The 65,895-nt window shown below is 40.6% G+C and overlaps 3 protein-coding genes and 1 long non-coding RNA gene across 7 annotated transcripts; 2 read left to right on the top strand and 2 right to left on the bottom strand.

Moving 5' to 3' along the window:
* The first annotated feature begins 13,220 nt into the window (after window positions 1-13,220).
* Window positions 13,221-16,238, top strand: klf2b (Kruppel like factor 2b). The gene is made up of 3 exons (XM_079452763.1): window positions 13,221-13,563; window positions 13,821-14,721; window positions 14,879-16,238. Exons 1-3 carry the CDS (start codon window positions 13,492-13,494, stop codon window positions 15,052-15,054), a joined length of 1,149 nt encoding a protein of 382 aa, XP_079308889.1. The 5' UTR covers window positions 13,221-13,491; the 3' UTR covers window positions 15,055-16,238.
* A 2,067-nt stretch (window positions 16,239-18,305) lies between these two features.
* eps15l1b (epidermal growth factor receptor pathway substrate 15-like 1b) lies at window positions 18,306-42,508 on the bottom strand. 4 transcript variants are annotated; one of them, XM_079451871.1, is made up of 24 exons: window positions 42,395-42,473; window positions 41,421-41,462; window positions 41,033-41,122; window positions 40,901-40,948; window positions 39,625-39,726; window positions 39,339-39,404; window positions 39,127-39,252; window positions 38,978-39,037; window positions 38,648-38,908; window positions 37,321-37,481; window positions 37,083-37,239; window positions 36,799-36,861; window positions 35,995-36,080; window positions 35,544-35,616; window positions 35,150-35,311; window positions 34,847-35,044; window positions 34,533-34,682; window positions 33,437-33,551; window positions 32,717-32,817; window positions 32,314-32,374; window positions 29,502-29,584; window positions 26,437-26,530; window positions 23,096-23,250; window positions 18,306-19,393 (listed from the first exon to the last, which is right to left on the bottom strand). In XM_079451871.1, the coding sequence occupies exons 1-24, from the start codon at window positions 42,419-42,421 to the stop codon at window positions 19,247-19,249; spliced, it is 2,628 nt and encodes an 875-aa protein (XP_079307997.1). In that variant the 5' UTR covers window positions 42,422-42,473; the 3' UTR covers window positions 18,306-19,246. The 4 variants fall into 4 exon arrangements, with proteins under 4 accessions (XP_079307997.1, XP_079307998.1, XP_079307999.1 ...); XM_079451872.1 differs by lacking the exon at window positions 23,096-23,250 and adding an exon at window positions 20,910-20,931; XM_079451873.1 differs by lacking the exon at window positions 23,096-23,250 and adding an exon at window positions 20,915-20,931.
* Window positions 42,509-43,050: 542 nt separating this feature from the next.
* Window positions 43,051-49,322, bottom strand: calr3b (calreticulin 3b). The gene is made up of 9 exons (XM_079452956.1): window positions 49,049-49,322; window positions 48,332-48,433; window positions 47,548-47,751; window positions 47,351-47,445; window positions 46,931-47,140; window positions 46,731-46,844; window positions 46,505-46,648; window positions 45,489-45,581; window positions 43,051-45,158 (listed from the first exon to the last, which is right to left on the bottom strand). Exons 1-9 carry the CDS (start codon window positions 49,143-49,145, stop codon window positions 44,949-44,951), a joined length of 1,269 nt encoding a protein of 422 aa, XP_079309082.1. The 5' UTR covers window positions 49,146-49,322; the 3' UTR covers window positions 43,051-44,948.
* Window positions 49,323-56,061: 6,739 nt separating this feature from the next.
* LOC306891571 lies at window positions 56,062-58,487 on the top strand. Its single transcript, XR_013786372.1, has 3 exons — window positions 56,062-56,175; window positions 58,140-58,218; window positions 58,399-58,487. It is a non-coding gene; the product is annotated as an uncharacterized lncRNA (long non-coding RNA).
* The last annotated feature ends 7,408 nt before the right edge of the window (window positions 58,488-65,895 follow it).

Genomic DNA, 65,895 nt, shown 5'->3' with positions numbered 1-65,895 from the left:
GTAAAGACAGAGAGGTCTGTCACAGTAGTATGTCCTGTGCTATAGAATTCACAGTATAGAATTGTTCAAATAAACTATCATAACAGAAGAATGATCTGTGCTGAGGACATTACGTGCATCTCCACAACACCTGAAAGTTCTCAGGTGCTCTTGAAATGCAGTCTTCATTATCTGTCCTTTGAAACGCTGTCATGTCATGCTCTTTCTAGTTCAGAGTTTTGTGAGAAGAGACGGCACTGAAAATACCACGAGGCCATTATAGCATTAACCAAACACTCAGAGAACACGTGACATATATATGTTAGACAGGCTTTGAAGTCAGCCCTTGTTTTCTTTTCTACAGGTTTAAAATAGCTGTCTGTACACAGATCAATCTATTCCCAAACTGAGAGTCTTTCAAAAATACTAAAACCTCCCACTCGACTATAACCGTCTTTTTCTGACATAGTAACCACCCCGACAGACCTTTTAAGAGGCATTTCTATTCGCTTACCATCTAGAAAAACAAAAGCCATGCAATCGCAAACCTTAGTTTACAATCATGTCGGTGTCTGGGTAGCAGGTTTGCATTCAGTAACACCCTGCAGACAGCAAGCTTCAAAAGCATTCTCAAGGCCGAAGCTAAACTTTCTGCATTATAAAGTGTCGGGGAACTAAGAAAAAAAGCATTTCTTCTTTTGAGAGAGCCCATCCACGTTAACTGTAGGAAGATAAATAAAAAAGCAAAGAATCAGCACCAGTTTAAACGCACAAGCAAGGAATGAATATGTTGTGACCACATTCTGAATGATTTTCATATTTATTTGATCCGTAACTGACAGACTGGCCATGTTAACTGTGATTTAGTGGAAATAACTCAATGTTCGACAGTTTTCGAGGTGTATGTGTTAGATCTCAGGGCGTGTGCACTGAAAGCAATCTCACCACAGCCGGCAGCCACTTCCTGCCGCTGTCAAACCCAAAGCATTGCTCTCCATCCTTAACTGAACTCATCGTGAAAAGGCGAAACTACATCAAGAGCGGTGATCAAACCGCACGACCACAGCATCACGAGGGCCGACCAACGAAATACACGGCTCGGGTAGGTTGCGCTTCTTGTTGGTGTGGATCAAGAACCGATTTACTTGTTCACACCTACACACGCTGCACCAGATCTTCGTTAAATTCAGCGACTTGTCAACTGTCCTGTGGCCATCGTGAGGGCCAAGCCCAAAGTTTCTATTAGTCAGTGGAGGTTCCACCCTAAAAACAGGTTCACTCATTTACTCATGACTGTTAAACAGTTTAACAGCTACCCTAACAAACGACTCAAGATCTGGTCGTCTTGAGTTATGGAAGACACAAGACGAGACATGTTAAGATTCATATAACAGTCAGTGCATCAATCATCAAATCTCTTTCATATGTCAATTATTTCATACGGACATTAATGAGATTCAATCGAGAGCTAATGGAAACATTTACTTAAGTCGAATCTGCGTCTCTGAGAAAAAGAGTCAGAAATGTGTCCGTCATTCGAGTTTGAGAAGAGATGTCAACAACGTGTCAAACTGAGCTCGGATTGGTCAAGTCTGCAATCAAAAGTCAATGTTATTGAAGATGAACCAAGGTTATTTTAGTTGACTAAAATTGCAATTTTGAAAAGCGTTCTGTACATTGAAATCAAATAAAATATTGACCTAAAAACTTTAAATGAAAAATGGAAATGTTGCACTACAATTACAATAATAAACTAAAACTCAAGTTAAACTAAAATAAAAATGCATTTATCTCATATCGCAACAAATCATAAACAAATAAATTTTAAAATACACCAAAATTGCTAAACCCAGACAGATCGGCACAAATTCCAGTAAGAATGATGTTAAATTCGGACTGTGGAATACTCGATCGTTGTCTGGCAAGGGTCCGTTTATCTGCGACATGATCTCAGAGCAAAAGTTTGACTTTCTCTGCTTAACTGAGACTTGGCAACAAATTAATGACTTCTCTCAGTTAAACCACTCTGCTCCCCCGGGCTATGCCTACGTCTGCAAACCTCGTTCATCTGCCCGTGGTGGTGGACTTGCCATACACACAATAAAAAGTGGAAGGTTGCCAATATAACAGGGCCAGAATACACCTCGTTTGAATCGTTGGACACCTACCATCCCTGCCACTATGTATCATCCTCCTAAAATCAGCTTTTTTAACATATAACATTCGTTGTCCTCTAATGTGATTCTGCTTGGTGATTTTAATATTCACATTGATAATATGAACAGTACACCAAGTAGGGATTTCCTTTCATGCATATACAGTTTTGGCTTAAAGCAATTCATTAATTCTCGCTAGGTATTATTCCTTATAATTGTGATATCTCTACCGGGTCCATATCAGATCATATGTTGGTATCTTTCAATGACCATTTACATTTTACTAAGATTAAATTACCTTGCAGTATTACATTTCGGAATAGAAAGAATATTGTTGTTTTGTTTTATCTGAAGAGCTTGCCATTCCACGTCATTTTGATCATGTACTAACTGGACTTCAAATGACTCTGGATAGGCACGCTCCACTTATAACCAAAACTGTTAAATTTGCAAAGACTGCTCCTTGGTTTACTCCGGAATTACGATTTTTAAAAACTAAGGGTTGTTGCCTTGAACGTTGGTGTCTTAGAACTGGACTTATAGGCCATAAAGATCTATTCGCTGAACACGTGTTGGACTTGAAGACAGGTCTTCGTTCAGCGAAGGAAGAGTACTACGAAAAATGTCTTGGTTCCAACAAAGGGAATTCAAGAACCAGTTTTTTTATAGAAAAGTTGATCATATTCACCGTTGAATAAAGGTCGCTGCGCTTTTGGTATCCGCCCCAAAACAACCACTAATTTCTACCATCTCTACTTTCACACTCCCAAGTATGGAGGAATTGATCACAACTACCTGTTATCTAGATCCCATTCCTACATCTTCGGTGAAGACCTGTCGATCCTCTCTTACCTCTTGGTATACAGTAGTTCCATCCTCACTTAAAACTGCTGTGATCACTCCTCTTCTCAAGAAGTCGGGGGCTGATCCAAGTCATTATGACCATTTTCATCCTATCTCAAACTTACCCTTTATTTCTTAAGTCCAGGAAAGGATTGTGGCACAAAAGGTCCGCCGTCATCTTTCTGATAACATTTTGCATGAAAAATGTAAATCTGGGTTTCGCGCACACTGTAGTGTTTAGACTGCTTTGGTCAAAATTTCGAATGATTTATTGTTATCCACCGACTCAGGATGCTGGTTTTACTCAATCTGAGTGCAGCATTCGATACAATTTCACATGACATTCTGTTAAACCGGATGGAATCGAATGGAACCCCTTTGGAACTTGTAACCCCAAGACGTTCGGGAAAGTGAAACTCTTTCCACTTTTAGATCTCGTCTTATAACTTACCCATTTAGGTAGGCTTTTCGATGATTATACCACTCGATAAGGGTTATAAATTTTAACGATTGTGTTTTGTTCTACCTATTTTATTGTTTGCATTGCCTATGATTTCTTAGATTTTTGTCGGTTAAATCATATGTTGTATTAATGGTCACTTGTGTTGTTGAGTGTCTAGTAAGGCGCCTTGAAAAAAAAAATGTTTACCCAAATCCAAATGATTTTACATTTACATTCTACATATTAAGAGAAACACCTGAGACCGAGTTGAGACTTAAATGAAACAAAATTAAGGACTTTATCAAATCTTCTCCTGGGCGTTTTATTTATATGACATACACAGAAATATGTAATTTCTCAAAAGTTGCTCTTTTATAGCTCTTAAGTCTTCACGAAGGACCCAGTTGGTTGATTTACGAGTATTTTTGTCCGTGAAGTTTTTCCATAAAACTGTGTAAAATAAACTCACAAAATAATTGTACAGTGATAGTCTAGAGATCAATCCATCTCAAAAGAACCGGTTGAGAACATTTCATGTTGAGATTGCGGACGCTTTTGAGACATGATTGAGATTTTATCTAAAACTTTAGAGGAGCGACCATCGTTACTCTAGTTCTAACCAGCGTAAGCCAGTGTGGAAATGTGCGGTGTTTTTCACAACCGTACGTCCCCAACGCGAACTAAAACATCCTCTACATGACACATATTAATGTTCTGGTAGAGTCACATGTGGCGCTTCACCTGAATCATCACTTTTAAACCTCTGGTCCAGTCGGGAGCTCTCGACCTGCGTGACCCCAATGACGAAATTCACCGCCTGCTCAGGAAGCGCTCCTGCTCCGTTTCCTCTGTTCACAGGAAAATCTGCAGAGAGAAATCACGCCCGACAGGTGTCAAACCTTCAGCTTATCCAGAAAAACCACTGGAGGTGAGATCAAAAACCTGCGTCGCTTCAGGTGAAATGCGTGAAATGTTTGAAGAATCTTAAGTGTTTGTTGGTACCCGAGGCCGCAAAATATTCAGAGAGAGTTGTGCGCCTGGTTCATAAGAACGAATGAGTATATGTCTTTGTAATAAAGTTCGTAAGAAGGGAAGGAAGGAGGCGGGAACCGGCGAACATTTAAACTTTAAAACTTTAATTAAATAAACAATAAACACTGAACAATCCGGCAGCCACCTCGCGGTAGACTGCCGGCCATAAAACATACACAAACTAAACACAGTTTCGGGCCCGGTCCTCTCTCGTCAACAGTCCTGCCGAACATCCATTTAAGCTCCCAATCTCCTCCGTGATAAGATGCGGGACCGGTGCGCGCACAGCTGATTGCACTTATCACTCACGCCACCGGCCCCGCGTCACGGCTCTCGTCCCGCCTTCCTCACCACATACCCCCATCACCCCTTACAGGCCGGGGGGCACCCCCGAGACTGTACCTACTCCCCCCCCTGGGGAGCCAGTCTCGGAGTCGGCAGCGCCTGGGGGTATGCACCGGCGAGACGAAAGAACGGAGACGGGAGCCCCCGGAGCGACAGGGACGAGAGAGGGGAGAGAGGAAAAGAAAAAAAATTGTCCGGTTCCCTGACACGCTGTCACTCGGTCCTCAGCCCAGCCGAGAGGCTCTTCCTCGCGGTGCAATGCGGTGGTGCTGGACGTCGGGGGGACGGCCCGATCCTCCTCCGCCTCCTGGCGGTTGGCGATGGCCCTCGGCGTGAGGGCAGCCAGTAGCGGGTCCCCCGTTTCCTGTTCCTCACCCTCATGGTTGTTGGACACAGGATTCCGGCCCACGGCCAACGGCGACGACCCCTCCGCTCCCTCCTTAAGGCCGCCATCCCACCTCGGCCCAGGAGCACGGCAGCGAGCTCTCCGTCCCAGACGATTTTTCTTGCTCCAGCACCACCGCCTCGGGCAGCCGCCGGCGGACGTCCCTTGTCCGCGCTGCCCGAACTCCTCCGCACCACGATGCCCCTCGGCAGCGAGGGCTCTTCGACAGCATGCCCCTCCTTCCTCCCGGGTTTCGGCACCAGTGTAATAAAGTTCGTAAGAAGGGAAGGAAGAAGGCGGGAACCGGCGAACATTTAAACTTTAAAACTTTAATTAAATAAACAATAAACACTGAACAATCCGGCAGCCACCTCGCGGTAGACTGCCGGCCATAAAACATACACAAACTAAACACAGTTTCGGGCCCGGTCCTCTCTCGTCAACAGTCCTGCCGAACATCCATTTAAGCTCCCAATCTCCTCCGTGATAAGATGCGGGACCGGTGCGCGCACAGCTGATTGCACTTATCACTCACGCCACCGGCCCCGCGTCACGGCTCTCGTCCCGCCTTCCTCACCACAGTCTTATCCGTAAGAAAAAGAGGACTCATGGAAGATTGAAGAGAATGAGTCAATGCGCACTGAGGACAGTTCATGCAAAGGTCATAATGTCGTGAAGATGAACAGTGTATGAATTCCATTTCTCAAAATTGACCCTTATAACTAGTTTCGTGGGCCTGGGTCGCGAACGGCCATCAATCTGTCAAATAAACATGGCTTTTTACTTTAATAAAATCTCTGTTAATTCTATATATTAGCAACCTTTACTTTAATATAATCAAAAGGCAAAAACAAGTGGTCCTGATTTAATGTGTGTCTGGGCAGTTATAGGCAGATACTGATGGTGTGTAACTGCCGTGAGATGTAGTGCGAGTGTTTCATGAAGAGACTGTACAGGATTGTTCTGTCGAAGTGTACCGTGTTTATTCAGCTGCTGGAGTTTGCAGCCGGAATGTTCAAATGCACTTGCGTCTGCGCTGGAACAGACAAAACACAGAGAGATGCATTTACAGCCCGCGCTGAAATATTGCACGGAGCTATATGTCAAAATCCCATTCAAATAACAATACGAGAGTATTAAAATCTGAGAAAAATTCAATGTATCAAGGTGCCTTAAACTACCCTTAAAATGTTCAGACGGACCTCACAAGACGTTGTAGCTATTTAACAGCGGCTATGTATGAAGTGAATTGTACAAAAGCACGCCATTTTTAGAAAAAAACTAAAAGACTAAAATAGTCACAAGATATATCGTTCAAAACAAATTTGCCAAATCATTTAAAAAAAGATGAGGAACATTTTCCAGAAACTTTTGGAAAGCGGAGACGTCTGCTTATCGAATGTATAGTTTCATGCAATTTAAGTCGCTTTGGATAAAAGCGTCTGCCAAATGTATACATGTAAAAAGCAATCTTTCTCGACAGCTGTGAAATAAAAACAATTTGTACAATGAAGAAGAACTGACATTTAAATTTCACTTTTGTAGCAACTTAACTCTGATTTATTATCGCTGCCCAAACACATCAGTGAAAACCAAAGCGACACAAAACACAGTGTGTAGGAACGAAAGCGATAGCAGAGCGCTGTCTCTCTCTTTTATTGTTGACACAACCCACGGTCAGAGCGCTAATGTCACGCAAAAACATCACTCGGCTTCCACGAATCAAACAGAGAGCACCTTTCACAATCTCCATTCTGACAATGCAAACATTTTGAGAAGGCCGAGCGCAGGCGGGATTAGGTGTTAACAGCTAATAAATGAGAACCACGCTCCCAATTAAAACCTTATGAGCTCCAAACGACTAACCGAGGCAACGAGAGAAAACCAGAACCCCGAGGCCATCATAGAGAGGTGTTGCTGGAATGCAAGGTTCTTAACACGATGGCCTGTTTCAAACAAATGGCCTTAGTTCTGTTCTGTGTTGCTTTATCGGTCAACAGAGAACAGAAACTAGTCAGTGTTTTGATAGGATGGAGCTGTCACAATATCAAATTTTCACTAAATAAATGATGTTAAACAACTTAAGTCTGTAACTAAAGTCAATTTTAAACGTTAAAGCTGCAATCCGTAACCTTTGTCTCAATATCGCCGTTTCTGTTAAAACATCAAATTGCAGGTCACTTCTAATTTTCTTTACACGTCTAACTGACATTTAGCATTAAATACCTGACAGCTCAGTTTAAAAACCTTTATTATAACCTTATCTTTGTGAATTTTTCAACCTGTTGTTAATCAATCTGCGAGAAAAAAAACATGGTTACTACGTATTTATTTTTTGCTATAATTAAACCATCGTTTTTGATTTTAACTTTCTCGTAATAAAATGGCAAGAACAAGCAGTCTTTTCGGTAGAAATCTGAGATGTCTCGACAGCTGTGAAATAAATTTGTTAAACGAAGAAAAACGGATACTTAAACTTTGATTCATTATCGCTGCTACGACGTATGACCGTAACGGCGAAAATCAAACCGATCTCACAAGAATTTGTAACCATTTACGATGTGAATCCTACGTAAGCATGTGATTATTCGAAAATACTGCAATACCGAAGCCCCTCCCCTAAAGTCACTGACGCGAAAGAAAATCTTACTCGAACATACAAATAAGATCGTACGAATTCATACGAATTATCTACCTCGTCAAATAGTTACGAATTCCCGGGAGATTGTGTTTTTCAACACTGATTTTCACGTGCTAGCATTTAGTAACATTTGAATAAAAAAACTAAAAAGTTACGGATCGCAGAAAATTGATTTACAACAGTGCGGCTCACTAAGATTTGAAACGAACAAAAATCTCATTAGTGACTGATTTGAAGTGTCCTACATAGGCGACACCTTAAAACACAAAACAAGTATTTGTACTGTTTGATGCACAAGATTAAATGACGGATTAAAACTGAAGGTGGCTTGAGAATGTAAAGACAGATCATTAGGTTTTGGAAATGTTGTAGAGCATGTGTTATATAATTAGAAACGACTATCAGGACCAGGAAGAATGACTTGGATTCAATGGCAACTCTTATGTAACACTGATCAAACCAAACAATCCAGTTTCATAATGTCATGTGCGCTTCAGTCCAGTTTGTTACGTTTGGTCGTCTCAGGTGCGCGGAGTGGAAAAACTGAGCTTTTCTTCCAGAATTTTCCACCAACGCTTGAAGTGTACCCAAATGAGAGCTGGACTTTGTCCAGGCCATTGAATTCCAAACAGCTGCTCGCACGTGCCAGACAATCTCTGGTTTTCATTTATCACCCTGGAATCTACGTCGTCTCGTGTTTTTCTTACAGAGGCCAAGCCGCTCAATGCCAGCATTCTTCGATTCCTCGCGAATCGGCGTGCGTGTGCGCAGGAAACGGGGCCGAAGCAGCTTCCTGACTGACTCTGAGAGGAAAGGCGGAAATAAGGAAGGGGGTGTGCGTTTAAAAATAACTCTGGTATATAAGGTCCAGGCAGAATCCCGCTCGATGCGGAATCCCGCTCAATTTCAGAGTCGCTCGCACGCGGGAAGACGGGATGTTTCTCCGGCCCTCGCTGGGGTCACGCTACCGCTGGAATACAGCTGAATAGAAAACCATTGGCACACATACATCGAAACGGATACATTTGAATCATTTCTAAATGTTTATTCGGACTCCCGTCACAAATAAAAGTGTTCAAACAACACTCTTGATTGACAGTGATGACGTATAGCTCAAGGTCCTGAAAATAATAACTTCTTTATAACCTTGTTTGCCGTTTTTGTGCTATAAATTGATTCTGCTAACATTAAAGATACTTTATAGAATCATCTAAAGCATTGTTTCGATTTTTAAGGGAGTGAAACAAGACATTCAGTGCCATGAAATGATAATCTTTGAATTTAGTACATTAAAGAATGCTATGGTATTTACATGGAAGCTTAAAAATGAATTTTCCTGCCGAACAAAACATGTTCAGAGGGAACATTCTTAAAGCAAAACTGTATTACCACAGTACATTGTGTGTCATTGTGTGTTTTCATTTACTTTAAAAGCAAAACAACGTTCTAAATGTCTTGCCTGACTTGAAAAAGTGCCAAAAATGAGATTCATACATCCAAATGCCTGATTAAATCCATGTGTTTGCATTCACAGTACGAACAGCTCGGACACGAGACATACATCATCCTCACAAAAGACAGTATGTCAAGAGGGCGTAACGTGAATGTCCAACACAAATTATGTGAGCGAGACCGACGCGAGATTGACATGAGAAAGATCTTTACAGGAGCTGTTGGTAAACGCCTGCCGCAAAAATGCCAATAAATGTTTATGTGATGAATAAATCTCACATGACAGTAATTCACTATTTACTCACATACAACCGACAGTCATTTTCGACTGTACATTTGACTAAAAACATGTGTTTTGCAACTTTCATGTGTTACCTAATCAACAATATTGTGCAAAAAATGATTTTGAAAGCTTCTGAGAAATAATGGCTCATTCTGAAGAATGTCATATTTAAAAGCACTAAAAGGGTTTTCGTGTTCTTATAATAACCTCATCTTGTATGAATCATTTAGGGAGAATTCAATCGCACTATAGAAATGATGCATTGTGTCTAATGAATTGTTAAACAAAAAATAGACAAGACGACCGATAGACAAACACATTTTTGTCTTCTTATTGTTTTAAAGCAGCTATAAAAACACATTTCACAGCCGACAGTATAGTATACATGCTGGTACATGCACACCTTATATTTTACACGCACATTGACACATCGTTCAGAAATTACACTTGTAATGAGGGCTGGAAAAATGCCATGACAGCATGAACAAGTGTTCAACACAAGCAGACATCATCATGACGTCTGTAAGGGAAAATATTACGTATACGGATATTTCATTCAATCTGCCTACACACAGCGACTGTTACCAAAAACATGCACTGTTATATATCGTTTACAGTCAAGAGATGACATAAGATTTTTAAGAAAGAAGCACAAAGTCGAAGTGTATTCGCTTCTTTGTGACTGTTGAGGCGTTGTGAACTGATGTGTCATTACTCTATCGCAACTATAAGCTCAACCAGCCAGATCTTATGGGAATTTGTTAATATTTTAAAACGCGGTTCATTCGTTTGAATTCATACAAAGTGAATCGTACGAGATCCAAAAAAACACAAATGCGATCCTGGACCCCAAAACCAGTCCTAAGTGTCAATTCTTCGAAATTGAGATTAATACCATCAAACGAGAGCTGAATAAATAAGCTTTCTGTTGATGTATGGTGTGTTAGGATAGGACGGCATTTGGCTGAGACACAACTATTTAAAACTCTGGAATCTGAGGGTGCAAAAAAATTTAAACATTAAGAAAATCGCTTTTGAGGTTGTCCATCAGAGGCGCTGTAGCAGAAGAAGAAAGAGGTTTGTTTTGATGCTTTCTATTGGATCTCTGCTGTAATGGCGTTGTGGAGAGCATTTTTGTTGGAGTTTTCGCTGCACACACATGTATTTACGGTAGGAAATGTACAAACTATCTTCACGGAACATGATCTTTACTTAATCTCCGAATGATTTTTGACATTAAAGAAAAATTGATTGTTTGGACCCATTTGATGTATTGTTGGCTATAGCTACAAATATACCCGTGCAATTTATGACTGGTTTTGTGGTTCAGGGTCACCGATTCAGCCATTAATGGTGTGACAGCAGATCGTACTGACAGTTGAATGAGTTTACACAGATTTGTAAACTAGTAACAATGGGTTCACACCTACTCGCAGTAAAGATCTGCTGTTAAGTGATTCACACCTTTAAGTGATGGAGGAGGAGAGGAGAGACACCATCGGACCATCTGAGAACAATCAGAGAGAGAGAGAGAGAGAGAGAGAGAGAGAGAGAGAGAGAGAGAGAGAGAGAGAGAGAGAGAGAGAGAGAGAGAGAGAGATCTGACAATGTGTCTATCATTAGAGTTTGAGAAGAGATCTCAACAATGTTTCAAACTGAGCTCAGATTTGTCTCGTCTGGGCTCAAAAGTTAATATTATTGAAGATCTCAATATGAACTTGAACATTTCTCATCACATTTACCAGATTATTTGACCTCTACAATCCACATTCTTTTTACACCTCCAGACCCTACGTGTGTTTCAACTTGGTTACTTGGTTTCTATTTGTGTTTCTAATACAGAAGAAACAACTGAGTTGATTCAATGTATGTAATATATCAATTATGTTTCTTGTGGAAACTTTTGCTTCTCGAATTTTTCCACAGCCTCAGTTGTGTCTGTTCTACAGTTTCAGGTGAGATCTCAACAATGCATACTAAAGTGTGTAGTCAGATCTCTCAATATGAACCCAAGTAAAGACCCAATCCTCCAAGTTCTGTTATACATAGTTATATTACATTTGTCTCATATGATTCTTTGAACAACAAATGAAACATGACTTCTCAAGACATTCAGTGCGATGACAGAAATGACCTGATGGTCTGCATGAAGCATCCCTCAACTATGGCATCACTATTATTAATTCATCCTTAAACGTTCTACGTATTCTTTATACAAACAGGAAAAACAAGAAACTCTGGTTCGAGAAGACAATCCCATGAGACCACGTGGAGATAATGAACCAGTTCCACTAAACAGATGACTAAGAGAACATCTCAAACTCTTAGAAACATCATATCACCATTGCGTTTTTGACACGTCCTTAGTTCTGCTGTATGGCATTGTGCACATGGTGTGGTGTTTTTTGTGATGTGACATGGAAATTGCATTACTCTAAAAATTGGTGGCAACTAAATAAGTGTTATACAACTTTTACGCAAGGTACATTAAAGAACCGAAAAACGTGAGGGATACATATTGTGTAATACGTTGGGATTCTCGTTTGGGGACTCCTGTAAGAGCTTACTGTTGTAAAACAAAAGTCACCCATCCAGTTTTTCTTCTCCCGTCAGTAGCTGCATGATGGAGCTTATGTGTCTCTGTGTAATGTCTCGCGTCCCCGGGACATCATTAGCCAAACTAATGGTTGGCAAAGCAAAGCCAATAATTCCCACCAACCATCAGCATTCCAGGCTGCTAATCCCCCTCCATTTACACCTGAATGAGGCGAAAACTAACGCGCACATCTGAGAGCGGCGAGTGGAGATCAGGTGAGACTGGCGCCTGCTGTCCGCGTTTGGACAAACCCGCTGCGCGCACACAATCATCATGATAATGCGCCTTTGGAGTCTCCACGCTTTCACATGCATCGCGCTTTCAATGGTGACCGCGTTTAATAGGTCTCACTGAAACCAGTGACTGCAGTAAAAACTGTGAGAAAAGCACAATTAACACTTACTGAACGAGTGCATTCCGACAAGTATGATCCTGTCCAAGATACGCGCATTATAAGGTCAACCAAAGTGACTCGACCATTATGGAAAAGAGTTTTTTAGCATCCAAAGGGTTTTTAGTGGATGCATGAAACCAGGTGCTCTCAAGTTCACACAGCTGTTTTAGCAGAGTAACCACAGGTGGAATTCAGCACGCGTTATGGACACCAAAAGTCGAAATACTTGTCTACTCGCTTTGAACATATTAATATAGAATTATAATAAGTATAATATTTCAAACCAAACATACTGCCTTTGTGCCAGTTTTCTCATATCATGTATTTCTCTATTTATTTAACAAAGTCATCTCGCACATTGTTTTGACTTTTGAATCTATTGCGCACAAAACTATCATCATCCTCATAAAAAAGTTATTTATACTCAATGTTTAAATGCATCTTTATTGTGCAGTCACTTGCTTGCATTGGAAAGCGATTATATTTAGACAGTAAAATAACACATTGGCACATGTAGGTTTACACTTGGATCGTTTCGAGCCTTTGTTGTAACGCCTTGGTAACAGTTTTATGTCACTATCACAGATGATGATAGTGGCTGTAAAGTGACCCGCCTTTCGGGCGCACCTCTGCGGGGGGCGGGACACCCGCGTCACCAACGTGTTTATATGCTGGCCAAAGCGCACACTCGGCACTGAGAGAACGCGTAGCTGTGGAGTGAGCACTGTGCTTTATATACCGACTATATTTGGGAACTCTGAGCGCCGTTTCCTCTGCTCGCACAATTGGTCCAGGGACAGTATTTATAAGGTAGGAGGTGCTCCTGCCGCACAGACTTTTTTCATGACTCTGGACGTTCATTCTACGGAAAGGCGCAGAGACTTTTGAGACATCCAGCAACAAGTGAGCATTCGAACAAAATCCACACTTTTGACACTTTGAAATGGCCGTATCCGGGACCATTTTACCATCGATTTCAACATTCGCAAACCAGAAGGAAAAACTTTGGGAGGATGTAAGTATTTGTTGTTTGTTATTTTTGCATTAAAGTTCAAAACATTTAAAAATAAAGTTAAACAAACATTCACCTGGTCATATGCTGGTAAGAGTGTTTCAACGTTATCAGTGGAAAAAACTATACAAGACACCACGATACATTGTAAAAGAAAATGCACGTTTAATGTTTTCTGAAATATGATTTAATCCAACGCCGTTGACTTGAGTATAAATGTTTAATGACTGAGATCTAAATATCTCTTAAACCTTTTCTAGCGGTGGAAAAGTGATGCAGAGAAACCACTGAGCGTCAGCTGCGCAACCATCAACGTGGCGCAAAACATGGACACATATCGTGCCCGCAAGGACGACGAGGATCTGAGTAACTTTTTGGATCTGGAATTTATCCTGGCCAACACGACAGGACCTCTCGAGGCAGGTGCCGAGTACATCGCGTCTGCTGAACCCTGCGCCATGTACACCGCGAGCATCGGCGCGTACCATTCTCCGGAGCAGTGCGCACCACCTCCCCCTTACACCAACAGCCTGATGGCCGAGCTTCTGAGATCCGAGGTGGACAGCCTCTATGACATGAGCAGCAGCAACTCGATTCAGGGAAGATTTATCATCAGCTCGACGGGTTTTCCCAGACAGGACTTTGTTGATATTAAAGTCGAGCCCCCCATGGACGGTTATGGACCGGCTATGGGCATGGTGCCACAAAGCTGCCAAAAAATCAAACAAGAAGGGAACATCTCGTGCATGATGTCTTTCGAGCAGCCCAGGCTCGCCGTGTCCCCGCAGGCGACGGGGAACATGACTCCTCCGTTGAGTCCGGACGACCAGGGCAGCTCCGGGTGTCCAACTCAGATGCGCCACAACGCGTTCCCGCAGGGTTACCATCACTCATCGCCCGCTTACCCTCAGATGCAGCTCCCCTACACGGCGCAGCACCAGTACGGCGTGTTCGACGACGGCATGGGCATGCAACCGAACATGCAAAGGGCTCTTCTAACACCACCGTCCTCCCCGTTGGACCTAATGGAGTCTAAACCCAAGCGTGGAAGACGCACATGGCCGAGGAAGCGCACGGCGACTCACACATGCACTTACGTTGGTTGCGGCAAGACTTACACAAAGAGCTCTCACCTGAAAGCGCACCACAGAACCCACACCGGTAAGAGATTCAACCATACTAGAAAACATGTTTTTTTTCAAGTGCATTTGTGTTCCAAACGCACACAACTGTTATGCGCGCACGGGCCAAAGCGTCCCTTACGCGCGCGTTACTAAGCACTGGTGACTAAAACGCAAATCTTGCTTTGATCCATTAGGTGAGAAGCCTTACCATTGCAACTGGGAGGGCTGCGGATGGAAATTCGCTCGCTCGGACGAGCTGACACGTCATTTCCGCAAGCACACCGGCCACCGACCTTTCCAGTGCCATCTGTGCGAGCGCGCCTTCTCCAGGTCCGACCACCTTGCGCTGCACATGAAGAGGCACCTGTGAGGACTTTGAATCAAAATACACATATCTGCCTTATTTAATGACCAGAAGACAATCGTCCTTTGTCGATAAAGAAATCTATATTATTCTTTTGTAACAAAGTAGCTGGTACTACACAGAGCTCTTTTTAAAAGGCCAATCAAAAGTGTTTTTTTGGCGGAGGGACAGTAACCTTAAGGGCTGGTCCTGAATATTGTGTCCGATTTGAAATCATTGTGCCTTTAAAAACCCACATACTGCCTGAAGACTAGCAAACCTCCTGAATTTGTAGAAACGCATGATGACAATGTTTTGCTCTTGAAACTGCCTCCCTGTCACGCCAACACAACTGTGTATTTGTTTTTCGTTTTGATACGCTCTTCATGGAATTTGTATCGAGAGCAGCATTTCTTTTCAAACTTATTGTAATGCGGACACTTGGTCAGTGCCCATTGTACATTAGCACAGTATACTCGGGCTAGAGGTCCTGGGTTTTTATAAGATGATGTTCATACATTTTATATTGTAAGTACTGTATTTATTGTAAATATTAAACTAAATTTAAATATAATCTTGCTGTTGTCTGTGTCGTACATTTACTGTAAATGCCTGTCCGTGTTAAAGCTCAAGTCTCTGATTGTAAGCGTCTTTGAAGTTACTGGAAACTAAAGTCCTCAGAAACCCCAGACGTTTATGGCGACCGAGGGCCATTACATGGCGTTTAGTTAAGCCAAGGGTGCACTTGTGCTCCCCCCGCCCCAGACTCCAGCTTAGAGAGTCGAGTATTATAGTTTAGGCCGAGATGCTTTCCAGCTGTGACAGGTTGAGTCCAGCGGCCTGTGGCTTCTGTCTATAAATACAAACACCACATTAACATAATTACAGAGAGAGAGAATTTAGATCTGTCTGGACGGAGGGGAGCTCGACTCTATGCTGAAGATCTCAGACTCCGGGGACAGAACGCAGACACGAAAATCAAAGAGACCGAAACGCTTCAGCCACGCTTTCATGTCACATCTGACTCGAGACCAAAAAATAAATAAAAACGTGGATAAAAGAAGGGATAAGGTATTGTCGCCCAAAAATGACAATTCTGTCATTATTTACTCACTCTCAGATTGTCCCAAAACTGTATAAATGTCTTTGTTCTGGTAAACACAGAGGAAGATATTTGGATGAATGTCAATAAACAAACAGATCTCATCCCCCATTGACTCCCATAGTATTTATTTTCCTACTGTGGATGAAAATAATGAGAGAATTTTAATTTTAGAACTGTCCCTTTAAGAGGTGGGTGCAAAGATTGGAGACTAAATATCTGTGAGATGGCAAAAAAAGCGAAACAAATATATTTTTGTATAGGTCCACTAAAATGCGTGTCAACATTTCAAGAAATACTAAATTGAACACAACATCACCGAGACATTTCTCAAAATATCCTCTTTCGCGTTCCACACACAGGTCTTAAACAACACGAGGATGAATAAATGACGACATTTTCATTTATGAGGATACTGTTCCTCTAAACAACACTTTTAAATACCTTTAAAGATATTAGTTGTCTTATTCTTGTTCCGCTTTCGTGAATAACGTGTGAAACCAGAACCAGCGTCCCACATACACAAATTCTCCCCAGCAAAAAGGAGAAATGTGATTGGGGCTATTATTAGCCAAATCAGTGAGGCGAAAATATAATTTCACTTTTGTGCGTTGATGATAGTAACATTTACTATCGGACACCAACAGAAATACACGCTTCTCCTTTTTGCCCTCAAGGCAAAATAAATAGAAAGAGCTTCTGTGTTTGCTGTACTTACAGCCGTGTTGAAGATCTCAAAGTATCTGCTCTTCATCTGTAAACAAACTAGTGGTAGTGATGACAAACAGTCAATAATAATAAATCATTCAGGCTTTCTATGAAACGGTATGGTTTCTATTGCTGTTGTATACACACGGGACAACCAGATGACCTCAGCACACTTCATCCCACAATGCGATGCTTTGAATACTAAGACGATAGTATGTTTGTCCAAAGACAGTCACAATGTTTGTCATGAATCAGAATTTAAAGGGACAGTTCATCCAAATATGAAAATTCTCATCATTTACTTATTTGGTTAAATCATTTTAAAGAAATTAAACATCAGATCGCATCAGTTCAAAGACGCATGACGCCGCGTTTGCATTTACAACGTTGATCTGCATGTTAAACTTAAAAAAAAAATATATATATTTTGTATTAAAACCATGTATTAACCCACTAGACTTGGATTACTTTATTCCTTACAGTTTAATGCATTTATTCGTTTGTGTTCCAATGAACAAAGGAGGTCACATGTGGGACGGCACAAGGTTGAGTCAATTCCATATGAGAATTGTCATATTTGGGTGAAAACGAAATGACGTCCCAAATCTAGACAAGAATGTCTGGCAACCGTTCTCTAAATGACCAGCACGTGTGGACGGTTAAAGGGTAGGTGAGCGATAGGATGAAAATAAACACAAACGAGCTTTATGTTTCAGTCACCCGATCTGTTCTCATTGGTCCGTCTTAAAATCAGCTCTTTCACCAGCCGTCGCTACACGAAAACTCGCCGAGGAATTTCCTGTTATTCCAATTGGGGCTAATTAACATACCCAGAAGTCAAATTCATGCGTCTGTTAAAAGATTTTCACACTTAGATGGCAATCTTTCCAAAGACTCCGTTTCACCCTCAACACAAACAGATCCAGCACAAACAGAAAGAGAGATCACCGTACCCCCCAAATAATCTCACGGATCGTGCACATCGTAAAATGGGCTGAATGTGCAGTTTTACGTTTGTTTTTAAGCACTTTGCAAATGCATTTATCCAAAGTGTGCATTTTTGTTCCTTGAAATCAAACCTATGACCTTTGTGTTGCTAGCACAGCGCTCTACCAATTGAGCAAATGGTTCTTCTTTGGCAAGAAAAAACGAATGTCTGTTCTATTAGATCAAAAGCACATAGTTCCCTGCAAACTACACGCTGAAGAGTTGAGAATGAGCACTGGATATGAGATGTTTAAAGATCCCCATTGATGTGAAACAGGTGCATAAAACATCCTGTCTGTATGCGTCTACAAACAGTCGCACTGTTTTGGCAACCATTGACGCTGGGGGCAAACGATTTTAAAACGTATGTGATCTCTGATGTTAAACGTTTGGCTGCTTCCAGATCATGTTGGTGGAAAACATTGTTTCGGTCTAGAAAGGTAATATTCTGAATCATGCATAAAGAAAACGAAGACGCAGATTGGGTTAGCACGTGGTCCCCTTCAAAATATTTATTACTCCAATGTCATGTAGTACGAGGGATAGGTCCGTCCAGACAAAACATAAAAATGAGCATAACGACACTTTGCAATAAGAACACACATCACAACAAAATAAAATAAAGGAATTTGCTTGGTTGTCTTCATTTTCCTTATGCAAAACCTGTTACTGTTTTATACTATCAGTCGAGTCTTTATAAACAATAATAAAATGAAACATGTATATAACTTAATATTTTTAACCCCAAAATGAGAAATTTATATTCAGATAAATATGTGTGACATTTAATACAACTTTTAAAAGTCTTACCTTTCCAACAGGGAAATAAATCATTAAACTTCAATACAATCTTCACGTGATAAAAGGAAAAATCTTAACGGACACCCAAACTTATAATATAAACAATCCATATCCTACAAATCGTTGTTCGGTATTCTCCGCAAAAACAATAAATATATGAATGCATAACACAGTGAAAGGTTTTGTCTCTTGATCAAATATGCTTTCCCAACCATTTAAAAACACAAACAAAGATGAATTAGCTTGAAGAGCTGTGAAGCAGAGTCAGCGCTGAGACCTTTCAACAGCGGTTTGTGTGGTTTAGTGTCATCTAAATTAAACTACAGAAAAAAATGCAGCTTCACGAACTGATTCAGGAGATTGTAGCAAACTAAAACATAACCCAGAAGCTGAAGATATGAAAACAGAGGACTGACCGCAGGATAATGTGAATTCATTTGGAGAGTTTTGTTCTGAGGAATGAATGTGTTTAGACGTCACGTTCAGGTTCAGAGTATTTTTGAGTCTATTGAGTGCCGATGGTTGGATGACATCATGATGAGTGAGGCAAACCTGATTGACGTGGTGAAGGGCTTGAGGTATATCAAATCGGCTTTGGTATGTCGTCTCATTAAAGGTCCTTCATGTTCTGGGCATATCAGCTCGACTGAGGGCGAGCGCCAACTCCAGGTCCTGCTGTTCCTGTAGGCGGAGCATCCGGATACGCGCCGCCTCCTCTTTCTGACTCTCTCGCTTGGCCCACTCGAGCTGCTGCGATTCACTTCCGAACTGAACCACAAATAAAACAACTTCAAACGTCACACATGCAAATACACGGCATAAGATTACACGCAGGACTGGGTCGATAGAGCTACAACTATGAAAGGTAATTCAATAAATTCTTGATGTTATTCATTGACAATATTTATGTTAGTAAACAGAATCCATCAGTTTTTCCATTAAAACGTCAGTTTGAACCGATTCACAGAAAAACATACAAAAGGTTTGCCCGTTATCATTACCATGTTGTTCATCATTTATAGATTCATATTTTTATCCCCGGCAAAAGCGTCGCCATTTTATAAACATCCCACCTTAGTCGTTGGCCGCATAAGATCACAATGACATAAACAGCAATGAAACAAACACATGCACAAGTAATCTGGAGAAAGAGTGCACATTATCTAATGTGACATCTGACACAAAACAGACTGAGATCATATTTACGGCTGCAGAACAAGTGATTCAAAGCATAGAAGTTGTGAAGCTCCAGACAAATGTAAAACAAACCAGTGACCCAAAACACAGTGATCTGAATAAAGCATTACTGAAAATCTCCTTTATGAGATCTTAAAGAAACATACTGATTTATTTAATAAAGGTATCGTGACTAAAAGTATATGGTGGAGCCAAAAAGCACCTTGGGAATGTAAAGTATTAATGTTATTGCATTAGATAACAAAATATGCAAGTGTATTATAAAGATTGTAGGGTTTAAAATTAGGAAACAAAGACGCAAAATTGAGTGCGAGTAAACGTGTGTGAGACACTTCAGAAAACCTTTAGCCGCATTTGTTTGTATTTTTAAAATGTAATGGAATTGAAGTGTGATTTAAAGAAATAGTTCAGCCAAAAATGTTAATTCGGTCATCATTTATTCCCCCTCATGTGTTTGTAAATCGGCATGCGACTCGTTCTTCAGTGGAACACAAAAGAGAAATGTCTCTGTGGTTTTGTGCTCATGCAATGAAAGTCAATGGGGTTCAATGTTGTCAGACTGTTCTTCAAAATATCTTCTTTTGTTTTCTGGTGAAGAAACGATGACAGAACTGTCATTTTTTGTTTAACTATTCCTTTGAGTGTCCAGTGAAAATTATGTCTATTGTTATATCATTTCAAGCCCCCCTCCCCAAATCTCCTTACTTTAAAAGTGTTCATGTGCTTTAAAATAAATAAAACTTGCTTTGATATTTGTTATTTCTAGTGCAACAACACCCACACGTTTACATTTGATTAAAATATAAATAAAGATATTGGTCTTGATCTTAACAGAATGAACCAAACAATATTTAAGATATCCATCTGGGCTGCACTCTGTCAAGCTTTCCACTTTCACCCTGTGGTTGAGGGACTGGGGTTTACATTTGCCGAGGATGTTTTGAAGCGTGTCAATATTTCGTCTGATTTCTCAGAGAGATTTGTGAAATGGATCTGTGTGTACGCCAGGAGGGTGGAGCAGGTGTGAGTTGGTTTAACACAAACACATGCAGATGGCTCAGATGTGGTCTTCAGACCTTTGTTTTACCTTACCGTCGTGTGCTCTGACCCTGAGAGAAAGAAAAATTACAGCACAAGACTAAAGACACAAGAAAGCATCTCATACAAAGCGCAAAGTTCATGCAAAACAGCAGCACGTCAAACGGCACGTCACGCTCATGCAAACGCTGAGAAATACACATATAAGCATTTCATTTTTATTTTGATTTGGTCTTATAAGGTTCCGCGATGAATATGTGCAAAAGCAAAATGTCATACTGACCGAGTGGCTACTAGAAAATACCCTGAAATCGATGCATTGTATGAATTTAAAAATAATTTAATAATGTCATGTAACCGTGGCACTGTGGTGAAAGCAGTTTGCTGTAAAAAACAGGAAGAGCTTTGGTAAATGCTTCTCACTTTTCTAGACCAAAGTGTCATTCTGAGGTCGTATTAGCAGGCTGTGTAAGTAAGGTCACTTCACCAACTTCCAAGACCCAAAGCGTTCTTGTTTTGACCACGAGAACCTCACGTTTTTGTGCTGGAAGTGTTTAATGTACGTGGATTTCTGAATAAAGAAATCAATGATTAAAATCAAGCGACAGGACAGGGACACGTGCCCGAGATAAAACTGATGTGTGTTTCGAAATGTCCCTCTAGTACTATTTCGACTTCATCCGTTTCATTTGGTCGCTTTTCCGAAGAGATAAAGCATGTTACATGGGTTGTTTTTGTTTTAAGATGACCCCGATGTTTGAGAAATACACCTGATGCTAAAGAAAAATATTGTTTTAAGCGTTTTTTACGATAGAGTTTTAACTGTATTCATATTGTCATAACTTTGCAAATATTATCCACATGTTACATTTGTTTAATATTTTAAAACATCAGAAATTAAAGCTTTTAGTTATTATACATTTTTGTTCAATGTGGATAATTCTTAATGGGGTCATATGGGGCGTATACGTGTTTTTCTGTGTCTTTGGTGTGTCATAAGTTGCCCATGCATGTATAAGACATGTATAATTGCAAAAATTGAAGTGTCGGAACAAAAGATGCATTGCCTGAAACGCCTCGTGTGACCACCCCCCCACAAATCTACATCAGTTCGTGGTGTGACTTGACTAAGACCGCCCTGTCAGTACAATTGCTTTGGAAGCTGTTGTTCCAAATATGATAAGAGACGTTACATTAACGTCACATGCTTGCAGTATTCGACCAATCATAGCACAGGTCGCTTTTCAGAGCGATGAGCTTTGCAAAAAATCTGCGCGTTTCAGAGAGGCGGAGCAAAGAGGAGATACAAACATGCACGGTATGTGGAAATGAAATGGTGTTTACACATTGTATTACATCTAAAGCAAACAATAAAATTCGTTTAGCCGTGTCACATGAACCCTATAACCTCGTTACAGACAAAACCCAAACTGTCAGAAGTTATATTATAAGTGAATTAGCACATGGTGCCTATTTGATGTTTAAATCTAATCTGCGCACATATTTTTCTATGCTAAAGCCAGAAATAATAAATTGCATATTACTGGTTGTATTATTTTCATAAAAAATGCATTTAATTCAACCGAACAAGGTTAAAGGGCTTATTAGGTTTTTAATTATAAATGATCTGCAGGACTCAATATATCTAAACGACTGGTTTCTGAACTAGTTTAGCTTAACCAAAAAAAACATGGTGAGTAAAAAAAAACACTGAGCCAAAATGGCATTCGAATTGACCAAAATGTGTTCCTTAAAACAATCTCGAGAGTAGCCCTCAAATGTCATTTACATCATATGACACGTTGAGACGAGACTGATGAGATGCTTCTGAGAACTATGACGGAGAAGATGTACAATACAGTGCACGAGTCGAATGAACTTTTTACAGCTTCTCCTTTACCGTCTGATTAGAGTCAGACTTATGTGTTTGCAATGACATGAGGCTGTGAACGATCACTTTAATGTTTGCAAAGCAAAGCGTGATTCTGACATGAGACTTGACATGCTAGAGGATGGAGCAATCTGCAGAGGAAATGTTGCCGTGTCTTAAAACGCCTCAAGAAGCCAAACGTGACCGGGAGAGCGAAAGCCAAACTAAAAAAGGTAAAGCTAATAACAGCCAGCAGCGGATGCAGCTAGAGCTACAAGCAGAAAGAGGCGGAGTTCAATGTACGACACTGCGATAAGAGAAACTAGCGACACATGGACGCAGAGACTAATCTATACTGGACTTACAGATCTAAAGTCTTTAAGGGTTGAAGACGGGTTAGTCGTAGACCCAACCGATGTGGACGAGGACATGGATCCTCGGTCCGCATGCGTTTTTTGAGTGGTCGGACCACCAAGCGGTCGACTATGAGCGACTGAACCCGTAACAGCTGAAGTCTTTCCTGAAATAGTGGTGAAGAAAGCAAAGATGACAACGGAAACGTCAAACCAACAATGAAAAGGTTATTAGTAAGCAGTTTTTTTCAATACGGGAAAAATTTGTTGTTAAAAGAAAAAGTGGTTTTAAATCAGACAGAATTTGTAGAACTTGATTATTTGCTATAATAGTTGCTGCCAATGATTTAAAAAAAGAGTTTATGCTAAAATATATGTTGCCATAATCATATAATTTGGGCAATATGGGCAAAACGTATTCACTAACTTCAATAATTTCCAAAATAAAGAAACTACACAGCAACATATGAAAGCCCGATTGAGAAAAATAGGTGCAAATAAAACATATTATAAAAGGGTAAATCTAAAGAAACCTGTCAAGAAGAAAAACAATAATTTTTATAGGAAAATGAAAAAACATCTCAAACCTCTTAAACCCGAAGCATCCCGGCTCAGAGAATAACAAGGGCTTGTGGCAAGTATGCCACCAAGAAGAACCAAAATGCCCCCAAAATTTGTGTTAAGGGGCCCCCGCTAAATAAAACCAAGTGTTTTATAATTGTTACGATTATGATGGAATATGAAACAAAATTGAACATGAATAAATGGTCATTGCAGTGTTTAGATCGAATCGTGCTTTAGAGATTTGCAGTGTTGTGTGAGCCGTTAAAGCGTTATATTATATTATTTCATTCATGTACTTGATAACTACTATTAGACCAACCTGAAACCTTGAGCCATGTACTATATGAATGTTAAATTATATCCTAAAACATTATCATACTTATTTTGCATTTTTCCTGAATTAACTGATTCAATTTAAGTATTTGACATACAGTAAAAGACAATGCATTAACGTTTAATAAGGCAATTACAAAAAATGCCACTGGAGGTTTCTGCCCCTAATGCAAAAGTTCATTTCTGACCCCGGTTGTACCTCATTTTAAGTTGAGGTCTAAACTTTTTTACATTGAAAATCAATGTGGATAAGGAAAACAGAGTTTGAGATGAAAGGTTACGAACGGGTCAGAGAGAATGGAAACCTTCTGTATTTAAGTGACAGCTTGGCATGAACACATTTAGCCACCCGTGGGAACTCTAGTGTTCACTTCAAGGGTGTGAACCACAAACTTAAGAGGAACTCTCTCTCTCTCTCTCTCTCTCACTACCGCTCAACCTTCTTGTGCCATCAAGAGGAAGAGTGTGTTTTTTTCTGAAGTCAGAGTTAGGAGTAGTGAAACCAGCAGCAGCGCCACACCCATGCCCTCGCACCGCCTGTTATAGTCATAAACACAGCACAAACAACACTAAACAATGCCCTGCACCACACACACACACACGCACATGAATTAGTAGTGTAAACATCTAATGATAAAGGTGAACTATTGGGATAGACCTGCTGAATGCCCAATGTAAACACATTAAAGGTGACTTTAGACAAACTGAGCCCGGATTGCCACTCTGGAAACAAACTGACAAGTGTTTCCGAGTTCAGGTGGCGGATCAAAAGTGATGTCCCATAAGGAAAAACAAACCCATTTGACATTGATTTAAATATATTATGAAAGCTGCTTTAAATATGTTGTATGCACGTTGTTGTGTGTATAGATCTTTGGCAAGAGAATGACAAAACACACGAGCTAAACTGATCGAGTTAAGAGCCGGGGAAATGACTGTTGTAGTCAAAACAAAAAAGGCAATATACAAAACTCCAATTGAATAATTCTCGTTTGAATCATTTCGTCGTGGTCTGTAAGATTTTAGCTTTTCTATATATTAAATGTTACCTGTTATGCTGTGGTTTGCCAAATATAGTTTTTAATAAATCCTTAAACCAAGATTGAAATGTAAATGTTAATGTAAAGATGTATCTTCTCCCACCATATCCTTCATATTTTGAACCTGAGGGGCATTAAAAGCAAATATTCAAAACAAAGATACGCCCTCCAGACATTACTTTTAACCTCCACTGTTTCATCCGAGTTGTGTAAATTTACCAACGTTTGCATCACTGGAATCTTTCAAAGAAGATGCTCCAATGATCACCAGAGCTTATGTTCATGAACTGACATGTCAGCAGGATGACAAGACTTCATGCCGAGATATTTACTCTGGTTCTGGAGGGTTAATCCACTCAGCCACAAGTGCCCGTCTCTGGTGTGACCTCCAGACCACAGATAACACCGGAGGAAACACTGATTCACAGTTCAGACTCTCACACACACACAACTTTGATGATGCGATTCAGGAAGGTGGACGCGTAGAGACGTCATTCTGGATGTGGCTGCAGGTCAACCGGTTTGAGTGCTGTGTGATAAAGATATGTGTGTGTGTGTGTGTGGAGAAAACCCTGCAAACACACACACACACATACAAGGCCGTGTGTACACATAGGCACATGTGAGAAAACACAAACAGACTTTCTCACGAACAGACACGATCACACGCGAACGCCAGCTTGCGTGTACACACAAATATAAACAGGAGCATCTCTTCTGAGAAATACACCCTTATATACACACTTCAATACTTCAGGGCAAAAATATATATAGATGTGAAAATCAATAGAAGGATGATAATCGGCTTCTGTTTATCATGTTTAAAGAAACGTTCTGTGTGCTCTCACACGTCCTCACATCGTTTCAAACCCCTTTGACTTCCATTCCAAGTAAACAAATTGAGAAATTGAATCAAGGAAGAAAATTACACGGATTTGGAAAGACGTGACCATTTCTTCTCCGTCTTCATGTTTTTAATCAGTAAGTCATTAAAAGGGTTGACGCCGTAACGCAGCGCTGACTCGATCAGAAGACGCCTATCTTTCCTCTAACAGCGCTCTCTCACAACACACACTCAAGCGTTTCGATATCTCTAAAATAGGGAAGTGTTATCACTTTCTATTATCAGATTATAATACTGTGTGTGTGTTGGCACGTTGTGAAATGTGCAATGTGCAGTTGGGTAATGCGGTAGAGAAGTGAAAATGTTTAAAACGAAGACTTAATGAGGAGCTAAACGCTGCGGTAAATATTAAACTTTTTTGGCGTTATGAAAAATCACGTTTATAGTCCACGGGAAACAGACACTATATTGTGATTTTTTTTTCCAAGCCACAAGGCTTTAACTTTATGTGTTAACATGAGACACTACATCATAAACACACAACCATTCGTGCTCGCATGGGTTTTACTCACCGTAAGGGGGTGGTGCTGGTCTCAGTAGTCCAGGTTTTTTCGGGGGTGGCAGAGGGTACGTCGGCTTTCGACCTATCGGTTCCAAGCTTGACCCCTTGTGACAGAACACAGATAACTGCATCAACACACTACAAGGCGCAAACAGCAAGCTAAACATTCAACAGTAAGCTTTCCGAGACTCCCTCCCTGCATCCGACATTGCCTACTTCCATACATTACAGTCGGCAAAAATAAGTAATAAGTCACCAATTATGTGTCTGAAAATGCCAAAAAACCAAAATGAGAAATGCCCAGATGGTCTTCTGCTTCCACTGACATTTTGTGAGTCTACATTGGATGAACACTGCTCTATCCCATGATGCCATGGGAGCCGAGCAACGGTCAAACTTTAAGACGGATATCCATTTTCAAATGCAAGTAACGATAAATTAATTTCACGTCACTAAATTATGGTTTTATCAACGCCTAGGTACAAGTTTTGTTAATACGTCATAGGTGAAAGAGCATGGTGGATGCTATATGTCGCAAATGATGTATTCATACTACTCCCGCTCACACTATATAGGCCACGTACACACTGCAAAGTTTTGGGAGTGACAACCGCATTTAAATGGAGGAGTGAATGAACTAAACGATCGTTCCATGTGTGTACAGAGCGGGAATTACTCAGCAGTAAGGAAACATGAAGCTCAAGAGTTAAACCTGTTTGGTATGTTGTTTCCAGTAAATATTGGTCATGTTCCACATTTAACCTAATGTACCGCTAAGAGAGACGCTGGCTGAGCATCCTGTGAGAGTACGTACTGAATTTGAATAAGTACCTACCTATCGGCCGTTAAAACAGTACGTTCTGTATAGTATGTGTGAGAGTAGTATGAATACATTTCGGACATACTGCATCCGCCATGTTTTATGGTCACGTGACCCGTATGCTCTTTGACATAAGACGCATTAACAACGACTTACACGTGACCGTCACGAGAAATTCATTTATTGGCACTTGCATTTAAAACGGATTAAAGTTTTCTGCTATATTTATGTGATTAACTTTTGAAATTTGACTGTTGTTTCCTAGGTGGCCATCCGATCCCTCACGAATCCCGGCGGAAGTAATAGACCATCCGGGTGTTCCTCGCCAGCAGTTTTTTGGCAAACTGAGGTTTCGGACACACTATTCATGACTCATTTTCGCCTACTATATAGTATGGAAGTAGGCGATTTTGGATGCAGTGTGTTTTGTTTGTCGTCGGAGGGGTGTTCCTCTTAGCGCTCTCACAGTGTTGCCATGTTCTCATATTTTTAAACGTTTGTTCTGGTCATCGTTCATGGAGCTATGGATACTTAGTTAATAAAGCTGACAGTTCTGTGTAGCGTTATTTGGGTCTAATCGCATATAAAATATGTAGATTTTTTAGGTTTGTTTGGGGCTTATCCCTGATTGCTGATTTTCACCTCAAATATCTGGCAACACAGTCACTTTACCAACAAACTGGCTCAAAACACCTGAAACAGTAACCACATCTTTTCATATGACTTTCTTGGACTGTGTGTACAGAAAAGGCACACGCATCTCTAATTCACGTTTAAATACGTCACTAACAACTAGTTGTCCAGTTCGGTTCCGTACACACTGCGTGAAATTTCTGTAAATGCGGTTGCCACTCCCGAAAATGTGTGGAGTGTTTGGTGTGTGTGTACAGAACAGGATTAATCACTAAAAGGTAAAGTGACAACCGATGCAGTGTGTACGTGGCCACAGATTGTAATGTTTAAACGGTCGATAAGTAGGTACTTATTTCAATTCAGTAAGTACAGTTAAGGGCTGAACGATTTTGATAAATAATCGAATTGCGATTATATTGCGATCAATATTGCGATTGCGATTTAATATGCGATTATTTATAAGTACCTTATCTGTATTATTTAATAAAGAAAATCTATAAATCATGGTAACCAACGCAGTATTAGACAGATTTACCTTAAACTATAGGCCAGGCTTAAGATGATATTAGTTGATGCATGAATTGATTGACATATTTTTTATCGAACTACCCCAATCATACTAATATATTACATGATTTGTTATATTTGATTTGTGATGTCATAATTATCATGACATAAAGCACTGACAAAGTTAATTAAGATTACTTAAATATAACACAAATCTTTGGCTTTACCACACTCAGTAATTTGATAATGTAGAGTCACTGTAATAAACATATGATATACACTTAAACCCTGTCTGTTAACTTACTAGACAATCTTTAAATAAATAATACATATATTAATAGTTAATATTTTTACTTGTCTTATTGCCTTTTATTATTGTGTAAGTGCTGCCGCATGATGTTAGTAGTCTCTCCCCTTAAGGTAGCATTAATGTTAGCACACACATTACCTGACAATGCACAGCATCATCCACACAAAGCAGCTCCACACAACTGACGCGGTGTTGCTCTTTTACGCTACAGTCTCCACAGTGCCATGTCCTGTCGCGCATGAGGCCATTGTACAACAGGTCAATGTGCAAATTCAGTACTGTAAATGCAGACGTGCGTGAAACAAGCTTGGATAGAGATCGCAGTCATGGCACGCATGTAGTGCAATGTGCACTTCAGCCGGCTCATGGTTCAAATAAAGATGCGCGGCAGGCACACTGAAATAGAGACGGGAATGAGGTGCACCGCGCTCTCTTCACTCGCAGGCAGTCAAGTCACCACGAGAGAGCACTTTGAGGAAAAGGAGACAATGCCGTGCATTTTCCATGCATTTTTAATGCTTTTGAGATGGTAGTAACCTTTAAAATGGAATTATAATTAATCGCAGTCTTGTCGATTAGAAAATGGCGTTTCACCATGACGCAATATAATCGCAAATGCAATGAATCGTTCAGCCCTAGTGCAGTCACACTATGCGATTTCTATTTTAAACCCCATACATGTATACTAAGTTTTAAAAAGTATGTGAAATAGTATGCAGCATAGATTTGTTACTATAAATTCAGCAAAACTGTTAATAATGACTCATTGTTGACATGACAATGTCATGTTTGTGCCCTCACACACCTTTGACATTTGAGAAAAGTCTGCAAAGCCACTCTTCCCTCCGAACGTGTTGCTGCTGAATGGGTCTGATGCAGCAAATGGATCTGTTCACGAGAGAGAGAGAGAGAGATTAAATATTGTATTATTTTTCTTGTTGCTCTTCACCAAGCACCTTATTTTAATACCACATTGTTGTTGTTGTTGTTGTTATTGTGATGTATATTTCTTGTCAAGTCTTGTGTAAATGTTTTGGCAACTTTTGTGAGAGCACAAACAAGCAAATGATCGTATGGAAACATTTCCTAACACAACACTAATAATAATGAATCCCAACATTTGAACTCCGTCACCGTGTATAGAACGCAGGTGCTATTTTCAGCGTGTGGCCTCCGCGTGGTGAGTGTTTCCATGACTTTCAGTTTGTTTTCCATCTGCGGCGTGACGTATGTTTCTGATGAGATAATGACAGCGTTCTCTGTTTGCGCTCGTGTACATTCGGCCGGTTCTTGCAGCACAGTTTCAATCTACACATATCTCAGAATAGCGAATGCTATATTGAAGTTTTGAAGATCACATTAGTTGTCTTGTACAATAATTCCACTACTTTGAATGTCTCCGGTTCTACGCATTAATGTCTAAAATGACCCATGTCCCATAACGTCACTTTCCCTCTTTGCAATACTTATGTCATATCCCCTACTGATAAATGTGTGATTCTTAATAAAAGTCTTCAAGAAAACGACATTAATTCTGGTGGGAACGATGGATTTTTGGTTTTGACACACTTCGACCTTCCACAATTAACTGGCACGGTCATGCGAGTCTTTATTACATCCTGACAGACATCCTTGTCATTTTTGTTGCCGTTGTGTAAATAAGATAATTGTTTAATCATGTTGCCCGAGGGTCTAATCTTATAAAAATACTTCCAACAAAGGTTTCAGAATTGAAATAATTCATAGCTGGAATGGCTAAATTGTGACTTTATGAATATGGTAAGAAAAAGAGAAACTACAGTGTGTTTGCTGTGACAGCAGGAAAGCTGAGCTAGTCCAACGTGTGTGAGCTTTCCTCCAGTCCGCTGCTGTAAGTGTCAGACCACTAACAGTTCTCAACACACACGCTTGTGTTCCCGTAAAAAGCGTTATTTAAGGAGCGCGTCAGTCTGCGCGTTTCTCATGAATTAACCCTGCTTCCTCTGACGGGACGGGCAAAAACAACTTACCTGTTTACCTTGTACAGCAGACGTGGTGTGAGAAAGAAACACGAACGAGAGAGAGTTGTCTGGGTTCCAGCTGCGCTGACATTCAGACTTTTCCGTTGGGTTTAGCCACAAAGCGTTCCCTGTTCTAGCGGGAGTATTTTTGGAAAACCTGAAGCTAAACGTGTACGTTAAAGCACTATTAATAGAACCACGCCACAGGAAATGTTGAGGTGCTGCAGATATAAATTGCTGACCACTACCTGTTAAAAATAAAGTATGAAACGTGTATCTGTCCTTGATTTAAACAAATTTGTTCTGTATATTTCTTATTCAGGTATATTTCTGTATGTCGCAGCATTTACAGTGAACGTGTGAGGTTGCCAAGATTTCTTTAAATGTGACGTTTAATATATCATTCCTACACATCTAAAAAATTCAACTGTTATTTCATTTTTAATCACAATTAAATTTTGTATCTTTTGACAGCGCTAATATATACAGTATATATATATATATATGTATGTATGTATGTATGTATATACATACCTTTTCTGTGCATTAACTGCGATTAATTGCACACGTATAGTGAATTTAACATACACTATTTTTTACTTGCTTATTTTAGTGCTGTCAATCGGTTAAAATTCGCCAACAGCATTTATGTTTTAAAAATACTATTTTTATTCTAATAATATCACATTTTATGAATGCAGAAACAACTCATTTCTTTAACAGCATTACATTTACATCGAGTCATTAAGCAGACCCTTTTATCCATGTCACAGATATTTTGTGCATCATTGTTTACTACTGTAATTGTGTGTTGTTCAGGGTGGGTTGCCAGATCATTGCTATAGAGTGGCTATGTGGTTGCACTTCATCCCTGACACAACTGCTTTTCATTTTCATCGTCGGCGTTTCATTTCAGTTAAAGGTGTAATCAGTTTATCGTGTCAATAAAGCTTTTCGAATCTTGAATCTAAATGTGATCTCTGCAGAGCAGTGGTCCCAATCTGGACATAAACAAGCTCATTTTGTCTTGTCTTCGTTGTTTGCGGCTGGTGTGGTTGAAGCGCTCGGGTAGATGTTGGCACGGGTTGTGCAAGCTCTTCTGTCTCTATCCCTGCCAGCTTCCTCAAACATGACTTCTCTTCTACTCTCCATTTATCTAAAATATAAAAGCTAACAACGTCCGCTCACAGGATTGTCTTCAAACTGATGTGTGTCATGTTTTATGATTAAATGTTGAAATGTTCGTAACTATCTCGGCCTGTAAAGCCGAGAAAAGCATACTGACCCATCGCCGACTTTCAAAACATTGCTGTCAGAGGGTGGGACTACGTCTTCGTAAAAGCAAAAACAATCTTATATTACTTCCTGTTTTTTGCACTGCAGATTTGACCACTTATGCTACAGACATCAATGAACCTCAAATTTGATTTGAGAATAAACACAAGAGATTTGATGACCCTAGCAACGGCACAGTAATACCCTGGCAACCATCCATAACAACAGTGTATTGTGAATGAGTTTAGTTCAGGAAATGAGCCCTCATATGTCCTTACAAGTCTTTTCGTCCAATTTCATGACAATGGACAGCTTTTTAACCCCACCGAATGAACATCATACCTGAGTCTTTAGGTTTGGGACTCACAGACGTCTGGCTGCCGTTTCTTCTGTAGGAGATGGCCTGAGAAAGACGTGTGAGAAAGAAGGAGATGAATAACAAACCACATTCTCCCAAGGCATCATGGGAATGACAGAGCAACAGTGACTCCTGCCAATGTACAGTAAGACATGTCTCACCACACCGCCCAAAAATACAGCTCACATGTGGCTATGTGCAAGAAGTTCTCTAGAGAAAACGCTTGAGTCTTTATGGGTTTACGTTAAAAAAGTCATGTCGTAGTATGAAGTAAACCTGGATCATACTTTGATCAATGCATGCCACAGAACAATATCAACATTTAAAACTAAATAAATAAGCATAAGCTCGTTTTCGTTCTAGATTTCTGGAAGGTTTTGTTTGTACCTTGAAGTTGCTTGGGGATCTTTCAGCAAATGGATCCGAGTTTGTGAACGGATCATTGAACAGGTCGCTCTGCTGGAACGGATCTCCTCCAAACGGATCAGCTAGAGAAGAAGAATGTCCATCATCTCCACATTCCGCTTATAAATGTGCAACAGTATATAAATATCAAAACAATTGGGGTGAAAGTGATTTTCAGTCTTGGCAAATATGTAGTTATTCAAAAGGACACGCAAGTAAACAAGCAGAGTTTTCCCTTATGTAAGATATGAATCCATCACAATAAACATGAATCAACCGAATACATTTGACATAAATCGTTTCGTTAACCATGTTTCAAACACAAAAACTTTAGAGGACTGAGCTGTCAGTTTCTAAAATGAAACATACAAGAGAATCAATAAAAAGAAACATGAACCATCTGAATCAATTTCACATGAATCAGTTAAGAAACTTAGGAGGACTGGGGCTGTCAGGGTCTAAAAAAGCACCATAGAAGTGAATCGATCACAACAAAACAAGAATCAACAGAATCAATTTGACATGAATCAATTCAGACATTTAGAAGAACTGGTGAGTCAGGACCCACACAGTGAATCGTTTACACGAATCAACTGAATCAATTTCACACGAATCAGTTAAGAAACTTGGGGATCTGGGGCTGTTAGGGTCTAAAAGCAGCATTTAAGTGGTCCATTACATCTTTCATTCACAGAAGCCCACCTTTACTGAAGGGGTCACTTTTGAAGGGGTCTTCACTCTGGAACGGGTCTGTGTTCTGGTTTTGAGAGGCGCTGCTGTTAAACATGGCCATCCTGGACTTAACCAGAGACGACTCCTGAAACACACACATCATTCAGGTCATGTTTGCCCCGCTCTTCTGAGTGCTTGGAAAATATTATCATTGTAATGAGAAGGCCGACGTGAAGCTTTACGCGTCGGTGGGCTGCGTCCTCATTTCCTGTGCCAGGGGCGACAGGAGCGTCTGATGTCAGAGGAGACTCTCTTTTGAGGAAGACATGAGCTGTTTCACAGTAGGCCAGTGTGTGGTGCAATTACACCAACAATAACACGAGTAAATTTACTCTAAAGTAAATGTTGTGTGGTGTGTTTTTCTTCGACCGGACTATGGAAAGCTGAGCTACAGAAAAGGCGATCCTACGTCAAATGTGTAAAAAACAACATTCAATTTGTATGACGTGATGAAAATTTCCATCGTAATCAAATAAGTTTCATGATTTCAGGTTATGATCAATATAAAAGCACTAATTGTGACATACAGGTGCAGAAAAATGAAGAGACCATTTCTGAGACTGTTTTTCTGATTTTAAAGTCCCTGTGAACTGGAAATTACGAGCGTTTTTACTTCTGTATTTTGACGCATTTCCAAATGTGAAATTGAATTTCTACTAAGAAAAATAGATTGGATGTATTAAAAAAGCGGTTGCGTTTTGAAGGGGAGGAGTTAACAGCTGCTCCGCCCAAGCCGTCTAACACACGTCATTTAAGACGGATATTCATTACAGGAAGGAAGTGCACTGTCAATAATCCACATTACATGAAACACTGTTTACAACTCTTCCGTTATCTAAATGTTCTGCTTGTGAAACAGAGATAAGTGAGGTCGGGACTACCTGTGGGACAAAAAGTGGCCGTGTCCCATACCATAATGGCGCCGGATGGTTGGAAGGGAGAGTAAATAAAATGTCTGTTTTATTAACAGAGCTGTGCACAAGACCATAATTGGAATTCACTTAGAGCTTTTTTTGTCGAGTCAAACTATAGTATACCTCAGAATGTATTTTGTGTACAAACCCACCTTATCATCCGTGCTGCCGCTTTCCTCAGCGATCATTTGGTCGAGCTCGGCCAGACTAGTCACACTTTCGTTGAGAGCTTTGGTGCAGCGCTCGATGGTTTTATTGAGATCTCGTTGTGCCTCCTGAATCTCACTGAGCTCGCTGCGTGTCTGCAGGAACGAGATGACAATCACGGTAAAGAGTCACATCACATGTTTTTACGCCTTGCAATTAATGAAATCGCAACTTTGTATCACTAACATTGTCTAACACAACAAGTCACATTTTCAACTATTTCGATAACACCTCATTGTTACATGTGCGTGTAAAAGACCTGGTCCATCTCGTCCTGTGATGTTTTCAGAAGTTTGATGATGCTGTCAAGTTTGGTTTTGCCAGCATGCAGACCGTCCTCCAGCTGTTTCTCCTCCTGCTCCATACAGTAGAGGTCCATCTTCGTTCGGTTCACCTCCTTCTCCTGCATCTGCACATCGGACTCCTGCGATGAGATCTGAGCCTGCAGAGATGAGATCTACACAAGCAGAGCGAAGTCTGATCAACTCAACTTTTTTGTTTCTGTTCCTTCATTGTAAAAGCTTAAATGAATGTATTAACATTGTATCCCCATCAATCTAACCTTGGCATTTTCCTCTTGCCATCTGCTCTTGGTCTCGTCCAGCGTGGTCTCCAGTTTGGATCTCTGCTGTTTCATGTCATGGAGTCGGTCCTGAGCGTCTCGCTTCTGGTGCTCCAGATCCTGAAGGCCGATGTTCTCTCGCTCCAGTTCTCTCTGCACCTCCTGTTCATGACATTCACAGCACAATTCTACAGGTTACCATATATTTAAGTGACAATAAAATGACACATTTCCTTCATATGAATGAAAATTTATATTAAAGGAAAACTTTCTTTACGATACTCTTTTGGCAGAGGTTAACATCCTGTGGTCACTATGTGCTGTTAAAAATCTTTTATACTTTAAGCACTTGACTCAGGGTGACTTGTGGGTGTTCACTGACTAACAGCCTCACCTGGACTTCACCGTTCTTCTGTCGCAGACCATCCTCCTTCTGCCTTATTTCAGCCTCTAAAGTGCCTTTTTCACTATGACATAAAAGAAGAAAAACAAAAAAAACACAAAACATGACGCAATCAATCAAGTTCATCTTTCATTTAGTTAATTTTGTTGGCAGAGAGAAGGTTTGGGGTCTCATTTGGACTCTCCAAATGGGTGCTGAATAGTTTTCAATATTACAATATGTGCAAATTAACACATTTATGCATTTGGCAGACGCTTTTATGTGCAATCCCTGGATCAAACCCACAAACTTGGCGTTGCTAGCGCCATGCTCTAACCACCGAGCTACAGGAAAGCCTGTAATATCACGGTTATTGTCAATACCAGCATATAGTGACACCCCCAGTGCAGAGTATAATATTAAAACAAAGCTCAATCTCTCTCTCTTGTAGTCTATCTCTTACCTTTGCAGCTGTGAGATCTGCTTGCTGATGTCATCGAGTTCCTTGTTTCCTGTCAGCTCAACCAAGCCAGCATAAGAGCCGCTGTCCTGGAAAAACATCATGTTATGTAAGAGATTGTTCAATCATGTCTTCTAGATGTATATAATAGTGTAATATCTCTTCTTGAACACTAGATGGCGATTTCACTGGCTGGCAACATGAAATAGAACTTGATCCTCTTTAACACGCTTTCCTGCTGTTCATGTGCTTCACCAAGACATAACATAACGTCAAAAACATTCTCTATCTCCGACAAAACGTATTTCTTTTATCCCAAGGTAGTCAGGTCCCGCTCCCACTAAATAAGTCTTTTTTTATTTACATGACATTTACATTTATGCATTTGGCAGACACTTTTATCCAAAGCGACTTACATTGCATTATACTACACATTAGTTTCTAAGTATGTGTAATCCCTGGGATTGAACCCATGACCAAGGCGTTGCTAGCGCCATGATGAAACCACTAAGCCACAGTGACCAATTTAGAAATAGTTCAGGATAGTTCACACAAAAATGACAATTCTGTCATCATGCATTCACGCTCATGTCATTCAAAACCTGTATATGACAAAAACGATCTAAAAAGATCTCTTTAAATCAGCTCAATGGGTTGTGAACAATGATTCATGTTTGCAGAAGTCAACACAGTGTTCTTCAAAGAACGATTTCTTGAAAGTAATTTTAAAGCATTATAAGTAGAAACTCAATTAACGCAGCTCACGGCCACAAGACAGACGACACGAGTGGCGTCTGAATCTCTTACCCTGTTCAGACTGGAAAACGGAGCCAATTCAGATCCGCCCGATGATGTGAATCCAGACAGAACCTGAAGCAGACCAGAAAATGGAGAGGAAACAGAAGCGAGTGTATTGCAGTACTGACAGACTGATGTATTATAAAGTTTCCACTGAGCTCATTGCTTCTGACATCCTGCGTGCACCTGCTACAAACATCCAGCCATCCAATCACACGTGAAAGACTGACATCAATGAGCATTATCTGATGCGTGTGCATCTGCGATCATATTTCAGAGTGTTGTTTACTCACAGACGTGTTGGCAGCTCCTCTCTCTGAAGGTGGGATCATGTCAGGGGTCAGACTCCGAGGAGGATCCACACCTTTCACCCTCTCATGAATGAGAAACATAGCCAGGCAGAACTGCTCTTTAGTAAGTTTGCCTGCGCTCCTAGTGTCAGCCAGAGCCCTGCACGCAAACAACAACAGGCCACATGATGCTTCCACCTGTGAACTGCGTGAACACGCTCTCAATAGACCGCCGTCTCACCATATGTGTGCCAGGACGCTCTGTGGCAGGCCAGAGTTAATGAAGATGTCCTTCACCTCACCTCCTCCAACCAGACCATCAAAGTCAGAGTCTGCCAAGTCAAAGATTTCCTCATATTGATCTCTGTCATCCGCCGGCACTACCCAGTGCTCAGAGGAGGCCTGCCAAACACACGTGTAGGGTACAATAGGTATGATATACATAAGCGCTGTGGTTGCATTATGAAATCCTACTAATTCATAACCTATATATATTAACTGATGCTAACGTGTTAACCTACTCTTATCTCTGGCCTATTTTTGGGGGATTCTCACAAAACCTTGCTTTCAAGATGTCAACCATGATTTTCTTAAAAACACTTGTATCAACACATTCCCTATATATTGTTTTAAACCAGTTTAAAGGCATTCATTTCAAACCTTTTACCGACAGTATAACACCATTTTATTTAAATTATTTTACAAAAAACAGCTTTATTACCGTAACTATGTAAAACGGTCAATCTCATAGCATGTTTTGCTAAAAACAAGCAAAGCCCTGATGCCTTTGCGAGTTTTTATTAATCATACATAATATTAAGTCATTAATGAATTATATTTTAATAGACCATTATACGTGTTTAAATGTGGAAAATTACCTGTCTCTGTAATGAGACGGAAAAGTCGTGTACACAGCGTGACAAGTGAATTTTACATTTGTAACTAGTAAAATATTAAGTAATTTGTTAACTTGCTAGCCATTTAAAAGGTACTAGTAGATGTGTTTCTATACAAAAAATCTAACTTAATGTTATTATCTTTGTAATTTCTTCCTTTTTATTTGTATTTCTTCATTGAATATTCTGTCAATAAATGTTTTCCTTTGAGAACATCTAGTATAACATCGAATTGTTTATTCGATTTATATGTGTGAAAATAATTAATAATAATTTTACTAGTGCGTTTTGGCTTTGAGAAGTTCAGCAGAAAAAGCAATAAAATACATACATAATTAAATCCTATGTCATAATTATGAGAACACAATTATCTTTATAATGATCATTTTTTGTGTTACCGAATTGTATGTTTTATAATTCAAATCTTAACAGCCACAATGTTTCGGTGGTTTTGTGAGCATCATTAGCGACACAGAAACAGCGCTAACACGATTCCCCCTTTAAAATCAGCTCACGTAGGAAACACAAATACACACAATGTGTTAAACGCTAAGAAAAGAGGCACCGCAGTCACAATGGCGTCAGTGGCTCAGAGGAATGCGGTAAGACCTGTATCATTACTTTAACATCAAGATGTACAAGTTTGACAACCCAAGCGTGACAGCTCTTCACCTGTGTGTGCATTTGCGGCTGCAGGGGTGGTGTTGGGGTGGAGCTCTTGAATGAGTTTGATGGAGACAGATTTGGGCTGCTGCCCATGGGATGGATGGGCCGCAGGCTCTCCTTCAGGAGAAACGGACTGGAGGGCAGAACAGGAACCGATCCCGGGAGGGCGCCCGGAATCTTTTTCCGTTTGGATGGAGGGATGAGGGATGGAGGGAGGGCGGTTGGCACAGGCTCCTTCTCTCTGGCTGTATATACCAGGTGCATCACCTGGGGAGGACAGCAAATGATGCGAGATCGTTTTGGCAACAGGTCAAAAATTGTGAGTGCGATGCTCACCACAGCAAACTCATCTTTATCCAAGTGTCCATCTCTGTCAATATCACTGAGATCCCAAATCTATAACAAAGCAATAAAAAGTGACTTTCCATGTACTTCATTTTAGGAAGTTATTACGACGAAATACTACACTTAAAAGGTATATTTACCCTTCCAAGCACATCGAGAGGCAGGTTTGAGTTCATGAGAACCGGTTTAACTTTATCACCCGACAGCAGCCCACCAACCGGAGAGAGGCTCTCAAATATCCCATCATACTTTGCTTTATCTAACAGCTGGGGACAAAGACAATCTGAGATTATTTAAACCCTTATCCACGCAATATCTAATTTTGGATTGTTTTATTTCAGAAATGTTGTACCTTTACTGCCCAGCTGGAGTCACCAGCAGATGTTGTGATGTTTAGAGAAGGACTGCCAGCATCTCTCTAAAAAAATAAAAACCATATCCTTGTACGTGTACATAACATTTGCATGAATCACTTGAAGTGACTAGAATATGCGGAACAAAGCAGCACTATGTTAAACTGTCTATGTGTAAACAAGAGCGTTACGGCATTCAGGTGGCTTACAGTGATTTGATATGTGACACGCAAGTGTATCTTTACAAAGCTTTTTATATCAAATTCATAAATTGTTGATACTCACAAATGTAGGAACAGGTGAAGAGACGTTTCTGTTCAAACTGTTCAGATTGACCTCACTTCCACCTTGAGCTGCCGCCACCAGCCTCAAAGCATTGAAGAAACCCTTTCATGTTGAAATTCAGTACATTTTAGATTTAGATGAGTAGACTTGAAAACTAAATCAGCTACTTTGTGCACTTCGTGTTTACAGTGTATCATGCTGCTGTAATGAGGTCACTGTATTATTCTGCTTGTCTTTCATTCATTTTATCGGACACAACCATGAACCTTTGGCAACGTTTGCTCAGGGTTTAATCTTACAAATAAACGAAGAGCTGATATGAAATATTAATAGAACAATTCAAAGATCACAATGGAAGAGTATTTAATTGCATGACCCCATTCAATTCAGATTTGTTTTATGCAGTGCGTTTCTCACAGAGCACCTTTATGGCCTCTCCAGATTACACCATTTTTTCATCTGTTATGACGTCACGGTGTCAAATGTGCGATTTTGACTTGGCAAATCTTGACACGTCGTTCACAAGAAACAATGGCGGACGATGCTTGTCCTCCCGACGAGAACAGATTTTCGTCTTTTACGATGTGTGATGTCATTGAGTAGGCGCTACTATAGTGACTTTCGGAAAGAAGCGGCTGCGGTATAAAAATAAACTATAGATATGGGAATTGAAGCAGCGTGTTTTGTACTGGAAAAGATCCATGGAGGAAACATCGTACAGACAGGAGTACTGTTGCGATAACACGACGAACTTTTCCTCCATTGCATCGTCCCACCTAGCAGCACCAACACCACTGTCTCTCCTGCACTTTGACTTGTTCGAATGTTCTGTACGGAAGAGCTGCCGTGCTTCTATTGGTCAACATCGCTACAGCGTCACAGCTTCCGTGAGCGACCTGGACATTTTTTCTTTCTGTCGTGATGTCGTGCGACCTCACAGGAGCAGGGTTGATTGTCATATACTATGGCGAACTATATGAGACGACACCATTGCATCTCGCGTCTCGATGCCCCAGGTCGTTTACGATTTACTACGATGTCCTACAACAATCGGGGATAAAATTGGGCTACAATCATGTAATCTGTGGAGAGGCCTTTACATAAACTTCACATTGAAAAACACCCCACTATATAGAATTGATTTATTGATCAGAAAAGCATGAGAAAAGGATCTTGGGTAAAACCAGGCTCGGCCAGAGGGGAGCCATTCTCGTCCATCTCTACAGTGTGAAATTAAGCAACTGTGTGGAATATGATAAGAAGCGACCGTATTCACCCGTTTATCAAGGTAACCTTTTCTCTCTGGATCTGACAAGTCCCAAATCTGTAAAGAGTGAAAAAAAGCAGGAAATCAGTTCACAGCACTGAACCTCGACATAAGAGGCAATGGTTTTGTCCTGACTCCCACCTGACCAAGCGTGCTGTCTGAAAGTCCCGATTTCTTCAAGATCTGAGCGGCCTCTGCAGCGCCAACCTTCCCTGTGTTTCCAGGATCGACCTGCATCAACCCGTCATACATATAAGAGATCTAATACCAAATACTGCCAATGATGGGAAGCACGTGGCCAAAATTAACACACACTTTTGACTTTAATTCACATCCAGTTTTCTATTTTAATTTGGCAGAACCGAATAAAACAAAAAGGAATATTTTACATTATCACAGAGTGATCTGATGTTTTTTTTGGAGCGATCTGTTCTTTCTTAAAGCTGTATATGATCAGCATGGGTCTAACATAGGCCAACATTTGTATTCAAATAGCAGTGTTTAAGCTTGTTTGATAAAGTGACTTTACCTGTCTGTAGAAGTTCTCATACGAAGCATTTCCACTTGGTAACTGCATAAACAAACGAAATGTCATTAGAGAAAGATAGAAAGATTAATATGATCGACCTGCCATGTGACCCTGTCAATAACATTGTGTATAAGAACATATGACACCTACAGAAAATGGCATGATATATACAGACAGTCAGGGGCATTTTTTGTGTTTTTCTTTATGAAAAATCTCCAAATTACACAGTTAATACAGTATGAACCTGTTTTACATATGATCTGCCACTATTCGCAGTGCTTATTGTGGAGAAGCAGCTTTATGGATAACATTAAGACACAAAACCTTATACAGAAAAAATGGAACATTCAAATAATGAAAGAAACAGGAAAAGACACGTGACAAACATGACATGTAAACATTTGCCAAGCAACTTTATTCGTTATTTTCCACTGTGATTATGGCCAAAGCAGTTAAGCTAATAACTCATAAATATTATGACTTTATTATGAGGGGGGAGGAGGGCTGGGTATTGCAGTGACGTCACACGATGAAAACGCACCTGTTATTGAAACCGTAAACAAACCGACTGCAAATGAAACAAAATGCAGTCCGATTTATTGATTTTATTAATGAACTGCTTAAGTATTATTACATGCTGACAACTATACGGCTGTGCAGTACCAACAGCTGTCATCGAGAGACGAAAAGTTAGAAAACTGAGACCTAGACGAAGGCAAATCCGCCAGGATACAGTCACTGGACACGTGCAAGTGTATAACGGGTCGAAAATGCAAATAAACGGCAAACATTCGCTTAAATAAATGATTATTGCGACCGTCCGACATGAAAAGTCACCCGACAACTCGTCGTGGGCTGTTTTTACACCTTGACACAAATGAATGGCATCTGCCGTAGCCTGCGTTCGTAAATTAGACATTTGCGATGAAAAGCATTTCGTATTTGAACAAAAAGTGAACTTTTAAAGGTTTTACCTGACTGAGAGGCGTGAGCGCCGCCATATTTCCTCATTCACGGGGACGCGCGCAGAACTGTTTCTCACGTCACGAGAGCGCGCACCGCCAAAGTAAAATCCTATTTACTTCAAACAATTATCTCACGCAGTGACAATTTATCAAGTCGTTATTTAAGCAAAGTTCAACATCATTAATAGTTGGTTTTGCTAGAAATGTCTGAATCAAGCTGACTGGCCCGTGCATAAAACAATGTAAAATGGGGCACAATTTTGAACCGTATAATGCATTGGTATAAATTGCAAAACAATCTATTAAAAATGTTTCTTTATTGTAATACAAAATATATAAAACGGCAAAAGACTTCTAAACACTTTTACACAATTTACACAAAAGTTCTGCCCAACTTTTTAACATTCAAGTATTAAGAAAACGCAACACAATGTGCTTTAAAATGTCTCCATCTTGTGAGCCAAAGGCGCAAAGGCAGAACATGCACCTCATTCGCATCGGCCTCCCAACTGATGCTCACATGACGCTCTGTAAGCAAAAATAATATTGAGGAGAAACCAAGACACGTGTTCATTTTGAGTTTGTTAAATCCTTTAAAAGGATAGTTTACCCAAATAAAATTTTCATCATTTACTCAGTAACCAAATAGATCTCATCCCCCATGTACTGTTAAGTCAAGTCAGCTTTATTTATATAGCGCTTTTTACAATTTTCATTGTTACAAAGCAGCTGTACAAGAAAACATTGACTATAAGTAAAACATAAAAGGTTATGCAACCTCAAAATGTCAAAACACAGGTCAAATATCAGACAGACTATAAATTCCTATATGCAGTGTTAATTAAATAAAACTATACAATTCTAGCAGCCCCCCGGCCAGGCAAAACAGTGTGGAAACAGTGGCGAGGAACCCAAAATGCCATTGGAGGAGAAAAAAACCCTCAGAGGGAAACCAGGCCTAACCAGGGGATTCCAGTTCCCCTCTGGCAAAAACTGCAGCCTCTGCACAAGCTCGACAGTGCGCGCACAACAAGGCAAAATAAAAAAAGTTAGATTTAAAATTATCATTAATAATCTAGTAGCGGCTGAAGTTTTGTATAGTCGCCACGTCCTTCGCCCAGCTGTGTCATCACAGCATAAAATAAATACTATGGGAGTCAATGCTGGGTGAGATCTGGTTGCTTACTCGCATTCTTCCAAATATCTTCCTCTGTGTTTAGCAGAACAAAGAAATGTATGCAGGTTTTTAGGGTGGGTAAATAATGACAGAATTTTCATTTTTTTAACCTCAGTATGAGCTTTTTGGGTGCCAATGACCAAAAAGAAAACCAGAAGGTTGCATTCAAATATTTCTTTTCATTTTTGTCAGTATTGCTCTCAGGGGCACAAATGTTACGTATCAGGTTAAGGCAAACTATATTAACCGAATCAGAAATGTGTAATGCATTACCATATAACTATATGAAGTAGTTTCGTGTTTTATTTCTGTAAAAACAACAAGGGTTCTGTAATGTGAAAGAACGGTCTATTCAAACACAGGAAACGTTGTATTTACAATAAATTTAATTATGAAAACTTTGGCATTAATTACAACTCTAGACATGTAAAAAGGCAGTTTAATGTCACCAAAGAGGATTTGCAGTTCTACTTCAATGTGAACATTTTGAGATCACAGTGTGTAGGCAAATAGATTTCTATTATTTTGGTCATAATTTCTAAAAATGTCTTTCAACTTCCCTTAATTATAAGTCACTGACTCTCGTAACAAAAGTTTAAATCGTATATTTTTAATAAACCCAGAAAATCTTGATACGCTGAAGTTCACAATTTTGCTGCCCACAGCATTTGTAATGTAAAAGAAAAATGAAATAAATACAGCTGCAAAATAAAAGGAATCTTACTGAATATATTGTTTATATCCTGTAATAACACACAAGAATAAGAAAACCTCAGTGCCTAAGGGACATAATGCAATTATCAATTACATTCACACTTCAGGAGAAACACACATTGGGCCGGTTTATGAAATACATCCTAAATTAATTTCTGTGTATATCAATCAATAAACAAGTACAAATCCATATCAATGAAGTTGATTGTCACATTTTTGTAATGTGGAGAAGCAACCCTGCAGGCTGTGAATTGTGTAAAAGTCAGCAGTCACCTTGTTTGAAAGCACAAATGTAAACATCTCTAGTAATGAAGACTAGTTCCTTTAGTCCAGCACAATACGACTAAGACTATCGACCAATGCACATGTGCAAAAAGATTGTGTATACATGAGCATACCTCCGTACCTTTCAAAATAATCTACACCATAACCGTGAAAGGCACAATAAACTGAGTATATTAAAAGAAACTGTTTTGACTGGCTTTGTAAGGGGTAAAAAAAGTTCAAATCTTTAAATCAAAATAACAACAACGAAATAAAATTCTGGGTCAAGAACTGCCCTGTGTGACATCGGGATGCAGGAGCGGGGTCGAGTCCCATCTCTAAAAACGTCCCATTCAGAAGCAACACGCTGCACGTCTCCATGACAACCACAGTAATCTAAATCCTGCTTTAGAGTTCAATTTTAGGAGCTGCCTTTTTAGGAACTGCCTTATCTTCTTCTTCCTCCTCCTCCTCCTCCTCTTCTTCTGGAAGCTCCTCATCTTCCTCCTCTCCATCTTCTTCTTCATCCTCAGCTTCTGTGCTCTCCTCCTTGATTTTCTCCTCGTCCTCCGTTCTTTTCTTCTCATCCTGTTCTTCCTTCATCTTCTTCTCAGGACCCTGCAGAAGACAGGAGATTATTATTCACAGCATCAGGACCCAAAGTGACACTACAAATGCAGTAACTTGATCATCGCAACTCAGATTTTGGCGAGCTGACTACCTAGGGAACGTTTTAATGCATTATAAGCACACCTACGATGTTGACCAAAATTTAAGGCACGTATCCTATTTGAAGGCAAGCCCAGAAGTCACTGCAAAAAGCACAGGATCTGATTCCACAGTTCCACAATTTTATAATATTATTATTATTACTATATTTATTCTGTACTATACTATAATGAGCTTCACTTTAGATAGTTTATGAAACGGTATACAACCATCCCGTACCTTTGTTGCACCCCACGTTTCATTTCCAAAATCCTCCGCTGTCTTCACGTCATCTGTGATTAAGAAGCTGTCAAAAATAGTGCCAGACTTCACCTGGAAGGAAAGACAAATATCTATAAAACCTGTTAAACAAGTGATATGACATACAGCTACGTTTTCTATCATTGCATATCATTTAAGTATTTTTGTTACATGCATACATAATGCATTCTGACTTCAAAGAAAGGTCCTATTTGATTTCTTAAAGAGGACTGAAGGATGTGATCGGTCGGAGGTCAAATCAACAGCACCTCTTAGTGGTGGCTCGGTGTAAACAATCAGCTTAAGGTATGAAGAACCAAAGATAATGTATATTAACAATATGCACTGCCTTTACAATGAATGGAGAGGAATCCAGCGCTCCCGCCTTCCATTAGAACGAGCCAATCGTCAATCAATAAAGACATGCGCAGTAGCTGAAGCGACCTCAAGAAAGGTGATCTTTAACACAATTTAAGCTTAGCAACCATTTATACAGTACATAACAATGATTCAACTTGATAATTATATTTCATTGTATATTGTTCATATGTTATTTAATTGTGAATTTTGTGAACCTGTAGTTTGGTCGCATTTAAAGAAACCGTATAGTACACTGACATCTAGCGGTTGAGCTTGGTATCGCAGTCAAAACATGGAGGGACAAGTTTAGCCAAATAACACTTCTTCTCGGTTTGTTTTGCTTGTTATCAGAAATAATCTACAGGCACCATATTGATAGTGAATGTGGTTAAGGGCAGTCCACGAACGCGAGCAAAAGTAGTTACGTTTGTTTAAAATAACTGCATGCTAACATTTTTTGTTGAAGTATATTTTAATATAGTTGTAATTGTTTTAAAACCCTGAAAGCAATACTGTGTATCACATATTGCTCATTATTTCCTTCACTGGTTCACGCAAACTCATATCATGCACAGTAGCGAAATGTCTGTATATTCAAATATATATTTTGTTCACTATCTTTTAAAAAACAATACCTGCCAGAGATCCAACCCAAGGACTCCAATGTTGTCGAATTTGTAGATCATGTTGTCTTCGGTGTACTCTGGGTTGTCGATCTCGGGGTGGATCCAGACTCCTTTGTAGTTCGGGTTATCGATCTGTGTGGGTTTCCATTCGCCCTGCAAATCAAGTGGAAAATAAGCTGAAATGCTGTCAAAATAACAACAGCCTGCACATGACTGCTAGCGTGACCATTTTTACCTTGAACTCTGGGTTTGGGATCATTGCGGGTTCCCATTCACCATCCATGTCCACATCCCAGTCTTCTGGCTTCTTAGAATCAGGATCGGGAATATTCTCAGGCTTGTCCCACTCCTGACAGCGTTAGAAAACAGCGGTTTGAAAGCCGAACTGGGTACACAGGTGTCCCGAATCAACTGAAATCATTAAACCCAATGCACCTCAGGTTTGGTGTCGCTCTCGTCATCGATCTTGGCACGGTCGTCCCAGTCCTCAGGTTTCTTGGCGTCGGGGTCCTTGATCTTTTTTGGGGGCAGCAAGTCCCAATCCTCTTCCAGAGATCCGGACTCCACCTTCTCGTTGTCAATCTTCACCTCGTAAGTCTGATCCGGATTCAGGATCAGTGTGTACAGGTGAGTCAGTTCATCATCCTGCACAGAAAGCCGAAAGAAAAAATGTATTCAACGGATCTCGAATTAATAAAAATAAGCATTGAAATTTGGTAGAAAGTTGACCTCAGAATTTATTTTACCATATTTTTTACAATATTCCTCAATTGTGATTGGTCAACTGCAGCATACTGCTGTCAAATAGATGATAAAATAACAGAACCTTCATTTTTGGATCAACTATTATCTCACCTTGCATTTGATTTCTTTCTTGATGAGGTGATTCTTGCCTTTGTAGTTGAAAATTACATGAACCTTCTTGGTGCTGTGGCCGCAGATATCAGGCCCTGTTTAATTGTGACAAGAATACATAAATTGCAATTTTCCATCATGAATACTACGCAGATCTTTTCCACAGACGTTGACCATGAACATCCTGACAGACTCACCGAACATGATGTAATACTGGGAGTCTCCGTGCATGTCAGCCTGGTTGAGATCAGATGGAAAGACTTTGACATATCCACCGCCGCAGTCGATCTTCTGCTCGTGTTTGACGGTGAACTGGATCACCAGGGGTTTGCCCTCATTGCTGAAGGGTTCGAAGCGGGCAGAGGTGGCATAGAAATGGGCGTCTTGGCTGGTCTGCAGACCTGTCGGTGGTCAAACGCATAATGACAGTGAAACTAATGACTGTAAAATAAAATATAGTCCATCCAAAAGTCAAGGTTTTAACAATCTTTATTTTTATTAAACTATACTTCAGGGCTTCAGGAAAAAACGTAGGGAGAGACAGAAAGCAATAGGAGAGGATAGAGGTAGGTTGGAATGAGAAAGGACCACAAAATTCATCCCTTAAAGGAACAGTTCACCCACAAATGAAACTTCTGTCATCCTTTACTCACCCTAAGGTTGTTCCAAACCCGTTTAAATGTCTTTGTTCAGCTAAACAAAGAAAGCTATTTGAAAGAATGTCAGTAACCAAACAGGTCTGGTCTGCCATTTATCGCCATAGTAGGTAAAATAAATACCATGGGAGTCAAATGGGGGATGAGATCTGTTTGGTTACTCACATTCTTCCAAATATCTTCCTCTGAGTTTAGCAGAACAAATACATTTATACAGGTTTGGTACAATCTTGAGAGTGTGTAAATGGCAGAATTTTCATTTTGGGTGAACCATCCCTATAAAAAAACGGTCGGATAAAGTATTTAATGCCTGGCAAACACTGACCCTTATCTTTCTCAGCGTCCCCGTAGAAGTTTCCAGCGGTCAGTTTAAACTCCCCGTAATCAGATTTGTGTTCGGAATTCACCCAGCGGCTCTTCCAGGCATCTGAAAATTCACATATTGAAATTAGAGGCACATAAATAAGACCACAACTACAAAAATTAAAGCGTCCGAACTTTTTAGTCATTTTGCATCTTATCAATGGCATGCGCCACAGTTACATTGACCCCATTGATCTGGAAGTTTAAAGTGAAATGTATTTATTTCGATTGATGCATTTATGAGGGTGATGTTCAACCCACATTTAACGACACATGTTTTTTAAGGAAGTCTCTGGAATGCTGGTATCTTGACTATGACTTAAACTTCCTCTTATGAGAGACTCTCACTTTATTCTGGAATGGCAGGACTTGGTTTCATTTTGTACTGCTGGAGCAAAGCTGTCACACATTTTATTACAATTACAGCTTCAAATGAACGTTTTTATCAGTTTTCTCCGTGGGGACGTATTCGTTTTCAGTACCACCTATAGGATTAACGCATGCATTTATTTGCAGTACGTTCATTCATAACCCCAACAACAAATGTATAGTTGCAAACCTTTTTTACTTTAACAAGGCCGTGCATACACGTTCGGTATATCGCGTATTGTCACGATATATACAATACAATACCGGTTCTGAAAACTGTGACCTAAAGATCATAATAACACTCACTCACCTCCATCCAGAAACTGCTCTTGGAAATAAACTGCCGCGTTGACAGTAAGCGCCGACAGGGCGACCGAAACGATCTGAAATAATGTAATAATCTGCATTTTTGCAAATTCGGCTAAATAAACCAGCACGCTCTCTCTCCCTTCACGCACGCTTCTCTCTCTCTCTCTCTCACGCCGGATCTTGCACTCGGACTATCGGTACACGAGACAGCTCAGCACTGGCGGAGCGGCTGCACAGATGTCTGCCGTTCATTGGTCCACGGGTCGACCAATCACAAGAGACCACGAAGTGAACGGCGCACCCTCACAAGAACCGGATATAGAAGAAAAGTTTCCACGCAGTATTTTTATTAAACAAAGCTTTTCTGTTTTATTTGCAGTAATAATAATCACAAACTACAGGGATGAAATTCAATCTTTTGTTTCGTCTTCAATACTTGAATACAACAAAAAAGGCAGAACATTTCTTAAACATTGACAAATATGACTTTTACAAATATATTTGTGCGTTTCTTTTATCGTGAGTTTACAGGTATATACTTTAATGTACGCAAACCCAAGATTTTATCGTTGTATTTAACATATTTTTATTGTTCACTGTCTATGGCACGTGAAGACTGATTTCCCTGATGTAATGTATGTTTGTAAAATGTTTGAAAAACAGTTATCTCAGCCCCATAATGTACAGAGTAAGCCAATATTACAAGAAAGTCATATGAGAACGTTTCTCATAATAATGATTTAGTAGGTCGAAATTTCGACATTTTGACATACTTAGGTAATTATTATGAGAAACTCATTATTATGAGAAGTCATTATTATACAAACGAAAAATTGATTATGAATAAATCGAAATTTCGATGCTGAGTCATTATTATGAGAAAGTTTCTCATTATTTTGAGATGCTAAGCGGGAAAGTTGCTGTGATCAGAGGTGGCACAGCAGGAATGTTGGTGGATGTTGCGGTGATCAGAGGTGGAACAGCGGGAATGTTGCTGTGATCAGAGGTGGCACAGCGGGCATGTTGGTGGATGTTGTGGTGGTCAGAGGTGGCACAGCGGGAAAGTTGCCGTGATCAGAGGTGGCACAGCGGGAATGTTGCTGTGATCAGAGGTGGCACAGCGGGAAAGTTGCTGTGATCAGAGGTGGCACAGCGGGCATGTTGGTGGATGTTGTGGTGGTCAGAGGTGGCACAGCGGGAAAGTTGCTGTGATCAGAGGTGGCACAGCGGGAATGTTGCTGTGATCAGAGGTGGCACAGCGGGAAAGTTGCTGTGATCAGAGGTGGCACAGCGGGCATGTTGGTGGATGTTGCGGTGGTCAGAGGTGGCACAGCGGGCATGTTGGTGGATGTTGCGGTGGTCAGAGGTGGCACAGTGGGCATGTTGGTGGATGTTGCTGTGATCAGAGGTGGCACAGTGGGCATGTTGGTGGATGTTGCTGTGATCAGAGGTGGCACAGCGAGCATGTTGGTGGATGTTGCGGTGATCAGAGGTGGCACAGTGGGCATGTTGGTGGATGTTGCGGTGATCAGAGGTGGCACAGTGGGCATGTTGGTGGATGTTGCGGTGATCAGAGGTGGCACAGCGAGCATGTTGGTGGATGTTGCGGTGATCAGAGGTGGCACAGTGGGCATGTTGGTGGATGTTGCTGTGATCGGAGGTGGCACAGCGCGAATGTTGCTGTGATCAGAGGTGGCACAGCGGGAAAGTTGCTGTGATCAGAGGTGGCACACTGGGCATGTTGGTGGATGTTGCGGTGATCAGAGGTGGCACAGCGGGCATGTTGGTGGATGGTGCGGTGATCAGAGGTGGCACAGCGGGCATGTTGGTGGATGGTGCGGTGATCAGAGGTGGCACAGCGGGCATGTTGGTGGATGGTGCGGTGATCAGAGGTGGCACAGCGGGAAAGTTGCTGTGATCAGAGGTGGCACAGCGGGAATGTTGCTGTGATCAGAGGTGGCACAGCGGGCATGTTGGTGGATGTTGTGGTGATCAGAGGTGGCACAGCGGGCATGTTGGTGGATGTTGCGGTGATCAGAGGTGGCACAGCGGGCATGTTGGTGGATGGTGCGGTGATTAGAGGTGGCACAGCGGGCATGTTGGTGGATGGTGCGGTGATCAGAGGTGGCACAGCGGGCATGTTGGTGGATGGTGCGGTGATCAGAGGTGGCACAGCGGGAAAGTTGCTGTGATCAGAGGTGGCACAGCGGGAATGTTGCTGTGATCAGAGGTGGCACAGCGGGCATGTTGGTGGATGTTGTGGTGATCAGAGGTGGCACAGCGGGCATGTTGGTGGATGTTGCGGTGATCAGAGGTGGAACAGAGGGCATGTTGGTGGCATGTGGCTCATCATAAATGGTGGAGTATTCATTTTATTTTCTTTGAGAACAAGTTACATATATATATATATATATACATATGTTAAGACGTTTAAATGAATTCATACCAATATAAATGTATCGTTAAAAAACGATGCATGTTGGGCCATTGCTTAATAACAAAAACGATTATTACCGTACCTCTAACTTGCGATAGACGATAAAGTTATCTGTTAGGTCTGTTCTGGTGGTTCATAATGCACATCGAACCCCTACTGTAAAATTAAGGACCACCAGGGGTGTAAAAATGCATGCTCCAGGTCTGCAGCCTCCACCTTCTCCCAAATACCCCCACTTGCGGTCTTGGCCACTTGAGAGCGCGTGCACGCGACAGGAAGGAAGAGCGCGAATGTTTTTTTAACACTATTAAACAAATATACATAAACAAATGTACATATACAAGAGTACATAAACCCATCTGGACAATAACAAATGTAAACAAATACAACGTATTTATTCAATTTTCATTTATTCATTTTTGCGTGTGTGAGAGAGAGAGAGATTATGACTGGTGTTGTTTATAGTAAGTGTTTGTTTGCCTTTTTGGACTCCTTTATCATTTGTGGTGTTGGCTCCCATTTGAAACAGTTCGTCTCAAGCCCAGCGACTTTCAGAGTCATGATTGAGGCCAATGTCCCGTCCAGAGACAAGCTGTTTCGTGTTGAGGTTCAAACCGACCATCGAAAATACCCTCTCGGCATCAGCATTAGATGTCTCTTCCACCGTCTCTTCCTCTTCCACCGTCTCTTCCTCCTGCACCATCACATCCTCTGTCTCCTCCTCTGAAGGGACTGCCCTTTTCACCACCTTCTCTGGGCCAGCATCCTATAACCTGGCCTTTTTAGGGGGCTTTCCTCTCGGGGCGAATGAGAGGATGCTCGCCTTTTTACCTGACATCTTTGAAAGACATTTGCAATGATTAATGCATCAATGGCCAAGATATAAAACATCACCTATATAAATATTAGCGACCTATAACATATTTACATTTACATTTACATTTAGTCATTTAGCAGACGCTTTTATCCAAAGCGACTTACAGATGAGGAAACATTGGAAGCAATTATAACAACATAGGCAACGAAAATACATAAGTGCATCAAACTAGTCCATTAAAGCCTAGCACAGTATAAAAGCTAAGAATAGTGAGGTTAGTAAGGTTTTTTTTTTTTTTTTTTTTTTTTTTAAGAAGGAAAGGGAAGAGAATAAGGAAAAACTCAATCAGCACCGTGTTGACGGAAGAGATGCGTTTTTAGGTGTTTTTTAAAGATGGCAACCGAGTCTGCTGATCTTGTAGCAGCTGGTAGATCATTCCACCAATGTGGAACAGATCCAGTGAAGGTACGGGAGAGTGACTTTTTTCCTTTTTGGGATGGTACCACTAGTCGTTGTTCCTTTGCAGACCGCAGTGATCTGGCAGGAACATAGATCTGCATTAGCGAGTGGAGATACGATGGTGCAGATCCGGTGTTGGTCTTGTAGGCCAGGAGCAAAGCCTTGAACTTTATGCGGGCGGCAACAGGGAGCCAGTGTAACCTGATGAAGAGCGGAGTTACATGCGCTCTCTTCGGTTCATTGAAGACCACTCTTGCCGCCGCATTCTGGATCATCTGGATCATATACGATGCAATACACTTTAATTTATTTATTGCTAAGAAAATGATTAAGCCTATTTGGAGAGATGTTTAATGAGATAAAATGTCAGTCATGGTGTGATAACGAGAATATAACGAGGCCCAGACTACTTGTTATGAGCAGGTGTTGTCAGCGAACAGGCTGAAAAACTTTTGCGCTAAATCTTACCCAGATACAATAGTGCAATTTTCTGATTGGCTATTGTGTAGACTCTTTCTTTTTTCTGATTGGCTGATAAGTGCGGCGTCATCAGGGGCTATATGAGCAGGGACCCGTTTCAATAAGGAGGTTAAAGCAACACTGAGTTAAAATATGAACTCTGAGTTGATTTACTCAGATAATCGCTACTCTGAGTTTTCTGTTTCAGAACAGCTGGTTTCAATCAGTTCAATCCACTCTGAGTAAGTTTACTCGAGGTCACGCGTGTTCATCGCGGCTTTAAAAAGCCATCATCAATTGAGCGAAGATAACACGATTCACCATGGCAACGCCACGTGACAAAAAGCGCTCCGTTTATTTCCTTTCAGTCGAATTGGAGGCACTGTATATATATATGTGTGTGTATATATATACACATTTACATGTAAGAGATATTATATATATAGGCCTATATATATATATATATATATATATATATATATATATATATAAATACATATATACCTAAGATTTTTGTCATGTAGGTGCAATCCTTCTGCAATAAAAAGAACATGGCAGCAGCTGAAAATAAAATATAAAAACATCATTCAGTCCGGTGAGTTTAAATGCTCTTGCTTGTAGGATGCCTGACTGGGAAATGTTTGATATATTTAATAAACTGGCCTTGAAAGTTATGAGGATATGAGAACCGAGCACTGTGGCTATAGAAGACAAAAAACTGTCCATGCTTGCCCCTGCTCCAGCTGTGTGTAACGGAGGCCAGCTAGAGATGCTCTAGCGACAGACGCAATAGGGACTGCGGTCGTTAGGCTCGTGGTTAGAGCGCCCGTCCCTCGTTCTGAACGACGGCAGATCGAAGCCCGCGCAGAGAGGGGCGAGTGGGACCTTTTAAATGTGCACCCAATCACATTGGGAAATCCTAAAGGGTATTTGAATTATTAGAGTTGGCAGCAAGAGCACATTTATTTGATCAGCTTATTCAGAAAGACGTTCACCATTCACCTGCAATCTTATGAAACTCCTCTTTGAGGGCTCTCACAGGAAGCTTAACACACATGTATATAAAGTGCTTGAGAGCGATGCACACTTTTCTTACTGCCCTGCATACAGTTGCCTTGCTAACGTGTTCTGCATCCTCGGTGTTATAAAGAAAGCTTCCGTTAGCAAAGAAACGTGACCATAAAAATAATCTGCTCAGATGTAAGAGCGCATTCACGAGAGAGGTTTGTGATGTAAGGATGAAGCAGATTGTGAATATATTTAATGGACTGTAAAGAAAAACTGTGCCGCTCAAATAAAGAATCCTCCGGATACGATAAAACATCCAAACGTGGCTTCACCATATATTCTCTCCCGACGTAAATGTAACTCTCTCTGAATGAATGCAGCTTCCTCGTCTACGGGTTCCTGAATAAACGGACATTTAATGTCTGTGTTACGAACTTGTGCGCGATTAAGGAAAACGAATGAAAAAACAAACGGCGAAGGCAATTTCAACACCACTCGCGCTTCTAAAAGGGGGCGGAGATTGAAACAAACCTCGGGTTAGTGGAATAAAACCTGCTCCAGACCAGGTTAGGTTCACAGAGTAGGTTACTGGTTACTCACTCTAAGTATAAGATACCTTGATTTCTGAAACGGGCTTGACTTACCCCGCGGTCACGGGTTTGATATAACTCGCGTTCTGAAACTGAAAACCCAGAGTATCCCGTTTTCTGGGGTTAACTTACTCTGAGTTTGCACTTACCCTGCTTTCTGAAACGGGTCCCTCGAGCGCATCGCTGGTAAACATCACTCTTGGTTTGTTTGGCTTCGCTGTTCGTGACAGCTCTAGTCGATTACCCAGTTTTGTCGTGTATTTTGGCATTCACGCGTTCAGTCGGGCATTCCTCGCTCGCAAAACAGTTTTCTCGGATAAGTCTGCGAAACTCTCACTTGGAAACACCGGAGCTTTTCTCCGTTAAACGAAAAGCGTTAAGCTCGATGGAAACCAGCCATCCGTATGCGCGCGCTGTCAACAGAAGAAGCGATTCTGAGCGCGAGGCAGCGATCAAAATGTGTAAGTTATTAATACCTTCATAAAGTTGATATAAACTATATGTGCTTGTGTTTGCTAACCGGACAGATTCCGTGTATGAAGACTTTTAACGGCACACTTACGCGATGTTGTGTTTTGTGGTTACTTTTGACTGTAAATGTATTTCAAGAAGTTGATGTGAAGCAAATCTGCTCAAATGAGTTTATATTGTAAAACCTGTTAAGATTTTGACAACATTAAATAAATGAATGTCTTTCTGACAATATGCTGCTGTGCTCCTTCAGTCTTATTGTGCTGTTTTACTTATGATGTGCTTTTCATTTACAGGTGCAGATGTGATGGACAGAAGAGCTGACAGCAAGTCCTCTGAGCCTCGCTGCGACACTACAAGCTCCATCATCACAGGGCAAGAAATGACATTCACAGTTAACATCAAGAATCAGTTGAACGCCTAATGAACAGTAACTACGTTTATAAACAACTACTAAGAGATTTTTTTAGGTTTAGCCATGTTAGTTCAAATAAAACGATGCTTAGTCCTTGAATGTTTGCAGAAACGGTTTTATCAATATTTTGTATGTGTCTATAGACCTTCATCTCAGTGTCCTGAATCTGCCCCGAGTGCACAGTCGCTGCTTGACTGTCCTGGCAAACATCACATTTGTGATAATTCAAAGGTTAGAGTTATAACTGAACCTTCATCATAATCACGACATAAAACCAGCTTTTACATCAAAGTGTCTCATGTATTCATTCTCTGTCTGTTGTGTTTACAGGAAACACCTGAGCGTATCACCATTTGTGGGAAAGCGTTAAGGTTAATGGCTCCTCGTTTCCAAAGTAAACGGGAAACAAGCCATCCTTATGCACGCCCGGTCAACAGAAATGATTGCTCGCTTGAGACCGCGTTGAAGATCTGTAAGTTATTAACAATATTCATCCATAATGTATGAATGTACGCGATTTTTGTTTTTTTAAAGGGATAAACCCAAAACATTTTATTCTGTCATTTACTCATCTTTGAGTTGTTCCAAATCGGTTTACATTTGTTTGTTCTGATGAACAAGAGAAAGATATTTGGAAGAATGTTTATAACCAGACAGATTTTGCTCCCCATTGACTCCCATAGTAGGAATAAATGCAATGGTTGTCAAAAGTGCCCCAGAACTGTTTGCTGTCATACATTCCTTAAAAATGTCTTTTGTGTTCCACAGAACCAAAAAGATGAAACAGTATTTTTTCCTTCAATGGTAGTCGATGGGGTCAAATGATAGAATAAAAATTTGAGTGAAGTTTCCCTTTAACCAGACAGTGTCTGTCTTAAAACGTCCCAGTTACACGATGCCATTCACTGTTTTTGTTTTGTTGTAACTTTTAGCTGCACCTTGTAAATATATTTCAAGAAGTTGATGTGAGGCAAATCCGATCAAATGTAGCGTAAACATGACGATGTGCGCTTATCTTGTAAAGCAGGATAAACCTATTGAGATAACATGCTATTGATTTATTTAATGTTGTTCTCATCGCATGTCTTTCTGACAATATGGTGTTGTGCTCCTTCAGTCTTATTGTGCTGTTTTACTTATGATGTGCTTTTCATTTACAGGTGCAGATGTGATGGACAGAAGAGCTGAAAGCAAGTCCTCTGAGCCTCGCTGCGACACTGCAAGCTCCATCATCACAGGGTAAGAAATGACATTCACAGTTAACATCAAGAATCGGTTGAACGCCTAATGTACAGTAACTACGTTTATAAACAACTAAGAGATTATTTTAGGTTTAGCCATGTTAGTTCAGATAAAACGATGCTTAGTCCTTGAATGTTTGCAGAAACTGTTTTATCAATATTTTGTATGTGTCTATAGACCTTCATCTCAGTGTCCTGGATCTGCCCCGAGTGCACAGTCGCTGCTTGACTGTCCTGGCAAACATCACATTTGTGATAATTCAAAGGTTAGAGTTATAACTGAACATTCATCATAATCACGACATAAAACCAGCTTTTACATCAAAGTGTCTCATGTATTCAATCTCTGTCTGTTGTGTTTACAGGAAAAACCTGAGCGTATCACCATTCGTGGGAAAGCGTTAAGGTTGATGGCTCCTCGTTTCCAAAGTAAACGGGAAACAAGCCATCCTTATGCACGCCCGGTCAACAGAAATGATTGCTCGCTTGAGACAGCGTTGAAGATCTGTAAGTTATTTACAATATTCATCCATAATGTATAAATGTATGCGATTTTTGTTTTGTTAAAGGGATGAACCCAAAACATTTTATTCTGTCATTTACTCATCTTTGAGTTGTTCCAAATCGGTTTACATTTGTTTGTTCTGATGAACAAGAGAAAGATATTTGGAAGAATATTTATAACCAGACAGATTTTGCTCCCCATTGACTCCCATAGTAGGAATAAATGCAATGGTTGTCAAAAGTGCCCCAGAACTGTTTGCTGTCATACATTCCTTAAAAATGTCTTTTGTGTTCCACAGAACCAAAAAGATGAAACAGTATTTTTTCCTTCAATGGTAGTCGATGGGGTGAAATGATAGAATAAAAATTTGAGTGAAGTTTCCCTTTAACCAGACAGTGTCTGTCTTAAAACGTCCCAGTTACACGATGCCATGCACTGTTTTTGTTTTGTTGTAACTTTTGGCTGCACCTTGTAAATATATTTCAAGAAGTTGATGTGAGGCAAATCCGATCAAATGTAGCGTAAACATGACGATGTGCGCTTATCTTGTAAAGCAGGATAAACCTATTGAGATAACATGCTATTGATTTATTTAATGTTGTTCTCATCGCATGTCTTTCTGACAATATGCTGCCGTGCTCCTTCAGTCTTATTGTGCTGTTTTACTTATGATGTGCTTTTCATTTACAGGTGCAGATGTGATGGACAGAAGAGCTGACAGCAAGTCCTCTGAGCCTCGCTGCGACACTACAAGCTCCATCATCACAGGGTAAGAAATGACATTCACAGTTAACATCAAGAATCAGTTGAACGCCTAATGAACAGTAACTACGTTTATAAACAACTAAGAGATTATTTTAGGTTTTGCCATGTTAGTTCAAATAAAACGATGCTTTGTCCTTGAATGTTTGCAGAAACTGTTTTATCAATATTTTGTATGTGTCTATAGACCTTCATCTCAGTGTCCTGGATCTGCCCCGAGTGCACAGTCGCTGCTTGACTGTCCTGGCAAACATCACATTTGTGATAATTCAAAGGTTAGAGTTATAACTGAACCTTCATCATAATCACGACATAAAACCAGCTTTTACATCAAAGTGTCTCATGTATTCATTCTCTGTCTGTTGTGTTTACAGGAAAAACCTGAGCGTATCACCATTCGTGGGAAAGCGTTAAGGTTGATGGCTCCTCGTTTCCAAAGTAAACGGGAAACAAGCCATCCTTATGCACGCCCGGTCAACAGAAATGATTGCTCGCTTGAGACCGCGTTAAAGATCTGTAAGTTATTTACAATATTCATCCATAATGTATAAATGTATGCGATTTTTGTTTTGTTAAAGGGATAAACCCAAAACATTTTATTCTGTCATTTACTCATCTTTGAGTTGTTCCAAATCGGTTTACATTTGTTTGTTCTGATGAACAAGAGAAAGATATTTGGAAGAATGTTTATAACCAGACAGATTTTGCTCCCCATTGACTCCCATAGTAGGAATAAATGCAATGGTTGTCAAAAGTGCCCCAGAACAGTTTGCTGTCATACATTCCTTAAAAATGTCTTTTGTGTTCCACAGAACCAAAAAGATGAAACAGTATTTTTTCCTTCAATGGTAGTCGATGGGGTCAAATGATAGAATAAAAATTTGAGTGAAGTTTCCCTTTAACCAGACAGTGTCTGTCTTAAAACGTTCCAGTTACACGATGCCATGCACTGTTTTTGTTTTGTTGTAACTTTTGGTTGCACCTTGTAAATATATTTTAAGAAGTTGATTTGAGGCAAATCCGATCAAATGTAGCGTAAACATGACGATGTGCGCTTATCTTGTAAAGCAGGATAAACCTATTGAGATAACATGCTATTAATTTATTTAATGTTGTTCTCATCGCATGTCTTTCTGACAATATGCTGCCGTGCTCCTTCAGTCTTATTGTGCTGTTTTACTTATGATGTGCTTTTCATTTACAGGTGCAGATGTGATGGACAGAAGAGCTGACAGCAAGTCCTCTGAGCCTCGCTGCGAAACTACAAGCGAGTCCTCTGAGCCTCGCTGCGAAACTACAAGCGAGTCGTCTGAGCCTCGCTGCGAAACTACAAGCGAGTCCCCTGAGCCTCGCTGCGACACTACAAGCGAGTCCCCTGAGCCTCGCTGCGACACTACAAGCGAGTCCTCTGAGCCTCACTGCGAAACTACAAGCGAGTCCCCTGAGCCTCGCTGCAAAACTACAAGCGAGTCCTCTGAGCCTCGCTGCGACACTACAAGCGAGTCCTCTGAGCCTCGCTGCAAAACTACAAGCGAGTCCTCTGAGCCTCGCTGCGACACTACAAGCTCCATCATCACAGGGTAAGAAATTACATTCACAGTTAACATCAAGAATCAGTTGAACGCCTAATGTACAGTAACTACGTTTATAAACAACTACTTAGAGATTATTTTAGGTTTAGCCATGTTAGTTCAAATAAAACGATGCTTTGTCCTTGAATGTTTGCAGAAACTGTTTTATCAATATTTTGTATGTGTCTATAGACCTTCATCTCAGTGTCCTGGATCTGCCCCGAGTGCACAGTCGCTGCTTGACTGTCCTGGCAAACATCACATTTGTGATAATTCAAAGGTTAGTTATAACTGAACCGTCATTACAATCACTACATGAGCCAATTTGAATGTACAAAATCGTTTTGTGTATTAATTCTGTGTTTGTTGTGTGTACAGCGACGGCGTATAGAGAAATTGGAGAGGCCGTTACGTGTCCGGTCTGAAGTTCGTTCGAGGCGGACTGCGAAGAAGCTTGATAGCGTTTCAACATCACAGCAGTATTTTAAACTGGATGTGCCGAAGTGGAGTGATTACTTTCCTCCTCCTGACGAAAAGAAAATTAGTAAGTTCCAAAGTTACTTTTTGGTTCTTGTCGATTAGTGTTTGATATGAACTCATTGGCAGATTTGTTAACAGGTTAGCATTCATAGGTCATACCATGCAGGTCACAATATCATTCAATGAAGGCTGAAAGTTTTGAAGTTTAAACATTGCGTGAAAAATGTGTGTGAGCTTCTTTCAGTTAGGTGATGTGAGAAATCAGTTATTTTAATGCGACGCCCAAAAGCTTTACTTCCTTAAAAAAAGATGTGAATGGAGTGTAATGTAAAGGTTGCAGCAACGTATCAGGTGCATAATTTACTCTGTGCTTTGTTCTCAGCACCTTCTCCACTTGCCCCGAGATCTTCATCTGAAGTCCAGCCTGTACCTGCACAAAAGCATGGTCTTGAGGTAAAAGAGGGCTTTATTCCGGCACCTGTTGTTGTTTCGGACAGATCCTCCTCCCTCCTCGACATACCGGTTGGGTTGCCTGTGGTAAGCACCCTGGTGATTGGTGACTCTACCTTGAAAAGTGTGCAAGTAGAGACACCAGGCACCATGGTTAATTGTATACGGGGCGCCAGAGCATCTGACATCAAATCTAAACTTAATGTCTTGGCTAATGCCAAGCCTAGATATAATAGAATTATTATACAGTTAGGCATTAATGAGGTTCAACTCCGTCAGTCGGAGACGAGCAAAAATAATATTAAAGAGGTCTATGACCTCGCCAAAACCATGTCAGACACCGTAATATGCTCTGGCCCCGTCCCATCTTATTGGGGTGGTGAATTATATAGTAGATTATGGCAACTGCATGATTGGATGTGCAAGTGGTGCCCACAGAATAATTTCGGTTTCATTGATAATTGGAAGCATTTTGTACTTAGACCTGACCTGTTTTGGGGAGATGGTCTTTATCCCAATAGCGACGGCACTGCTATTCTCTCAAGAAACCTGACGGATAGCCTAAATTAGATTAGATTAGATTAGATTAGATTCAACTTTATTGTCATTACACATATACAAGTACAGTGTAACGAAACATAGTTTAGGTCTAACCAGAAGTGCAGTTAGCAAGTGCAGGATATACAGTTAGAATAAATACAGAATACAATATGAAAAATATAATACAGTGGGCATGGACTATAAAAATATTTTGCAGTAGGTGTGTTCTATGAAAATATGACAGTAACTATGAACAATATATACAGATGACTATATACTATGAGCATTAATGTACAGGTGGATATGAACAGATAATAATTTAGACTAAAATAGTGCAAGTGACTTAGGTATGCATAAATTATTGACATTAGCTATTAAAGTTGCAGTGCAATAGGTGAGTTAATGCAGTTGTAGAAGTTGATGCAGTTATTAAAGTTACGGTGCAATATACGAATTAATGTAGTTAATAGGTTGCAGTCCAGAAGATGAGTTAATGCAGTTAATAAGGTTACAGAGCAGTAGATTAGTTAATGCAGTTATTGAAGTTACAGTGCAATTGATGACTAGATGCAGTTAATAGAATTACCGTGCAGTTGATTAGTTAATGCAGTTATTGAAGTTACAGTGCAATTGATGACTAGATGCAGTTAATAGAATTACCGTGCAGTTGATTAGTTAATGCAGTTATTGAAGTTACAGTGCAATTGATGACTAGATGCAGTTAATAGAATTACCGTGCAGTTGATTAGTTAATGCAGTTATTGAAGTTACAGTGCAATTGATGACTAGATGCAGTTAATAGAATTACCGTGCAGTTGATTAGTTAATGCAGTTATTGAAGTTACAGTGCAATAGATGACTAGATGCAGTTAATAGAATTACAGTGCAGTATATAGGTTAATGCAGTTATGGAAGTGGTCCATTAGTGCAAATGAGCATTCAGTTAAATATTCCTGGTGTGCAAGTGAGCAGTATAGAGTGCAAATGGTGCTGTGTGTGTGTAAACAGTCCGGTAGAGCAGATACATGAAGTACTGGTGTGTACAGTTCAGTCATGCATGCAGCCCTGTAGTGCAATGTAAACAATGTTGTAGCAGCATTGGAGTTAAAGGTATGAGAGGTAGTGGAATCAGTGGGGGGCAGAGTTCAATGATGAAACAGCTCTGGGAAAAAAGCTGTTTCTTAGTCTGCTGGTTCTTGTCCGGAGGCACCGGAAGCGCCTACCAGAAGGCAGGAGAGTAAACAGTCTATGAGCGGGGTGAGAGGAGTCCTTGAGAATGCTGCGAGCTCGACGCAGACAGCGTTTCTTCTGGATGTCCTCAATGGCAGAAAGTGTAGTCCCTGTGATGCGCTGGGCTGTTTTCACCACCCGCTGCAATGCCTTGCGCTCAGCAACAGAACAGTTCCCGTACCAGACTGTGACACAGTTGGTCAGGATGCTCTCTATCGTGCAGCGATAGAAGTTCACCAGGATAGTTGAAGACAGTTGGTTCTTCTTCAGTGTCCTCAGAAAGAAGAGACGCTGGTGAGCCTTCTTGACCAGGCATGAGGTGTTGGTGGTCCAGGACAGATCCTCCGAAATGTGGGTCCCCAGGAACTTAAAACTGGAAACACGTTCAACAGCCATTCCATTAATGTGGATGGGGTCGTGTGTGTCTCCTTTCGCCTTCCTGAAGTCCACGATGATCTCCTTTGTCTTGGAGGTGTTAAGGAGCAGATTGTTGGCTGAGCACCATGTGGCCAGGTGCCGGACCTCCTCCCTGTACGCAGTCTCATCGTTGTTGCTGATGAGACCAATCACTGTTGTATCGTCTGCAAACTTGATGAAGGAGTTAGATCCGTTCACAGGCCTGCAGTCGAGTGTGAAAAGGGAGTAGAGGAAGGGGCTCAGTACGCAGCCCTGTGGTACACCAGTGTTGAGGGTGGTGGTGGTGGAGCAGATGGGGCCTAACCTAACAAGCTGAGGCCTGTTCGTCAGGAAGTCCATAATCCAATTGCAGGTAGGGTTGTTGATGCCTAGGTTTCCAAGTTTGACGATTAGCTTGGAAGGGATGACGGTATTGAACGCAGAACTGAAGTCTACGAACAGCATACGTGCATAAGTGTCCTTGTTGTCCAGATGTGTGAGCACGGAGTGCAGCGCCATGGACACTGCATCATCTGTGCTCCTATTGTTGCGATAGGCAAATTGGTATGGGTCCAGTGTGGGTGGTAAAGAGTCCTTTAGGTGTGCCAGGACCAGCCGCTCAAAGCACTTCATGACAATTGGTGTGAGTGCTACCGGGCGGTAGTCGTTCAGGCACGTCGGGTTTGAATGTTTTGGGATGGGCACAATGGAGGTGGATTTAAAACATGCTGGAACCACTGCTTGGGCGAGGGACATATTGAATATGTCCGTGAAGACCCCAGCGAGCTGCTCTGAACATGCCCGGAGTACGCGACCAGGGATGCCATCTGGGCCAGCAGCCTTGCGCGCGTTGATCCGACTTAGTGCATTGTGAACATCAGTGGAGTTAAGTGTGATGATTGGGTGGTCAGCAGAGGGTGTGAGCTTGGTAGCTGTTTCCTTATTGTCTCTCTCAAAGCGAGCATAAAAGTCATTAAGCTCGTTCAGGAAGACGGCATCTGTGGCTAAGGGGGTGGAATGGTTGGGTTTGTAATCACTGATGGCCTGGATGCCCTGCCACATGCGTCGAGGGTCAGAATTGGAAAAATGCTCCTCTAGCTTCAGCTTATAGCAGTGCTTGGCCTTTTTGATGCCCCTCTTCAGGTTTGCCCTAGAAGTACTATAGGCATGTGCATCATCCGATCGGAAGGCAGTGTTACGTGCTTTCAACAGGAGGCGCACTTCCTTGTTCATCCATGGCTTCTGATTAGGGTACGTGGTGATCTGCTTCTGGGTTGTGACACTATCAATGGTGGAATTTATGTAGTCCAAAACAGAAGAGGTGTAGCTGTTGATGTCCGTGTGAGAGCCACTGGTGGCCTGAGAAGCAAACAGACTCCAGTCTGTGTGTAGAAACCTTTCCTGGAGTGTAAAGTCTGCCCCCGCAGGCCACACCTTGATGGTCTTTACTGATGGCTTCACACGATTAATGAGGTTAATGTACTTGGGGGTGAGGAACAAAGAAAGGTGATCAGATTGTCCCAGGTGGGGGAGGGGTGTCGCGGCGTAAGCTTTAGCCATGTTTGTGTAGACATGGTCCAAAGTTTTGTTTCCTCTTGTGTGGCAGGAAACATGCTGATGAAATTTAGGGAGCACTGTCTTTAAGTTAGAGTGATTAAAATCTCCCGCAACAATAAATGCAGCCTCCGGGTGAGCAGTCTGTTGTTTACTGATGGCTGCATGAAGTTCTTTCATAGCAAGCTTGGCATCAGCATCCGGTGGAATATAAGCTGCCGTTATAATGGTGGAAGTGAATTCCCGTGGCAGATAAAACGGTCTACATTTAACCATGAGAAACTCAAGGTTAGCCGAGCAGTGTCTCCCGACAATAACAGAGTTATTGTAAATAGTGCCAATGTCTAATTCTTGAATCTGACAAATATATTTATATTTATTTATATAGATGACGTAGAATATAATGTAGCGTCTTACATTCTTAATGGTTAAGTGTTAGATTAAGGCTCATAAGTGTTAAGGTTAGCAGGTATCCGTTAGGTACATATCGATTAATGTTATTTTAAGGCTAATGTTAGGTACTTAATGGTTAAGTGTTAGATTTAGGCTCATAAGTGTTAAGGTTAGCAGGTATTACTTAGGTACATATGGATTAATGTTATTTTTAGGCTAATGTTAGGTAATTAATGGTTAAGTGTTAGATTTAGGCTCATAAGTGTTAAGGTTAGCAGGTATTACTTAGGTACATATGGATTAATGTTATTTTAAGGCTAATGTTAGGTACTTAATGGTTAAGTGTTAGATTTAGGCTCATAAGTGTTAAGGTTAGCAGGTATTACTTAGGTACATATGGATTAATGTTATTTTTAGGCTAATGTTAGGTAATTAATGGTTAAGTGTTAGATTTAGGCTCATAAGTGTTAAGGTTAGCAGGTATCCGTTAGGTACATATGGATTAATGTTATTTTAAGGCTAATTTAAGGTACTTAATGGTTAAGGTTAGGTTAAGGCAGAATTTAGCACAGTAAATAACAGTAAACAAGATTTTATTTAATATAACACTGGAAAGCATATATTATAAAAATGTTTTAAGTTAAACAAAATAAAAAAAACAAATGCTGATTAAAAAAATACACAAATCCTAATAAATGACAATACGAGTGATTTTCATTTTATTGCAAAGAAATAAAAAAGATGAATTATTTTGACAAGTACTTAGTCCCCATGAAACAGCAGTTGCGATTTACTTTTCCGTATCGCGACCTATATCCGAGTGGAACGGCTTCTGAAATAAAATAAAATGTAGGGCAGGGCTTTATTTTTCACTTTGTTGTAAATTGGGCTTGAAGTGAAGGCTAGAAATGGTGTGCACGGATAAACTCGTTTATAATAATCACTGCAACACGGAGTAAAACACTTAAAATGTTCTTGTTTGATTTCATGGGGACTTTAAGGGTTACGTTTAGCAAGGGTAAGGTTTAGGTTGAGTTAGGTTTAGAGTTCTGCACAGGCTTTAAATGAAA

Source organism: Barbatula barbatula, assembly GCF_947034865.1.
Source record: "Barbatula barbatula genome assembly, chromosome: 3".
In the NCBI taxonomy this organism is placed as follows: domain Eukaryota; kingdom Metazoa; phylum Chordata; class Actinopteri; order Cypriniformes; family Nemacheilidae; genus Barbatula; species Barbatula barbatula.
This window is presented reverse-complemented; position numbering and strand designations above follow the sequence as displayed.

Coding starts and splice junctions, on each gene's coding strand:
- klf2b (XM_079452763.1), top strand. CDS start 13,492: ATGGCCGTATCCGGGACCATTTTACCATCGATTTCAACATTCGCAAAC. Junction 13,564..13,820: donor AGGAAAAACTTTGGGAGGAT/GTAAGTATTTGT, acceptor AACCTTTTCTAG/CGGTGGAAAAGTGATGCAGA. Junction 14,722..14,878: donor GCACCACAGAACCCACACCG/GTAAGAGATTCA, acceptor TTGATCCATTAG/GTGAGAAGCCTTACCATTGC.
- eps15l1b (XM_079451871.1), bottom strand. CDS start 42,421: ATGGCGGCGCTCACGCCTCTCAGTCAG. Junction 39,405..39,624: donor CTTCACCTGTTCCTACATTT/GTGAGTATCAAC, acceptor TTATTTTTTTAG/AGAGATGCTGGCAGTCCTTC. Junction 38,909..38,977: donor ATAAAGATGAGTTTGCTGTG/GTGAGCATCGCA, acceptor TGTCCTCCCCAG/GTGATGCACCTGGTATATAC.
- calr3b (XM_079452956.1), bottom strand. CDS start 49,145: ATGCAGATTATTACATTATTTCAGATCGTTTCGGTCGCCCTGTCGGCG. Junction 47,141..47,350: donor AGAAAGAAATCAAATGCAAG/GTGAGATAATAG, acceptor CTTTCTGTGCAG/GATGATGAACTGACTCACCT. Junction 46,649..46,730: donor TCCCAAACCCAGAGTTCAAG/GTAAAAATGGTC, acceptor CTTGATTTGCAG/GGCGAATGGAAACCCACACA.